We start from the raw sequence: 72,089 nt of genomic DNA on the forward strand, positions 1-72,089 counted from the left end.
TTTACTGTTTCGCTCATTTCTCCCAATTCCTCTCTCTCTCTCTCTCTCTCTCTCTCTCTCTCTCTCTGTGTCAAAAGCTCTCTCTGCTCTCTTTCTTTCTCTTCGAGTGATCTAAAACCCTAGGGTTTCAGATCTTCATCTTGCTCTTCTTTGAAAGCCTTTCTTCCCTCCTAAAACCCTAAAATCAACTACTCTCTCTCCCTCTCTGTTTCATCGAGCGATCTGAAACTCCCTCTTCTCTCTGAAACTCTCTTTTCTTTTTAAAACTCCCTTTTCTTTTCTTTTTTCCTATCTAAAAACCCTAACCTCGATCCAACTCTGAAAATATCTCAGAAGATCTAAAACCCTACATTTCTCTCTTTCTTTTCGAACGACCTTAATGTTTGGATCTCTATTCCTTTGAAGATCAAAAACCCCAACTGTTACTTTACATTTTCTTTTCTCTCTGTGACCTTGAAATCACTATTTCATTCGCCTTTACAGTGGCGAACTTCAGAACTCCCAAAAGTGTTCTGATGATGGGGCTTGATTCGAGATCCGGGAAGAAGCCTACTTTGCAACTCCCCAAACCCTTAAACCCGGTCCGACGCATTATACCTGATAAAATCCTAATAATCTATAAATAAATAAATATATACGCAGCGGAAAACATAACTATGATCCTCAATCATAAAAATACCAGAGTTTACTATATCTATCTACATTCCATATAAAACCATTCATCCATCGGCATCCATATTTACACATATCTCCAAAAATAACATAGCCAATAACTTCCAATATTCACAACCCAGAAGACTTAGAACATTAACATGAAACATAAAATATACACATCCCTAAATATCATCAAAATGTTTATACCCTTTCTCTATCTATAACCCAAAAATGCTATCAGCCTCGAGCTCTCTAAGCTCGATCTCATGGAGGTCCTGAAAAAGGTAATTTTGTATTTGGGTGAGACACATCTGAGTAAGGAAGGAAACAATATATATTAAAATAACGTGTAACCAACATGAGATTATAAATAACATACTAATATCATTTGCAAATCATTAATATAAATTTTGAACACATTTCTTGAGCCTAATCAAACACATGTAAGATATTTTACCCATGAGATTACCCAAGGATAGGGGTGATTACCCACCCATACAAGTAGCACCCCTTAGCTCTAATTTCCTAGGTAACCCAAAGGTCACAACTGAAGCATATCAGTGTACTCACCTTACTCAGTAAGCCCTCAAGTAATAGATAAATCTTATACTCACACAATTCATACAAAAGTTTACCAGTGAAGGCCCCCGAGAATAGGGAAATCTACCCACCCATACAAATAATTTCCTTCTGCCCTAGTGCGTTATGCAGCCTACTGCTACATCTGATACTATTAGCACACTCGTCTTTTTCAGCGAGCCCCCGGGTGAAGAGTTTGCCCCGCCCAACCGTAATATGTTCTACTAGCATAATTGTTGATAATACCATAATACATTATTCTGTCTGTTATTTTAGCAATTCATAACTGTTCATGTTCTCAACGTTAACATTTCATAACATTTCACTTTACGTGGCCCTTCACATTTTACATCGTTCACATTTTACATTTCATATCCATTTCATTCACATTTCGATTTCATTTCATTTTCATTTCATTCATTCGTACTACAGCTCCTTTTACCTGTACATCAGTTAGTCCATATAAATATGCGATAGTCTGCTAACACAGTTCCTTTTAACTATCATCAATTAGTCTACAACTCCTTTTAACTGTCTTTGTATTCATGGTTGCATTATCAAACACAAGCAACATAATCCTTATAACATTTTCATAATTAGTGCATTTCTTACATAACCTGCATCTCATACATATAACATATATTCGCATAGAATTTACATTTACTAATGCCATACAATTTTGCAATGAAATTCATATATATATTCCTTGTAAAATAGTCCAACCAACATTTAACGTTCGTATACTGAAAATAGACCTTTCATTTCTTACATAGTTATCCTAAAAAAATTATTCACTTACATCAGTTCATTTTCACATATACATAGCTAAATAAGCAACCCTAAGCTCAGAAAACGTAATTTACATGATTGGATTTTATACCCACATAAAAACATATATGCATATATATAACATAGTCCATTTTCATTTAATTCATGAAAGCCTGATTTAATATATAAATTCCCCCTTACCTGAATCCTTGAACTACGTCAATAGGAATCCCCAAAAGATGTATGTGACGCTCACCCAGACCCTGTATTCCAAAAACCCTAACTTACTCAAATCTTAGAAAAATACCCATTTAATACTTCCTAGGCTTCAAATAACAATATTCATTAAGAAGACTCCAAAATAACTCACTTACCCTAATTTTGGGATGTTTCCCAAACCTCTCAAATCAACGATCAGCTCCCACAGCTTTGTAGAGAACGATCTTACGAACCTCGTGGTGGTTCTGGATTGTCAAACCAGGTCAAATCCAGCCCGAAATCGAAGAGAGAAAGCAGTGGGTCCATTTTCTAAAGAATGAGAGAGAATTTGGAAATTTTCTCGTTATAAAATGAAAGCAACTCTATTTATAGGCAGGGCTTCATTGACAAAACACGTGGACTTGTCAACAATTCCATGAAGAACACTCATTGACAAGACCGTGAGTTCGTCGACGAGTTTCAAAACATCTCAAACCCTCTCGATTAATCCTCGTTAACGAGACATGCATACTTGACGACGAGACTCAAAAGATCTCTCGTTGACGAGAAAATCCTACTCGTCAATGAGCACCTGCTTGTTACCCTTTTAAAATTTATTTTCTCTTTCTTCTATTTCCCTTTTTCCTTTTATTATCTTTCTTATTATTTTAAATAGTTAAAATTCTCCAAGTCGTTACATACTTAGTTGTCACCGGTGCAAAAGATAAGTACCATTTCCCCCATTTCTCCTCTCTATTTGTTGTCTCTGTTTGGTTGTGTGTTTGCTTCATTTTTTTGCATATAAGTTGAGTGCTGGTTGTCTGTTTTAGGCGATTCTAGGGTTTCAAGTTCGGAAGGTCAGGGTTCAAAGACGAGTTGACTCATTCGAACCCTGACTCACTGAATGGCTACGAGGTTGACTCGCACGAGTCAATGCAAGGGCTCGTGTGGACTCGGTTATGTTCCGAGTGTGGCCTAGTGGGCTCTGACATGTGTTGGGTTTTGGACTCGATTTTAAAACAATTATTGGTCTTGATTTTGAAAAGGGTGATTGGGCTTTCTGGTTTTAAAACGTTTGGGCTTAGTTTTTAGAATGAACGGGCTCGGGTTAAAAAAAAAAAAAAAAGGTTATTGGGCTTTATTTTGAAAAATGGACTTGAGTTTTAAAACATGGGCTCAAGTTTTAAAACACGGGGACTTGTTTTTTTTTTTTTTAAGTGGTTGGGCCTCGGGGGTTTTAAAATAGGTACGGGCTTGAGTTCCTTTTAAATGGGCATTGGGCTTATTTAAAACAGGTGGGCTTGGGTTCCCTTGAAATAGGCCTCAAGTTTATTTAAAACAGGTGGGCTTGGGTTCCTTTTGAATGGGTCTTGGGTTTCTTTAAAATAGATGGGCTATTTTAATGATAGATGGGTTTGGTATTCAAAACAGATGGACTTGGTGAGTTTAAAGATGGTGCGCTCTTACTTTTTGGTTCGAGTTTGGTTCACGTTCAAGGAATTGGCTTAGGGGTCAGTTCAGCTTCAGTGCTGGGGTTGGTTCGAAGGGGTCGAGTTCGAGTCTTGGTTCAAGTTCAGTAGGGATCTAGGTTCAACACTGAATCCAACTTCAGGTTTGAGTCCCTGCATTCCAAGTCTCGTGCACAGTTCAACATGTAGATAGTACAAAACAAGAAGGAAAGCATTTTGTTTTACCTTTATTCTTCCCCTCCTTCGATCTTCTTTTCATGTCCGCGAGTCTATAGGTATTGAGGTCCTTCTGATATGGTTTTTGGGTTCTGAATGGGGGGCACTACGGAATGCCTTCTTGAGGAATTGGCTCCAACTTTCAAGAGCCTCGCAAGGTTGCTGCAACTTTGCAATCTACTTCTGGAACTTCTTTCTTCTAGCGTTAGTCCTCTTTGCTCTTAGTATGCACTTTTGAACGTCCCTCTTTCTCTCAATTGTCTCTCTCAATTGCTCAATTGTCTGGTCAATTGTTGAATTCTCTGTTTTTTGCTATGTGCGAGACTCTATTTATAGGGTAGATTCTAGGTCAGCTTTAGGCAAGGTCCCATCAATCTTTTCTTCCTTCTTTCCTTCCCAGCAGTGATCAATTACTAGCTTTCCTTCTAATAGAAATCCGTTCCCCAATTCATGCGATTAGGATGATTCACCAACTAATGGAGATTTGGGCAACGAGTCTGAGGAGGGAATATTTCAAAAAATTTCAATCTCTCTTGAGAACTTGTTTTCATACCAAGGTAATTTTATTGCGCACGTGTTTATTTGAATTTTCATTTAGCAACTCTGACTTATCTAATTTTTCTTTCTAATTTGGTGAACACAACCCCCGAGATGCTTCAAAATATGCTTGGATGAGACCTCAGAAGATTTTGATTTTATTTTATTTTCCCTTGTATTTCTTTTGTAATTTCCTGCATCCGCACATTTATTCCCTGTATTTCCCTTTATGTATTTGTATGGTATTTCCCTATATTTGCACATTACTTTCTTGTATTTCCTTTGTATGGATTTGTGTCATGTTTCCCTATATTCCCTAACTTGGGCACGTGCCCTTTTAATAAAACATTTTAGTTCTTCACGCATGCTTGGGCCATTTGTATGAAAATAAACAGGAATATAAAATTCAAACGTTTATGATTTTCACCATTTAAACTCTAGCACTTGGTCTTGAAACAACTGGCATTTAAGAACATGATTTTAAGAATGGTTTTAAGAATACGAATTAAGAATTCTAGAAACTTGTCAACCTAATTTTGTAAGGCAATGATTTTAAGAATTCCTAGTCTCACTTAAATTTCCATGACATGATTTTGAAAAACCTAGTTAGGCACACTTAGGATCATGGCTAAGTAAATCAATTGTAGTCCTATCAACTTAGGAACTTAAGAACAGTTAATCAATGATGCGCAACCCCAACCTTCAAAATCTGGATTAATTTGATTCGGAATCCCTATATCATAATGGAAATGAACTGGTAAAAATTAGGGTGTCTACACACCGAACCGACCGAATGCTCACCCCTAAATGTGAGGGTATATTTAGCAAATGTGAGAATATATTTAGCAAATTTCTGCTTTGTTCGCTTTCTTTTTGTTATCCATCCCTTTCCTTATATTTCATTCCCTCCCTTCAAACCCCAAAAACAATGTTAATTTACAAAAAAAAATACCATAAATTTTTTCTATTGGAGACATTTGGCAAACATTATTATTATTATTATTATTATTATTATTATTATTATTATTATTATTATTATTATTACCCTAGCTATACTACAAAATAAAAACCACAATAGCACGTCTTTAGGTCAACATGTACAAATAATTTTGTCGAGTTATCTTTTTCTTCAACCAACTAACAAATGTAGACAAGAAATGCTATAAGCCTCTCAAAAGTTGTTGGATTTCGGATATGTCATTCAACACTTAAGTTTAGAGGCGAGCATTCGGTCAGTTCGGTTAAAAAATCTCATTAATCGAACCGAGCAAAATTTCTTATTTAACCGAACTTAAAACCGACCAAATCGAATTTTGGTTAAATCAGTTAATCGATTTAATATTTTAATATATATAAAATATAAATAATATATATAATTTTAATGTATATATTATATAAAAATAAATAATATTTTAGTACATATATAATATAAAATATTTTAATATATAATTATTTATTATTAATTTATTTTATTATGTTAATTTGGTTAACCGAATATACCGAAACCAAAAACCAAACCAAAAATCGAAATTCAATAAAAATGAAAACCAAAACAAACCAAATAAATTTTTAACCGAACTGAACTAATCGAATTTATTCAATTAATTCGGTTTTAACCAACTTATGCTCACCCCTATTTAAGTTAGTCTAGCTATATGAATTTAATAAGAATTTGTGAACTAATGTAAGAAGTTGGACCAAGTATGTAAGACATGTATTTGTGTATGTATCATATATATATATATATATATGTTTGTCTTCCGACTTTTTGATAAATGAATTTGGTAGTCGCAAGAATTCACCCTTTTGAGCTTTATTGGAGGTTTGAGCTAGCTTGACTGGTGTGTCCAACCAATGTGTACGTATAACCCCCTGGCCATATTTTCGCTCTAATTGTATAGATACTATAGGAGAAAATAATTCTCTCGATCAAGTGACTTTTTTAAATTGATGGCATATGACATAATTTATAATATGTACTAAAAGTAAATTAGTTTTGAATCATTATAAATTAACTCATTGATGCATGTGTACTTGATTTTTATTTTATTTTTTTAACTCGGAGACTCTAACCACCATCGCATCACTTTGGACACTATGGTATGGCATCAAACCAGAGGAGGTGAAAGCCATCTGCCCATTGACGCACCCATGGTAATTCACTGGTGCAATGTCTCAAGAGAGAATTGAACTCGTGACCTTAGGGTCACTAAAGTCACAAGTCGCCCTTATCACTTAGGCTGACTCAGTTGGGCTATGCACCTAGTTTTTGTTTATATTAAGTGGGTTTGAGTTAGTTTAGTTGATCAAGTTTGTCATTTGGATTTGGATTGGTTAGAACTAAGATACAAATTTAGTTTTTTGGATTTTGTTAGGGCGGGGAATTGGGTTTCAATTTTTTGGATATTTTTTTAATTTTACAATGAAAAGCATTAGGTTGGAATAATTTTCTTTGCATTATGTTCCTAATTTAGTTATTATGAGTGTACTATGGTTAAAACCTTACACTTAACTGACACTGCTACTCTATTTACATATTCATGTAAATTAATCTTCATCTATATGATGTGGATGAAGGATGGAATATTTGTTATATGCCTGGATATCAATGATGACAAAATTAGAACCACTAAAACCATCACATTCTATTATCACTCAAGGTGAAGCTATTTTTTCACTTTAAAAATTTATAAAATAATATTTATACATTATTAATATCTCAATCTTGAATATCAACTTTTACATTGTTCATATTAAATTGTTAATATTATAAATTCATATTAATATATTTAAAATTTTATATACATACCAAGAAATAATTCAGGATAATAATGAATTGTGTTGTATGGAAAAACTTAGATGACACTAATTAAGTCTTTGGTTAAAAGAAATTTATATTTAAAAACTTTTTATATGAATAAATAAGTTGCTAAGATCTTAAATTATCAAAAATAAATAAAGAAATGTTATGAAAAGTATAAAAATTAATGATTGTCACTCCTTCATTTTCCACCATCATAAATTATACGTTATCGTTATTGCTTTATGAAAGTGTCATCTCTTCCTCTCATTTTGATACACAGACAAAAAAAGCTTGAAGTGTGCATATGAATAGAAAGGATGAAAGAAGAGGAGAGATAGAAAGAAAAAAAGATATTTAGTACAAGGTCGGTTCCAAATCATCTTATAATTCCTCCCAAGATAGTGAAATTTTTAATCCCATCCTCTCGTGGAGTAGGCATAGCCGAACCCTATAAAATTTCTGTCTCATCTCTATTTATTTTTTTGCATCTTTTACAACACGTTATCAACACAAGACTCTAACTATTTGAGATATTTCTTTAAATCTTATTTAGTTTATTTCTTTGTAAGTTTTACTCAACAAAAGTATAATATCCTCCAGAAGAGAACATATCTTTTAAAGTTTAAAGAATACCAATCTTCGGAAGAGATGATAAGATAGACCTCCTGAAGAGGTTATGTATCTAGTTTCTAGAAGAGATGGTAAATACTTACCTCCTGAAGATGGTATATTTTTAACCTCTTGAAGAGATGTTAAAATTGACTTCCTAAAGAGGTGAAACGTTTATCCTTCAGATGAAGTAATACATTTAATGTCACAACCCGCTCATTTTCACACATTTTTTTTTATTATTATAATATCATCATAAAAGCAATACCACATTCTAGCTCAGCAGGTCACAGTCCACTTGGACCCGTGGGTACCAGGGATACATCAAAACATACAGCAGAAGCCTACGCAACAGAAAGTATAAAATCATATACATCTCATCATAATGTGCATAACACATACCAGAGTACTACAAACAATATCTCTTAGTATATACATCCCAAAAATAAATCTATGGACAATTCTCACAAAAATCTAACTGTCCCAACCAAGACTTACCCTTCCAACAAGGGCGGATAACTACTCTATATCAGCGGGGCTTTTCTCGCTCTCCTATCTGTGGCTCCTGAAAAGTTAATGAAATTTAGGGGTGAGACATCTCTTAGTAAAGGAAATAAACTAATACTAGTGTGTGGCAACATAAGTAATTTGTGTTCTACATATACCATACATATCATATTCAGTACTGTTTATCAAATCTGGGAAAAACATATGTATATCAAAACATGGCAGAACATACTGCATTTCATAAGCATATTTCTTCTCATATCATAATAATAACATAAAAACAATCCTAGTAGGTTAGCTGGCTGTTGTCATGTATTACCCCCACATGACTAGGTTGTGTGGCCCAAAGGCGGGACCTGACAATGGTTGGCCGACCACTGCCAAGTCAACAGTCTAGTTTGTAGGCCCGATGGGTCTACCCAGACTGGTCCGTACACTAGGGGCGATAACAGCACACTTCTTGAAAATAACCACATCGACCATCCAATCTCACACCACTCCGTACAGCGGCGTTAACACAGATATCCTAATCATGAAGACCATTGACACATAACAACGGTACCGTACAAGTGCTAGCCTAGACCAAGCCAACCAGATTCTGATATCATATAATATATACTGAAACCGTGATACATGAATATCTCATATCATTAATTTCCACATCAATCATATCATTTTGCATATATACGTGTATCATAAAAATCATCAGTCCATACGCCGGCAAATCACATAGCATAACCCGTACGCTGGCAAATCACATCCACATAGCATAGCCCATACGCCGGCGAACATATCCACATATATAAATATATAAATTTCTCGGCCCAAACGCTGGTTTTCCATCATAAAAATCCATACCATCCACATTCCCAGAAAACATTATTTTACAACATTTTTACTCATGCCACACAACAGATTTTCCACATATTCAACATACGATCATTTTCACATTATTTTGTAAAATACAACATATATATAAACTTATACATTTTCCATAAATCAAATGATATATATATATATATATATATATATATATAAGCATTTTCTCGAAAATAGAAACTAACTTAGTTTATCTCCTTACCTGATTCTTGAAAAGCCCCTAAGAAAATCTTCCCTGCACCCGCAGGATTTCCGACTCAATACCTTTAAAATGAAATTCACCAGAACTAAAGTTTAGTATTTTCGTACGTACAACATTTTCTATAACTATCACTAAGTCAAATTAGGCTTAAAAGTCTTACCTCAACTCAAGAATGATTCCTAACGTCCCTAATCAACACCCCTGGAAACGGAAACTTCCAGTATTAAACTTTAATATTTTAAAGCATACAACACTTCTCTCAACTGTCACAAATCCAAAAATTGAATATAAAATCTTACCTTGGATTTGGGATGGTTTCCTCCTTGCTTTCACCGATGATCCGCTCCAACAGATTCTGAGAGAACTCCGCCAGGAGCGTCGTGGTGACTTCGGATCGTCGATCCGGCGTAAAAATAGCCCAAAAATGAAAAGAGAGAGAGAGAGAGAGAGAGAGAGAGAGAGAGAGAAAACCGAAGAGAGGAGAGAGAGAGTGTTAGCTTCTTAAAGAAGCTTTAAACCCGGATTTTCATATTTATAGAATAGCGAAATTCATCGACGAGCCCAACCTTCGTCAACGAATTCTCGTTAATTTCGTCAACGAAATTCAGTCGATTCATTTCCCCCTCTCGGTATTTTCTCGTCAACGAAGCCCTGTGTTCGTCGACGAAATTATTAAAGCTTTCATCGACGAAATCCTGTGTTCGTCAACAAAGCTTGGCAGCTTCCCTTCTACTCCTTTTCCCAATTTCCATTTCTTTTTATTTAAATTTTCATTTAAAATTCGGGTCGTTACATTTAACCTCCGGAAGAGGTGGTAATTATTACACATTTTCATATTGTAATTGAAATCATACTCTCTTAAAAAGTACAAATTGAGAAAAAAATAATAACGTTCTTGAAGAAACATATTTAAGTACCTCCGAAAGGATGGAAGTAATATTATATATATCTATTATTATATCAGTTTTAGTTTAGTTTTTACATTTTATTTTTCTAAATTATCTTTTTATTGTTAATTTAACTACATGTCGAACCTAAGCAAAGTTGAATTCGTTCCCCTAGATATCAAAGGCAACAATTATTTATCATGAATTTTTGATATTGATATCCATCTAAATGCAATGAACTTGGGAAACACTAATTTAGATGGAAATACTGCATCCCTGCAAGATCGTGCAAAAGGTATGATCTTCCTCCGTCATCATTTAAATGAAAAATTAAAAACTGAATACCTCACTATCAAAGACTCACTTATCTTATGGAAAATTTAAAAGATAGATTTGATCATCAAAAGACTGTAATTTTACCAAATACTCGACATGAATGGTTGCACCTAAAGTTGCAAGATTTTAAAACAGTCAATGAATACAACTCAACTTTGCATAAGATTAGCTCAAAACTAAAATTATGTGATAAAAATATTACTGATGAAGACATGCTTGAAAAAACATTTACTACTTTCCATCCCACTAATGTGCTCCCACAACAATAATATAAGGATAATAAATTTACTAAATTTTCTGAATTTACATCATGTCTTCTTATTACTGAGCAAAATAACGATCTTTTGATGAAAAATCACCAAACTCATTCAATTGGTTCAACCTCATTCCCTGAAGTAAATATAAATACATCTCATGGTCGAGGATGAGGCCACAGGCATGGTCATAGTTGTGGTCGAAATAATCACTGGTATTGTCGTGAGGCCGCAATTCCTCAGAAAAGGGATGCCCCCAAAAGTGGGATAATGATTAGGATCAACAACTCAGACATCATGAAAATTAAATACTACAGATGTGGAGGAAAATGTTGTTGGTCGCGTACCTGTCGTACGCCCAGACACTTGGTAGATCTATACCAAGCCTCTATAAAAGAAAAAGAAAAGAGTAAAGAAGTTGAAATAAATTTTACTGATAATGTTGTTCCAATAGATCTTCATGCTAGACCATCCAACTCTGTTTATCTTGATGTTGCTAATTTCCTAGTAAATCAAGACAAAAATGATGATGTAATATTTTAAGACATAAAGTAAGCAATATTGTATTTGGATTTCAATAAATAAATTATCATATTTGTTGTTGTTGTTATGATCAATTATAATAATGGGTTTTTAAAATACGTATTGTAGTGTGGATTGTCCTAAAGCTTTGATCATTCTAAGATGTCTATGGAAGAAATTTGTTTAGCTGATAGTGCTACAACACACACAATTCTTCAAGATAGGAAATATTTCCATTACTTGAATATATCTTCAACAAATGTTAATACAATATCTGATTCTACAAATTTGATTGAAGGCTCCGGAAGAGCTAATATAAAGTTACTCAATGGTACTTTATTACAAATTGATGAATCATTATATTTTAGCAAATCCAGAAGAAATCTGTTAAGCATTAAAGATTTAAGACTCAATGGATATCACATTGAAACTACAAATGAAGGCAATAAAAAATTCCTTTATATTACTTCTATTGTTTCTAGGAAGAAACAAATTTTAGAATAACTGTCAACTTTATCTTCTGGATTGTATTATACAAATATTAAAGCAATTGAATCATATAATGTCATGCATCAGAAGTGCAATGACCCAAAGTTATTTACGCTTTGGCATGATCGTCTTGAACATCCTAGAGATGTAATGATATGAAGAATCATTGAGAATTCACATGATCATCCACTAAAGAACCAGAATATTCTTTTATCAAGTAACTTCATATGTACTGCTTGCTTTTAAAGGAAATTAATTGTCAAACCATATATTTCAAAGATAAGTCTTGAATCTCCTAGTTTCTTATAAAAAAAAATTTGTGGTGATATATGCGGACCAATACATCCACCATCTGGATCATTTAGATATTTCATGATCTTAATTGATGTATCTATTAAATGGTCACATGTTTCTCTATTTTTTACTCGTAATATTGCATTTACTAGACTTCTTTCTCAACTGATTAGATTACGAACTCATTTTTCCGATTATCCAATTAAATTAATTCGTTTGGATAATACTGGTGAATTTAATTCCCAAACTTTTGATAACTATTGCATGTCACTTGGAATAGATTATGAACATCTCATTGCTAATACCCATACACAAAATGGTTTAACTGAATTTTTTATTAAGAAACTTCAACTTATTGCTAAACCTATGATTATGATAACCAAATTGCCTTTATCTATTTGGGAATATGTTATTCTTCATGCTGCATGTTTAGTTCGTATAAGGCCAACTTTCACCCATACTATTAGTTTTTAGGCAATAACCTGATATTTCTTATTTAAGAACTTTTGGTTGTACAGTATATGATCCTATTGCCACTCCTCAAAGAACTAAAATAGCTTCTCAATGTAAGTTTCGTATCTATGTTGGTTTTGATTCCCCTTCTATTATTAGATATCTTGAAACTTTAACAAGTGATTTGTTTAAAGCACAGTTTCAAGATTGTCATTTTGATGAAACAATATTTCCTATATTAGGGGGAACAAAATCAGTGCCTGAAGCACAACATGAAATCACATAGAATGCAATGAGTTTATCTCATTTAGATTCTTGCACAAATTAAAGTGAACTTGAAGTTTAGAAGATTATACATTTCCAAGAGATTACAAATCAATTATCAGATTCTTTTACAGATACCAAAGTCATACTAAAATCTCATATACCTGCTGCAAATATTTCAACATGTATTGATGTCATTGAAGGACAATAGCTGGCTAATAAACCTAAACTGCAACTTAAGTGTGGAAGGCCTGTTGGTGAAAAAGATAAAACTCCAGAAGGAGAAAATTGAAATCTGTAAACACTTCAGAAGTGGTTACAAAGGTGGATGATCCATTCGACATTCACAAACCCATTTCTTCTGAAAATGAAATCCTTACCATGGAACCTCCTGAAGAGGAATCTCCTGAAAAAGAAAACTCTTGAAGAAATATCCCTTGAAAAGGGACAGGTACTTGGAAATAATAATGAGATCTCAATTCATTACACAGGAAAAATGTGAGATAGAGATAAAGTTGTTGTCAACAACATATTTGCATATGCAGTAGCTACTGACATTACTAAAAGTAATGACGAAACTGATTGTAAATCAGTTAATAAATGTCGATATAGAAGTGATTGGCCAAAATAGAAAGAGGTTATTACAACAAAATTAAACTCTCTATTAAAAAAAGAAGTTTTTGGACCTATAATCTAGACTCTAGAAGATGTCCAACCTATTGGATACAAATGGATATTTGTGCGCAAGCGAAATAAAAATAATGAAATTACTCTATATAAACTAAGGCTTGTGGTGCAAGGTTTCTCATAGAAACTTGGAATTGATTATGAGGAGACACATTATCGCGTAATGGATGAAATCATTTTCAGATTCTTAATTCGGCTAGCACTTGCTGAACAACTGAGCATGCATCTTATGAACGTAGTAATAGCATACCTATATGGATCATTGGGTAGTGAAATTTATATGAAAATCCCTGAAGGATTTAAATTGCCTAAAGTAAAACCTAGAAATTTATATTCAATTAAACTGCAACATTCTTTATATGAATTAAAACAATCTGGATGCATATGGTACAATCGATTAAGTGAGTACCTTGTGGAAGAAGGATTCATGAATGATTAAATTTGCCCATGTATTTTTATTAAAAGATTAGACTCCAGATTTGTCATAAGTATTATTTATAATGATGATTTGAATTTAGTTGGGACTCTCAAAGCGTAAAACTGCTATTTATTTAACGGCGGAATTTGAGATGAAAGATTTAGGAAAAACAAAATATTGTCTTAGCCTATAGATTGAACATGTAAACGGCAAAATTTTTGTTCTTCAATCTAAATATTTTGAAAAGATATTAAGGTAATTCTATATGGACAAAGTTCATCCTTTGGATCTCCAATGATGGTGCGATCACTTAATATTAAGAATGATCCATTTCGACCTCATGATGAGGGGGAATTACTTTGTTTTGAAGTACCATATTTAAGTGCTATCGGCTCTTTGATGTATTTGGCTAATTGTACAAAACCTGACATTACATTTGTTGTAAATCTACTAATAAGATAGAGCTCTGCTTCTACTCGACGACACTGGAATGGAATTAAGCACATTCTACGCTACTTAAGAGGTACATATGATTTGAGTCTATTCTACTTATTTTATTCCAAGTCTCAACTAGTAGGATATGCAGATGTCAGATATCTATCTGATCCTTACAATGCTAAATCTCAAACTAGACATGTATTTCTTGACGGAAAAACAATTATATCTTAGAAATCAATAAAACAAACTATTACAGCAACATCCTCTAATCATTTTGAAATATTAGTCATCCATGAAGCTAATAGAAAATGTGTTACTCAGATAAATGATTTCTCATATCCAATCAAATTGTGATCTTCAATCAATTAAGGGTATTCCAGCAGTTTTATATGAAAACAACGTTGCATATATAGCTCAACTAAGAGTGAGATATATAAAGGGTGACAAAATGAAGCATATCTCTTCAAAATTTTTCTATATACACGAACTCTAAAAGAATGATGATAAAGATGTTCAACGTATCCGATCAATGATAATCTAGCAGATTTGTTCACTAAAGGTTTGTCTGCAATAATATTCAAGAAATTGATTCATCTAGTAAGACATGTTAAAAATCTTAACAGGAGTTAATATATGGGTGATGTCTATCGGGGAATATTATGAAAAGTATAAAAATTAATAGTTGTCACCCTTCATTTTTCACCACCATAAATTATGTGCTAACTTTATTATCCTATAAAAGGACCCTCTCTCCCTCTCATTTTGATACACACACAAAAAAAGTTTGAAGTGTGCAAACTAATGGAAAGGATGATAAGAGAGTAGAGATAAAAAATAAAAAAAAAAGATAATTTTGTTTAAGATCTGTTACAAATCATTTTGTAATTACTCACAAGATAATAAATTTTTTTATCTCATTCATCCGCATAATTAAATCACGTAAAATTTCTTCCCCGTCTCTATTTATATTGCTGTGTCTTTTACAACAAGAAATACTTTCTAACAAGAGAATTCATAATGTCACCCCCATGGTGGTTCAAGTGGTAGTGCAGGTTACGGGAGTGTCTCTCATGAGGTCAGGTGTTCAAATCCTTATGGGCTCGTTTCCGTCCCTAAACTCCTAAATTTATCCTCCCTTTGGAATTGTGGGATCGACTTTAAGGAGCCCAAGATTAGTCACGTGAACCGTAAAATAGACACGTAGATATCTGGTGCGTAATCCAAAAAAAAAAAGAGAAATCATAATGTCTACGGCATTGAGATTTTCCAAAATGATAGTGTGAAGGTTCTATGTTGATTGACCAATTGAGCATTCTTCAAATTTTCTTGGAACCAAACGAGGAAAAGGAAAACGAAGGAACCAAATGGCGGAATGAGGGAAGTCACATAAAGAAAACAGATATTGAGATACAGCAGACGCTGTGTTGACCCATCTCTCAGAAAATGGAGCTAGAATTGGTGAAGAAGTTCTTGGAGAAGGATGGAGCTGAAAACGCGCCGACAATCAATGGGATGCCCACCAAATTCTTCGAACCTTTCATCATCCAAGGCCTCAGAGCTGATTTCGTCGAACCCGGTCGGGTCGTTTGTTCCATGAAAGTCCCCCCTCGATTACTGGTATCCTCTCTCTCTCTCTCTCTCTCTCTCTCTTTGCGATACTTCTCGCTAAAGTTTTGTTCTTCGCACCTTGAAAGTGCTTTTTCTTGCTTTTGGAATTGGAAACCCAGGCAGAATTTTGCTCTGCAAAGCGAGAAAAAGGACTGTCAATGTGCCATCGAACAGTGGCGACCTACGAATCCTCTCCCCTCTGGCAAATGAGTTTTCTCTTTGATTGATGTGTTAATGGTTTTTGAAGAACTCAGGCAATTCTATGCACGGTGGCGCCATTGCGAGTCTCGTGGATTTGGCGGGCTCAGCCGCAATATTCTCCGTTGGAGCTCCATCGTCTGGAGTTTCGGTAGAGATCAACGTATCCTACTTGGATGCTGCTTATGCTGGTGTGAGTATTTATTCTGCTTCATTTTTTTTTTCATTAAATTTTTTATTTTTGGAGTTCAAATTTTTAGATTCCTGTTATCTATTTTCTTTATCGAAGTGGTTTGGGATTTTACAAGAGTATGCATTTCCAGTGTGTGAAATAAATATAATATTTTTAAAATTCAATGCATCTTGCATGATCAAGTACTGCACAACCCTTACATGATTCTGGTGTGCAAGATGTGGCCAAGAGGTGGGAAATTATTCTGATTAGAATTAGGGAGGTGAGAAAAATAGTTGTTGGATCATTAGAGGCTTTTTGTCAAAGTTGAAATGGGATGTTTGTCGGAAACTCATAATTGATAAATCAATTTGTGTGAGGGAAAAAGAAGAGTGGAGTGGTTTGATTAGGTAATTACATGTGTAATTATTAGAGCCTTTTTGTGTATTTTGAAGTAGAATAATTTGAAAGAATTGAGGTAATTGTGATGTTGAGAACATTTTGAGATGAGAATTAAGGTCCAGGTTCTACTGAAACGAAGTTGATTAATTGAGTATCAACTAGAATCAACTAGGGTCTTAAGATAAGGTTGATTAATTGTTAGCAGCAAGTTACTGGGGAGCAAAAACTTAAAGAGTGCAAAACAAAAACAAACGTACATGTCTCTAGATTTAATTAGTTTTCCAAGATTTTTGTACAAACTATTGTTCTATATAGAGTGCTTTAATTCATTTAAATTCAACATGAAAGCTTTACTCCAAAATCAAGCGTACATTGCAAATTAAGTGACTGGACTGTCCATTTATTTCTTCTGAACAAGAAGTTGCTGAAGATTTGAAGTCACCAACCACCCTCCAATTGCTAATCAAAAAGTTGTATCAACAATAGAGCTCCACAAATTTCTTCCTTTTGAATTATTACTGGAAGCATGAATAAAAGTTCAACTAAACTTGGCTAAAAACTCAATGTTGGCCGTAATATGTCATATTATTTTATGTCAACTTTTAGACATTTGATCATGATAGCAACTCACTCTAGCTTGTAAATATTCACTAAATCTTCTGTAATTTATGTAGTTTAGAGCCTGTAAAGTGTGAATATTCACTAGCTTGTAAATCTTCACTGATTGATACCCACACCTGCCATGCAAAACGAAAAAAAATTTAGGGCCTGTTTAGTTATGGAGAATAGATTTATGATTTCTTATATAGTTTTTGAAAAAATTGAAAAATGAGGTGTCTTTTTTTGGTAATTATTTTGGAATCTAATAATGAAAAATGAAAATTGTTTTGCACTACTAAACAAGCTCTTTATTTTCTAGCCTTTTATACGAATCTTGGGAAGCTGAAAAAACCAAAATTTTGAAAAATAATAAGTGATATCACATGTATAAACTATAAAGTATGAAAATAATTGACGAAATATTGTAATTATTATAATAAAAATGCTTGAGGCGTAATTGAGGTGGGACAACAAATAGTTGCACACCCTGTGTTTTTTTTTGTTATGTTGTCTATTTGCATTAGCACGGGGCAGGGCAGAACTACTTGGGTGTGGAGAAAATTGATTTATTTAAGTCATTAATATCTGTCTTTTGCTTCTTAGTCATCAACACTTATTTCACTTAAGCTACGCATTTTCTTGGAAACAAAGACCTTACACTCTTACAATGCATACATCTTGAAGGATTCAAAGGATATTCTATGTGTAGTAAATTAGTAATTTCATCCTGTAGCCAATGGAGATTGAAGAGAACTTCTTTTCAATTTCTATTTCAACAAAGTTCTTTGCTAAGGCAAGTCTATTCATTGTGCAATAACTTTGGTTGGCAAAACCTAGGTCCATTTTCCAACTAACTACCAAGACTCATTGGCTGGCTGCTTCACTCTTGAATTTGAATAAGCGTTTGATTATCCAGGGTCTAAATTTCTGGGATTTCTTCATTGATCCAAAGAAAGCATTATCTCTAGATGTATGCATGCTTTACTATTAGTGGGGAAGACCAATTCCCATTTATTCTTGTGTTGCAGTTTTCTTGAGGTATTTGGGAAAAATATTTTGGAATTTTTGGGGAGTAGCGGGCTTGTCCATCATCATCTTTGGAGAGTGGTTTTCATTGTTTCATGGCAGCACAGAGGAGAATGCGCTCTGGAACTGTGATATTTTTGCAATAGTTTGGTGTATTTAGTTGTAGGCTTGTAGCCAGATGGTGTAACTTTTTGAAGTGCTACTATTCCCGTCTTTTATGGGGTAGGCTGGTCTTGCTGGCTTGTCTTTGGTGTTCTGCAAATGATTTTTTGGAAGAGTTTCTAAGATTAACATACAGAGAGATGGGAGAACTTTGCTTCTGTTGTTTGGTTTTCTTCTTCTTTTCCACTTTTTGCTTTAGTCCCCCCCCTCCCCCCCTTTATTTTATATTTTGAATGGAGGATGCCTTATCTTCTCTTAATACATTCTTTATTTATCAGAAAAAAATGAGTTGTACATTTACTCAGTTCCTCCTTGTGTTCCTCTTCCTCAACATGTGTAGCCCAGTCCCAACTACCCAAGACTTCTGTTCTTCGAATTAATCCAGATCTACCCTTGCTCTCTGATCCAGAATTTCATTTCATTTGACTTGAAAAATGCAATTGAAACCAAAGTTGATGCAATTGATAAATCTGAATTTTTAAATTCTCAATTTTCTTTACTGCATGAAAAAATAGAATGATGACACACATTAGCAGAGAAATATCTCTAATCCGCACAAATAATATAACTTCAATCTTCAGCTGTCTTGGCCTTATTGGAATTCTCTGTTCTTTGTACATAAACAGACATTGTGCTCAACCCATTTTTGGATTTTGCCCAGAACAGAACTGAAGCAGACCACTTCACCTCCAGTGCTAATAATTTTGTTCGTCATTGGAGTGGTTTATGTATGTATTTGAGTAGATAATTTTTAATGGGCATTTGGGGCTTCTTATATATATAAAATTTTAGAGGCTCCTTGGATAATTCATTAATGCAAAATGTGCAACATGTTGTTGTTCTTCAGGAGGAAATCGAGATTGAGGCCAAGGCTTTGCGAGTTGGGAAGGCTGTTGCCGTTGTCAGTGTTGAGTTGAGAAAGAAGGAAACTGGGAAAGTCATTGCCCAGGGGCGCCATACCAAGTATCTCACTGTCCGTAGTAAAATGTGAATCCCACCTCTTCGATGATATATATTAGCTTCAATGAAGTGTTTATGGGAGGACTTCCCTCCCCTCTGTACTCCTTTAAACCAAGCAACATTAGAGGACTTAATTATGTTTTCTTTAATCAAAACACCAAAAAATAAACCCTGAAATGCTGTTGACCAGTTGATCCAAGGATTATCATTTCGTCGTATATAGATTATTAATTAGAATGCATGTTTAGATTTGTGTCTGAATAAAATGGTTTCAAATCTTCGAGCCTTATATTTGACATGCTTGGCAATCATCTGAGAGCGAATAGATAGCAAGAAATACGGGTGGTGCAAGTTTAATGATACGGTTTGAGTTTCGCATGCTTCATTTTCACTAGTACTTGGGAGTATGGATGGATTTGTGTGGAATTTAAAAGAAAAATCATTCAAATTCAATACTATTATTTTGTCTGAATCTGCATAATATAAATCTAAAATCTGAAATCTATTTTCTCAAAGGCAGGGTAAGAGTTGCTTTATAGCTATTTGTAGATTTCAAGAAATCTTTGGGTCATCAAGAATCCCAAAATTAATTGTTTTTGAAGGAAAAAGATACTATGAGATCGTAGGGAGTTGCTTTAGAAATTTAAGTATCGAAATTATTTTATTAAATTATAATGTTGTAATCAAATGACAACTTGTAAGTTTGAGAGGTTTTTGAGAATAATGAGAAAAAATGTTAAATCTTCTTTTCTTAGTAAATGGCATAGATAACACACCCACTTCCATTGGTTCCATAATAACAAATATAACCTAAGCTGACTTGGTTTGGTGGAATGGTTATTTCTTGAAGTTAGAATATAGTTTAAATTTTTTAAGAATCAATGAAATAGCTATTCCTTTCATGTTCTTAATTATTTCATTCAACATGTAATAAGAACAAAATAGATATTCCCATGATAAAATTTGGGAATAATTGTTCTTTATCTATTGCTTACTATGAATTCATAAAACATTTCACATTGTTGCTTGCTTTATAGTAATAATTCGTATGACTCATTACAATTGATCTGTTAAAACTAATCTATTCCTAAAAATAGACATTCCGCAAATCAGATATAACCTAAATGATAAGTGGAAAAAACTTGAATGCGAAAACATTGAAAAAAAAAAATCAAAAGATGCACCTAATGGAGATGAAAATGTGTGACTGTAAAATAAAAGGATCCAGAATTAGCTATTGTGCTCATTTTTCTATATTTTTTCACAATTTAAATGTTAATTTTAAAAGGGAAAATAAGAAAAAGAACAAAGAAAACTCATTATTGTGTATTTTTATAAGAAATGCTTAAAGAGTACAAGTATCATTATATTTAATCGTCAAGCAATATTATGATATGTTTAATTCACAGAATAGTTATTTCTTGAGATAATGAAATATAGTGAAATTTTTGAAAATGTAGATAATAGCTATTTTTTATATGGAGATAAAATTGAGTTTACTTATTTTCCTTTTCTTTCCCTTTCCCACACAATATTCTTGATCCAAACTGGCCCTAAATGTAAGCATAAACATAAAACAAATATGGATGGCTTCGGCAAAAGAAATTAGCCAAAGGCGTTACGGCAAGCGTGTAGTTTAACAGCTCACTTAGTGCATCATTACTATATCAAATTCTCCAGAAGCTAATGAATGACTTCTCCAAAGGTAATAACATTTCAACCATATAAACAGGAAATATATATACCATAAATTAAAACAAATAAAATAAGCATCCACAGGTCATCACTGTTTCATAAATTTCAAAGCAACCTAATTAAGTATTAACAGAAATTAATCTTGGAGCTAAGTATATCTCATGGGTTAGCTGCTAATATATAACTTGCAGATGCTGGTTAGAAGAGACTTGATGCGGGTCTTCTTGTACTCTTTTTACTCCTGTACAGATCCTGAATCCTACTTGTTTTGAGTAAATTAAAGATTCACAACCCAGAACATTTCGCTTCTGCCTGCAGGCTGGCGAATGAATTTGAAATGTCTAGCAGCTGTTGCTCAATATTATCTTTCCATTTCATCAATTCCTCGTGCATTTCCTGTCGAGCAAAGGAGAAATTGTTTCATCAAATTCCATGTGGGTTTTCATCAAACTGAAAGTATGAAAAATAAAAAAATAAAATAAAAAATAAAATCCCAAACATGGCCTTGTTAGCATTACCTGCAATATGAGTAATGAACTGTGAAGGTCCAACCTTGAATGTGTAATAACTGAAGAGTTGGGTGTGAAGTTGGCTTCATCTTCCATTTCCTTCTTTGTTACCATCTCCTGCACTTCTCTGTTAATGAAGACAGGAAAACAGCACAAGCTAAGAGATCAATCTTGGAAATTTTATTTAATAATTATAAGTCAGTCAATTGCGTCACCTCTTAATTTTGGCCAAATCTTCCTTAAGCAGCCCAAGCTCTCTAGCACAAACAGGGTCTTGGGATGGATCTTTACCAAGCTTTTCTGCAGGCAATGGGATTGAGGATGCATTTTGCTCAACCTCGCACTCAATCTTCACCAAGCAAGGACTTTGCAGAACTTCACGCTCAACCTTAATGGCCTCATCACTTGCCAACCAAGAAGGTACTTCCCCTGGAATATTTAGGTCAGCACTCTCCAGCCAAGGTGTAAGATCTTCGTGCTGAAAACTAATCAAATCTGATGTTTCCCACCAAGGTGCAAGACGATTTTTCTGAATATATAATGTCATCAGTGCTCTTAAACCAATATTTCCATCTTTCAAGGAGCTGAGGTAATGAACTGCTTTCTTACCTTCATACTGCTCAAGGAATTAGAGATCTCTCTCAGCTGATTCTCAATATTAGCTTTCCATTTCTCCAACTCCTGGTATACACCCTTGAAAATGAAACACCAAAAAAAGAGGCTTTAATAATCTCGATTGAATGTAAGCATAACAAATGAACGTGTTTTCTTTTCTTTACTCTTTTTATCTCTCCCTCTTTCTATATTGCCTGTGGTGCTGTCCCATAACATGAAACAAATTATTCACATCCTATCTTATCATTTCCATCATTTAATTATCAGAAACTAAGCAAGCAAAAAATATAAAGAACTGATTTTTACCTGCATGCTGCTCAAAGAATTAGATATCTCAATTAGCTGTTGTTCAGTCTTGGCTTTCCAAATCAACAATTCCTCATACATTATTTCCTTGTGAGGAGATTTAAAGACTTTAATAAGATGAAATACAAAATATCAAATTGCTAGTTAAATATTACATTCAACAGTTACCTGACATGAAAGTCGTGAAAATGTCGAATGATCAAGTTTCAATTTCCGATTGGGCGACGAAGCATTAGGTTTCATGTTCAGTCGGTCCTCCTCTTGCCTCTTGGATATTAGCTCCTGCACATCTCTATTTGCAACAAAAAATAATTGGGCACACATGCTAAAGTTAATCATAGCAACTTCTGTAGGTATTATTGTTTTATTACCTCTTTGTTTTTTCCATTTCTGCCTTAAGCAACTTTAGCTCTTCCGATAAAACAAGATCCTCACTAGGCCCACTACCAGGTTTCCACGTAGATGGTGGGATCCAGTAAGGATCTTGCACCCCAGCTTCAAGCCGAATATTAACCAGGTCAGCACTCTCCAACCAATACTCCATCACTCCATTGGGATTGTAACACCGTCGGAACCGCTCCGCGCCGCCAGGTGCAACTTTACCATCCATGTGCTTCAGCAAGTGGTCTAGCAAACCAGTGTCACCAATGTGTTTACGAGCCACCGATCTAAGTGTTGGACGTACAATTGGATTCCCAAACACTGCTTTTTCAGACCTCATGATCTCCAACAGACACTGCTCTGCTCGCTTGTACCTTCGTAGCATACCTCAAGTTTAACTAGCAACTAAATTAACATGAACATATAGAAATAATGAGGAAATGATAGCCTTTACCTATCTTCAGACCATCTGCTTATGGACTCCTTGAGCTTCTTTGGCTTGCTTCTCTTGAAACTACAACCTTGCCTTTGCTTCTCACATCTATCTGCTTGTGCCATTTTCAGTTTGTTAGAGCAAACACGCTTCCTCTTCCCATTTGTTACAAGGGATTCAGCTGTCATAACCTCATCATCTCCCTTATCTTTCTTATCTTCTTCCCCAACAATGCTGGAAGAAAATGGGGAGTTGTCCTTCTGGTGTGAGCCAGCAAACATAATTCTCCAAGAAGAACCCCACTGCACCATCCAGTTCGTCTTCAAAACACGTGCCTTTTTGAACGATTTGGTCTTCCACAGGCTAACTTGTATAACTTTATAAGCGTATGCAAAGAGAAAATATCATTGAAAACTCAAATAACAACTGAATTATCCAAAATTAGATTTTAAAAACAAAAAAATAATAATTTTTTATAATTGGGTTTTCGAACTTCTAACCAAGGTAGCTCAAATTAATTTAACTTGGGTACTTAAAACTAATCCTCATATAATCAATATCACAAACAAGACCCACTTGTATTTGCTTTGAAAGGTAAAAAATTTACTCACTTTTTAGAGCGATTGACAACAAAAAGACAACCTGTGATGGACCACCATAGTCAATTGTTATGATCAAGGCACATGACAATACAAACTTTCAGGCTGCTCCTAAATTGTACAACAGACCAATTGTTCACCCATGCCCATATTGTGAAAAAAATAATAATATAATAACATTTTAATGCCCACATATCAAGCTCATTGCAAACATGACTTCATGGCAATCCAGATTTTTAATTTGTCCCCACAATTTAGCTATTTGGCATTATAATTTGCATATTAACTCATGGGAAGCAAGAACAGTCAGGGAGAGAGAGGAATACACATTCATGTCTACAATCCTATAAGAACACTTAGAAGGCCATGGACTAAGTTCAACCCATGTGAATGTATTGGGTTATTTGATTATCCTCTTCAACAGCAAAGACAAACAACTAAACTCATACAATAAAAAAGTAAAAATAAACACAAAATTAGACAGCTTCCAAAGACAACCTACAAAAACTTTCTATGTGCACGAAAGGAGAAAAACACACTAGAAGATAAAATCTTGATCAAAATGAGGGCAAGACACGCTAAAATAAATATCTATCAAAAGACTTCAATACCACAAATCATACAATATAAAGCTGCCGGTGCAAACAAATAAACTAAAAAACTCATTTTCACTCAAAATTTTGATCAAACAACATTAAGGTAATAGGATAAAGAATATGAACACAGAAAATATAAGTACAAAAAGTCATGTTTTCATCTTATTCATATTGAATTTAATTATTCAACTTCCTTTAATCCATATCTACACTGTAAAATAGAAAAAAACTATTCGATTCTAAACAAATTATTATCATCCTGTACCAATTATAGTTAAAACTTCAGTTGGCTTATTTATCTTTTAATTTTTCACGTACACTAAAATTTACAAGTGCAACATTCGCATCTCCTCTCTCTCTCTCTCTCTCTCTCTCTCTCTCTCTCTCTCTCTCTCTCTATATATATATATATATATATGTGTGTGTGTGTGTGTGTGTGTGTGTGTGCGCGCGCGCGCGAATGTGTGTATTTTTATGCATGTATTTTTATTTTAAGGAATAACAAATGAAGTTTGTGACTTAGAATAAGATTAGTTTGACTGACAATTGCACATGACCCTGAAAACTGTCAGAAACACTTCGACTTCTATCCTAGCTGGTGTAATTTCATGGAACAAAAAAGCCCTTTTTTGGGGAGGGAGGGGGGCACATTAGGAAAAAGCAAGGAAAAAACTTGAGAACTATTTCAAAAGATTATTCAATTAAAAAGGTACAGTGAGCACTATTTCAATTTTCCAATAAAAGAAAGGGCCATTCAATTTAATTAGTCCCTTACTAACCACCAGTAGTCAAAGAATTTTACTACATATCTTAAGCTATTCAGGAAACCAATGCTACAGTGAAACAATAAGCTTTGCACACACCCAAATATTTTCTCTTGAAACACCACTGAACTTTTGTTTCCTTGCCCCTAATAAGTAGCCTATTCAAGAAGCATGTGAACACTAGTCAGACTACATATTTTAAGCTACTCAGGAAACCAATGCTACAGTGAAACACTAGGCTTTGCACACACCCAAATATTTTCTCTTGAAACACCACTGAACTGTTGTTTCCTTGCCCCTAATAAGTAGCCTATTCAAGAAGAGTGTGAACTACTAGTCAGACGCAACACTGTGATCACACTACCTTATGTGCTTCTGCTGCTGGGGCATTAAAAGGACTCTGCATAAGAGATATTCAGCGGGATTGGAAAGCTTATCTGTACTATTTTTTTTCCTTCGAAGTTTAGGAATTATGAGGATGTTTTATCCTGCTCTCCTTGCACTGTTTTGGTCTTCTGTACTTTTGCTTCCAACTCATCATTCAGTCTCAACATCTTAAGTTCAGTCCCTTTCTCGGCTGGAAAAGTTGCTTTGGACTTGATCTAATAACCTTGTAAAACAAGCCCACATTGCTTCTTTGCATTTGCATTTTTCGACTCAGCCTTAGAGCATAAAATTCCCTTTTCAGTGGGAAGTGGCATGGAGATTTTACAAATAAGTTGGCTTCCGTAATGGACCAACAATTATAGACTCAATTTATAGGAGCACAAGCTTTTGCATGTTTGATTAAACACTCCTTTCAAGCTTAAGTGATTTGGGTGAAATAAATTCAAAACATGCTTCTCTTAATTCCACATTCATCAAATATGGCTGACTCTACTAAAACAACTCAAGTGAGTTATCCAAAATTTATATTCAGGCAATAAATGTGTTTTTCAATATTCAAACATATAATCTCATTTCATAATAATGATAAAATAATTTATTAGATTATACATTCATCAAATATGGCTAACTCGACTAAAACAACTGAAGAGAGTTATCCAAAATTTATCCTCAAAGGTGATAAAGATGTGTTTTTCAATTTTCAAACATATAATCTCATTTCATAGTAATGATAAAATAATTTGTTTAATTATCATTTTATATAAAAGCTTAGAATGTCGGCCAACAATGCATATCAAGCTTTAACACTCCCCCACAGATGCAATAATTATTTTTTAAACACCACATAGAGCAATGAGACTAGAACCCAAGACCTCCCAGTAACCAACTCTGATACCATGTTAGATTACCACTTTACCTAAAAGCTTAAGCTATTGTGTTGTGGGCCAACAATGTATATCAAGTTTTAACATGATTAATTAAAATTTTCAAGAATGGCATGATTTTAAACTCTTGGAAATTCATAATTAACTATTAGAGAGATTATACTCGGTCATTTTTAAATCAACAAAAAGCATCCAATGACCTTAATCTTCTATCCTAAGAAAGAATCAGCTCTGGCATGAAGAAATGCAACAAGGGGCCAACCTATGGAAGAGCAAAGGACTAGCCCGCAGAAGGATCATAAACTCCTATAGCCAATAATCCAAAAACCATTCATGCTACTTGGTACAAGCCAATCATTTGATTAAGAAAAGGCAGGAAGCACGTTGCTCCAAAGCAACAAGTTTGAGCAAATTAATTTTATCAAAAATCCTGCTTTATATTACACTCGTTAAACTGAAAAAATTAAAAAGGCCATAGTAATCTTTTAAAAAGGAAACAAAAATCCCGAGGAGATTTTAATATTTTATGCATATCTCCTGTTTCTTTTTATTTTTATTTTTTCTTTTTTCTTTTCAAAGTGATACTAGCAAATTCCTAGGTGGTCAAGCATACTAGAGTAAAATAATAAAGTTAATAATTGAGCACAAATAGCCTAAAAACTCATATTCCTTTATTAATAAGCAAACAAACACTATGCCTTTTCAGTACAACTTATAATTATTCAGAAAAAACCATAGAATTTACAGATGACTCAAATAACCTATGCAGATCAGTTAGAATATAAATTTACATTTTTTAGTATTTATTTTATACATGTTAAGTTGGCAGAAAAGGATTCATGTAGCCCCACCTGGTGGGCCTTTAGGCTTGGTTAGTTGTTGTTGTTTGGTTTATACATGTTAAATTTGAAAAATTTTGAGCATGACTTCAATTTGCATCCCATACTAGCTGAGAAAGACTTTGTTCTACTGTAGGTAAATAATTATCTGCAGTTAAAATTTTAGTGATTCATTGTTAATCTTTGAACTTCAAATTTGTCCAATTGCATCTACATTTATATCTGAGCTATATGTAAAAGCATGAATAATGTAATTGTTTTTGAACAAAATTATTCTAATTAAGCTTTTAAAAATTAGAAAACACACTTAAAAGAATTAAGTTGAAACAAAATTATACAAAATTATATTAGCTCTATTATAGATGAAATCTGAAAACAAATTTGCATTGTTTTGATTTGCTTCAGGTACTAGTTGAGAAGGACTTAGCTTCAATTGAAAGCATTAAATAAATTTTAACACTTTAATTTCATTTATTTATTAGCAATCTTTGAAGTTAAACAATATCTAGTTATCACCATTTGTTATAGCTGTCAAACAAATGGTTCATTTTACACGAATGTTAAATAGAAAAAACAAATATTAACAAAAAACACAACAACTAAACCATTTTGCACCTTCTAAATTTCTTGCAAAGTGTAATATCATTGAGATAAATAACTAACATGGGCTTTGGCAGCAGGCTGTTTCAAAGGAGTCTCATTTCAGATTTACATCGTAATAGGAAGACTGTGAGGTACTGATATTTTTTGTTTTTTGTTTATCTAAGGAGGATTTCTCATGCTGCAGTTTGTTCTTCTTGTTCTATTTAATATGAACTCTCTTTTTTTCCTATCAGATATATAAATATGCATATCATTAAGATAAACAATAAACCTGAATTGTGTGCGCACGTACAAGTCCACAGTAAATAACATATCTTCTTATGATTGATATCAAGCTCAGCATGTATATTTATATATTACTTGGCATAAAATATGACCACATGATTCCGAATTAGAAACAGGGAAGGTAGAATACAATATTATGCTGAATCAAAATTATAAACTACCTTCCAATACTCAGGATTTCTATTTGGTGTAGCTAGGGGTGAGCAAGGAACAATGAGAAACCGATTCGAACAGCCAAAAAAAACCAAACCAAAATGAACCAAAAAATTGCTTAACCATTTGTTCCAGTTTGGTTTTGGTTTCTGTTACAAATATTTTGACTATATATAATGTAAATTCATACATACAATAAATTATTTTTTCAAGTGTTAATAAATTGTATTTTTTGAAAAATAAATGTTATTTTTTAGAATGGAAAGTAGAATTTTTAACTAATTGGTTAGATTCAGTTAAAAGTTATATAACAGTCCAAATTACTAATTAAAGAATAAAATTGTCCGGTTTTGGTTCAATTCTATGCTGAACCAAAAATTCAGCTGTTTTAACAGTTCTAACTGGTAGGTTTGGCAACATAACCATGGCCACCCCATGGGCCAACAAGTTAAGGATGTTTCTATCTTTCTAAGGACTTAGTATTGTTTCCTGTACCCTCCAGGGAGGTTATTATTTTTAACTAAAAGAAAAAAGAAAGGCGGGAAGAGAGAAAACTAACACTTCAAGGAAAGAGAAAGAGGGTGAACGACAAACTAGCTTTAGTAATTCTTTTTGCAATATTTATATGCATGGGCACAGTTACAATCCACAGAAGGTACCACGCAACAGATGTTAAATTAAACGCGCATAAGCAAAACCGAACAACATCACTGAGATCAAAGAAACAGACATAAACAACAAACACAACAACACTAGAGCAAAAAGTCACTCTAAGAATCATAACACAACTACACAAGCACGCGCTGAAAAACACAAAAGCCCCATAACAGTTTCAGAGTTTTGACACAGAAAGACAACAATGGAGCAATTCCACATTAACCCACATACCAAAATCAAGAATGGCAGAGACGTCCTACGGAACATAACAGAACAGAACAAGGAGAAGGAGAAGAATCAAGGCGGAAGACGGTTCACCTTGAGCCGTATAATCTATTTGAGCAACAGTTTCAGCCGTCTGCTTCAACACCTATGCCGCTTCTACTAAACCCCAACACCAAAACAAAGAAAAGGAATGAGGTATTGATTTTAGAGTCCCCCCATTATATAACAGATAAAAACCCTAATACTTTTAATTTTTGGTGACAGAGTAAAACCCTAATGTCTTAAACCCTAAACCTCCCGCCCCGCCACGCCCGGATAACGGAAAGAGATTATATCTCTTGTATTTGTATTTACCGCCACGGCAGAGAGAGAGAGAGAGAGAGAGAGAGAGAGAGAGAGAGAGAGTTTTTTTTGGAAAGAGAATTCAACATTTTTTGGTGACATCACATATTTCCGCGTTTGGCAATGCTCAAATTTGAATTTTTTGTTTAGTTCTTATCTTAATCTTTTTTTTTTTTTTTTAATTCAAGTCTATGAAAGTAGCAAATTACACTGATATTAGTTTATAATTAATAATATTTTTACACGATATATTATTAAATTGTTCAAATTTTTCATGCTAAAAGGTTAAATTTTAAATTTTAAAAGAGAGAGATGGAGTACGAGATAACACCTCATTTTGTGCCGTTTAAATTTTAAAACTTCAATAAAAATTTTTCATATATGCATTTGCTAAATCTCTGAAAATGCTCTTAAATTAATGATAGAACACGTGTCCTCTCAGTCGTTAATTTCATGAACTTATTAAAATTAAAATGTTTATTTTACTCTTTTTTGCATATTTCAAAATAAATTTTGTGTGCATGTGTACATTCATGAAAATGAGTGTTTGCACATTTTTATATCAGTAAAACTTGAATATTATTGTTTTAAAATTTAATTAAGACTTTTTGTACCCATAAAATAATGCACCAATTATATATATATATATTTGAGGGTAAATTGTAAATTCTACTATAATTATATATTTTTACATTCGAATTTTCATTCCATTATTTTCCTACACGATGTAAATCTCTAAATTTTCACTAAATCACATATCACTTTTAAATTTTTAATTAATGTAATAATTCTTAAAATTTTAATTTTATCTTGAAGGATATTCAAAACAAGGACTTAAATTATTTTCAATGAGGACTAAACTATTTCAATTAAAATTAGAGAGTGAATTATGATTAAGTGAAACTTATATAAGTTGCAGGCAATATACCCTAATTCCTATATTAAATGGCTTTTGACGACAGCCGTTTACCCACTCAAATGTGATTTATGAACCCTACTTTGAAGGCTCATTTGAAACTTAAAAAACAACACAAAAAAATAATAAATTTTTAAAAATTTTAAATTTTTCATATTTGATTATCAAAGAAAATAAAATATACATATTAAATTAATCAAAAAGTGTACAAATCATTAACATATGATTTTCTTAGTTTTTACTTATAATTGAATAAAATTTTATTTTTAGTAGTATTTAATATTTAAAAAATATAATGAAAAAAATTCTTATTTCCTCTCATTTCCCTTTACCACCAAACAAAATTCTTATTTAAAACGAACCCTAAAACCATGTTTGAAAGTTGAAAAATATTTTAAAAAAAACATTAAGAAATTCACATTTTTAGGCTTGATTATCAAGAAAAGTGAGAAAAAAAAAAAACCAAATTGATAAGCAAAATGTTAATTTTACGCAGGATTAATATTTAATTTTTTTTCATTTTTAATCCTATTAAAATAATCTTTTTTATTTTTAATAACATTTAATATAAAAAGTATAATAAAAAATTATATTTTATTTTTCTTTCTTCCTTTTTCTCCAAGAAAAATCTTCCGTACAAAAAAACCCTAATCAGCATATTAAATGTGCGCAAAAAGAGTTCAGACTTTCGGCAACAGTAAATGCAGTAGTAAATGTTAACAATTTTGGCAACGAGTGAAAATAAATGGCCCTCCATTTGTCAATCTGTGATTGGTAGCCAGAGAGGGGGGGGGGGAGGGAAAGTTTCTTTATCAAAAAGGCTGAAGTCAAATTCTGTTTGGAGGTCAAACCAACTTTCCATCTGTTTTACTTTTCCTTCCTACCAATCACATAATAAATTCTAATTCTACCAGCCATTCCTTATTTTGGTTGCCATTTCCTTCTTAGGTTTTCATTTAATAAATAACTACATCATCTGTAGAACATACACAAAGATCTTAGTAATTTTGACAAGCCAATGCCAAGCAAATTCAGTAAAAATCTTGATGAACATACATAAATTGTAAAACTTCTGACAAACCAATGCCAAGCAAATTCAGTAAACAAAATCTTGATAAACTGTTGACTCAAAATTAGGGCACATGACACTGAAGCTCACCAAGGTTCAAATGTGTGCAAAGGAAACAAAGCAACTTTGTTCTTACTCAAAGTCTTATCACGAGTTCATCTTACTAATTAACTCATTACAAAGTCTAATCACTAGTTCATCTTACTAATTAACTCATTGATGTGATCCTCGCGGTTTCCTGTGTCTCCTCCTTCCTTGTAGAGCATCTTCTTTCCGTGCAATGCCCCTTCTGGCTTGTTTAGTGTGAAAGGCCACAAAAAATGGGTAACCTCTTTAAAATATGGACCAACATTTGCAATTTCATTTACGATATCTTCTATGCATATGATACCATATTTCCCCATTGCCTGCCCAACAAACGAAGGAGGAAAAAACAAATATATATATATATATATATATATATGTTAACAAGAAAAAAGGACGAGAAGAAACTCTAGGAGGAAATTAAACCAAGCAAACCACATCAATTAACTCAGCCAAGATATCTGTTACCTGTTCAATAATGTTATTGTCTGTTAGTGGAAAACTCTGCTTGTCAATATTTGCAAAACCCTTCTTATAAATCAGCTCTCTCACAGACTTGAGATTAGGATACCTTCAACAACCATAAAGAAGTTTACCCGGTAAGAATAGTGAAATATTTAGTACTACAAGGAAGCATCTCGGGGCAGCTGGCATACAAGGAAGATTCATGATGAAAAGCAGCTTTACATGCCATTACAACCAAAATCTTTAATTATTTAGATTCTAACCCTCTATTAGAGAGAGGCCTTGGATTTGGTTTTGTGTAGAGCAAGATGTAATATAAAATTGTATTGAATTTTGTCTAAATCCACCCAAATCCAAATCCAAGGCCCGAAATCGATGGCTCCCAAACGCAGCATAAACATGTTTAACAATAAAAAGCTAATTGTAATCCTTTGACTAATGTAACATCTACTCATTATAAGATTTGGGAAATCAAATAGTTGGATTACAAAAACAGAAAACGTAAATAAAACCTGCTCTGGAAATTTTGGCTTTTAAGAAAAAATCTATAATTTTGTCTTTTTTTTTGGCACTTCTTCTCATTTCAGAAAATGGAAAAGGCAAACAAGTTTTGAGCAGTATGACAACAACAAAGCCCTCCACCTAAGTTTCTTTGTTGTCAAGGAGAAATGAATTTATTAGAAAGGATTCCTAAAAGGAGCAGCAGCCAATGACGAGACCTACACATTTTCAACCATCATCCACCAAAAACAAAAGATTATCAATAAAATAAACTACCTAGGCTTGCATTCCCAATTTTCAATTTTTTTTAGTTGAGGTCCTTGAGGATAACTATGAAGATAGTCTGATTTTAATCAGGGGGAAAAAGTCTGATTTGGTCATTTGTTGAGGGGAAAAGAACTACATGAAGGCAGCTAGTTCGTATTTAAGGTTTTCTCCAAAAGCAATATGAATGCTGCTTAAAGAAACAATCAAGGTCAAGCTTCGCTACGACTTTTACTTCTTCCCCCCACATCATTGGTATCAGCTCTTCCATTTTTCCCTCTTTCAATAACAGCCATACACTATAACTAAAACAGCCAACTAAAATTCCTGCCAAGATTGTCTAACAACATCCAAAATTAGATTGTGAAAGAGACTGTCTTTAATGATGCAACATACTAGGAGATAAATTAAAGTTGGATGGCTAAAATCCAAATGTTATTTTTAAGGTCTTTTTGAATAGTGTCTTTCAAAAAAGAAGGATTTCAAGTTTTGACTCTCTTAAATTGTGTCAGACTACCTAGGGCCCTGTTATGTGTTAGAACATGTGAATTGAATCCTTCTTAGAACAGCAAAATGCATTTACATTTATTGATGGTTGGAGCCTAGTATATGAATGTCTAGAATTATATTCAAGTTATCCAGGTGGACCAAGTCAATAAAAGGGAGTCTTGGGCGGCGAGGAAGTATTTTGTTATATTTTGAATCAATTCTCTCCAATTGCTTAAAATGCTTAGCAACCTTTCATCCATAGCAGTCTCATCTTTGTTGTCACTTCTAATTTCTATATTTCTCTTCTTCATCATTTAAGAGTTCAGTTTTAAAAGTGCAGGTGCAACACTTTAAAGATCCTTGGAGAAACAGAGATTAGAGGACACTGCAACCATAATGCGGCAAAAGTGGCAATTAAGGTGGATGAATGATAAAAGGCAGAGAGAAGTAGAGCAGAAACAGAATGAAATCCTAATTATCAATCTCTAGACAGTTTTCAAGCAAAAACATGAAGGCAGCAATGAGTAACAAACAGCAGCAGCAAATAGATCCTCAACACCTGAGAGAGAGAGAGAGAGAGAGAGAGGAATGCATGCTACATCAAATGAAAGATACACAAAAGTCAGTTTTCCAAGCATGTAGAATTGTTAATTCCTCATAGAAGATGACAAAACAGGAAATTAAAATATTAAGCACATACTATGATGATCGGAGAATTCTTGATTGTATATCACATTATTTCATTGTTGAGTTCTTCAAGCATATCCTATGTTTACAAGAGTTTCATTGTAAGACGCAAGCTAAATTAGGACCAATAATGAGCTTGAACTAGAATGAACAAGCTTGAATACAGTTATACATCTCAAGTCAAGCTTGAACTGATTCTGAGAACAATCCAAATTAGACCAAACTCAACCTGAATGACCAACTGTTCAACTTCCTCATCCTCTTCCGAACCTTACATTCAGGTAAGTTAGCAAAAAGATGAGAAAGGGTAACATAATCATATTAAATATATCCAAGTGAAGATATGCAGTCAGTCAATTTTTATGGCTTCATCAAACGTTATAAGCAAGCAGCTACAGGTGCACTTACATGAGCTGAAAAACAGCCCCTAGCATGATACCAAGAAACACAAACTTTGGAAATTGAAGGAGCCTCGTGACTAGTGACTTCTTAAGTGAAGGTTGAAGCCTTTGATGTTTGAACAGTCCCAAAAAAATAATAATAATAATAATAATTAAGCCCAGATACAAGAAATTCGCTCACGCTGCAAACACGCAAATCACTTAGTTAATTCCATCCACAGTACCCAACAGCACTAGCACTTTTTTCAGATAAATATTTCAATATGCAGATAAGCTCCAAAATTTTGAAATTCTCACATTGATAATTTTTTTTCTGTAAAGAGAAGTTCACTAAAGAGCATCAAATGGATGCCCCAGAAATACAAACAAAAAATTTCCTCTTAATAATGTCAAGAATAGTTATTTTCCTCTTGATAATGACAGTGACAAGAATGAAAATAACAACAACAATTGTTTCTCTTACCCATATGTAATGTAAGGCTCCACAATTCGCAGCATTTCCATCATCCCTTCAGTTGCCCGCACAAAGCAGCCACTGTAGATTTTCCTTAATCTCAGCAAGTGTAAGATCTTCCTCGTTTTTGGATGCATGTCATTTTTGCTGAAGAAAATTATAGAAAAAATTTAGAATTAATTACTACAAGGAAAATCATCATACCTAATTAGTAACCCACCCTCGTAATCGAATGATGAAAAGTAGTTTGGATTCTGATATCTGTTGTGCCCGTCTTTGCCTCTTTTTCCTATGCTTCATTTGAATGAGATCCACCTCCTGTGTATGGGAATAAGATAGCAAATAAGAAATGCTAGCTTGTTTAATCATGAATTAGGTGAAACCGAGAAAGACCGACAGGCATTAAGATTGCAATTGATGAATGAGGTCCAACTCCAAAAAAATTTATAATCCATGCAATAAGTAACAAACAGGCTTGAAATACACCATGTTAATTATTCTACATGCAGCCGGAATCTACCTAGGCTTAAACATCCGCCATTACTGCATTCATAAGGATTAATACATGACTCTGAAGCTACATAAGATTTTTGGATAAAGTCTACAGTCTATGGACGTGATGGCCATTATTCACATTAAAGCAGGAAAAAAGGCAGTTCAACAGTTTAGCCCTGTCACTGTGTCCTGAGATCCTGGATTACAGGACAGACTGCTAAAGATATATTCATGCCCAAAGTACACATAAAAGTCTAATAAATGCATACTAATTGCTAAGATAGTCAAACTTGTTTTACAATTTCACACTGCAATATTTGATTCTTCATAAGAACATATAAAAGTTGCTTTTAAAAATTCAAAATTAGTAAAATCATAATGAAAAAAATTAAAAACATAAAGCATATGAATCAATTAATGTATTCAGCCAATTATCCAGGCAATAAAACAAAAATAACACTGATTTTTGCATACATGTTCATATGTGCATGTCAGGTCATACACATACACGTGTGTATTTTTATCACATGAAGGTATGGCCACATACAGCACAAACCTTGACTGTGCTCTATAAAATTTTCTTTTTGGTCAACCAGATGACAAATAAACTTATGTAGAGCATAAAATAAGGAGTGGAATTTTGCTGGAATCTTTTTAGCATGAGAAGCAACATTTGTTCTCAACTAAGCACCAAACCAATATTAAATCACCACCAAAAAAAAAACACTAAAATCATATACATTTTGTAATTATGATTAATTACTTTTTTCCGATACTCATCTACAAACTGCTCAGCCCTTTTAAAAGCAAACTTCCTGTCCTCCTTAGCTTTCCATCTCCTCTGCTCCAGTTGCTCCCTCCTTCTGAGTGCCCACTCTTCATTACTTTTTCTTTTCTTCAATACTATCTCTGGTATATATGTAAGGGGTTTTGCTTCCTCGTCAGCCATCTAGGCAGCAAATCAACAATAACAGATCTAGAAGCAAATAAAAAGTTAAAAGTCTTTTGACCAGATGGAAAAATGAAGAGGGGAAAAACAATATTACTATATCTACAGTTAATTACAGATGATATTAATATGAGGAAGCTAAAGAACTATCATCTACATTCTACAGGTTCAAGCAAAGATGTTTCTTGTTGTGCTCCTTTTTCAGCTTGTAAAAAATATCCTTAATACACTTCCTTTCCCTTCATCATAAACTCATTTTTGAGTAAACACACATACAGATATATCAAACCCAATTGTTCAATTACTAATATACATCTTGAATATTGGGATATATATATATATATATATATATATATATATATATATATATATATATACACTCTATGCTTTTGATTCTGTTCCCTTCTACAGCAGTGATGCAGATATTTCTTTTTCTTTGTATGTCCCCACATTCTCATGAGTCATGAAAGCTCAACTATAGTCCATTTGCTTCAGCAGAATATAAATAAAGTATCTATGCTAAAAAGATGAAGTGGTTCATCTTTGATTTCAAATGGTTACTAAGACTACAAAACAGTGGCTTAATAATGCTGTTATATCCAGCCGAAGTGGCATTCCAAGAATTAAAGTTGAAACTATCAGTTTCTATGCAGAAGAGCAAAAGTGTCATCAACAAATTATATTGAACCTGATGCTTTAAAAGGAGTCATAAGGAATTCTATAATATAATTTCCACGCATCTAATTTTTCAAATTTCCAACCAAGCTGTAAAAAAATAAAATAAATAAAAGGAAGAAGAACAGAAGAAACCCAATTGTCAGTTCACCAACCCTAACTAGTTTTTGGCCTTTGGGGCCAACATCCAAAAGGTTACTAAACCGAACTAATTAACTTAAAGACTATACATCCATGCCAAATGGACATAAAATTATATTTTTCAGGTGCATGCAATCGTGCACAAATGATTTTGAGTTGTCAGATTTGGTGTCAATTTTTTGCTTTCGTTTTTTGTTAAAGTGCATTGAAAGTGGAGCAGAAATACAGAAAGCACCATCACTTGATGCAGATTGTGATTTCTACATTTGAGCAAACGGCCGGAATTGCTTTGGGATTACCTAGCTTGCTCATCAGGAAATTAAAAACAACAAACCTAGTAATAGTGAACCACCGTTTGACAGCACTGGGTCGCAAATCAAGAAATTAAAATTAGTCGAAATAATTAAGGAGAAAATTTTGAGGAAGCACACGGTTTCCACTACCAAGATCAGTCATGGCGGGGGCAGAGATAGAGAGACAGAGAGAGGAGTACCGAAGAAGCGGCGGACGCAGGGGAGCACTGGAAGGCGGCGAGGTGGTGCGATGGCGAGGGACAGGGAGGTGGCTGTGGCCTGGGGTAGCGAAGGCTTGGTAGGTTTAGGTTTGAAGGATTATGCTTGGGTATAGAAAAAAAAGAAGGGAAAAAAATATTTTTATTACATTTTTTATTAAATATTATCAAACAATTATATTTTATAAATTAAAAATTAAGGAAAAATTAAGTATGAGTGATGTATAAAATTTAAATTTATTTATAAATTTGTTATATCTTTTATTTTATTTATTATTCTTCTCTCCAAGTAAATATGAACAGATAAATTCGTTTTATGATTCACACTTTTCTTTTTTTAAAAATATTTTTCAAGCTATGAACAATAGATTAAAAAATAAAGAGTTTTTTCTCGTTTTATTATTAATTTAAAATAAAATATTAAATAATACTCTTTCTGAGAAAAATTTTCCTAATTTAATGTTTACGTAATCTCGCAGTTTTGTGCTGCACGATTTAACACGCGTCACAAACATAGAAGCCCTAGTCAAGTAAATTTCGCACTTTTGTTCTACGAGATTTAAACACACGTCAGAAACTGGGCAACTCTATCAATTAAATCTCACAGGTTGGTCCTACAAGATTTAAACACGCGTCAGAAACTGGTCAACTTTATCAATTAAAATATCGCAGGTTGGCCCTACGAGATTTATTAGGTATATATTTTAAATTAAAAATGCATTATACTCAATTAAAAAAACAAAGTATTCTAATTCGAAGTTAATAACTCAAAATGTGTTTTAATTTATAATTTAAAAAATATATAAAATATTTTTCCATCTAATTAAATGAATTGTTAATCTAGTTTAATATCCAAACTTATAGAACTAAACAAAAATCATATATATAAAATTTTTTAGTTTCTTATTCTTTAACAATTATCATGCTTTAGGTTTTTTCTTTCTCTACTTACAATGCTTCTTAAAACAATATAAACGGATTAAATGTTATTCATTGCAATAGCCAAATTTAAAAATTTTATTTTTTATGATAATGCACACACACACACACACACACACACACACACACACACACACATATATATATATATATATATATATATATATATATATTGCAGACACCAAATTTTATTCGGAAATCTAAGGTCTTGGGTAAGTCATGTTCTCTTACTCACTTTTTATGTATATTTCACATCTCACTCCGACATACATAGTTTACACATAAAGTGTGAAAATATCTTATAAACAAGAGTACATAAAAGTTCATTTATACAGATAACTTCAAATTGTAAGTATATTTGAATTGCATCATAATGTAAGGATTGGCAACTTAAGATAAATATAAGTAAGCATCATAAAACATATGATGGTGCAAATATTTTTTTATTTTTTTTTATAAATTTCAACATGAAATAAACAAGAAACAGCTTTTTAAATTTCATACATTTGCAGCTCGAATGATGATCCCAGACATTTATTCAAATCCACAATAGGCATCCCACCAGCATCCGTACTCGTGTATGGTTCAATACCTTTTTCCGCAGTCATATCATAATGACGTGTCTGTTGGATGTCTTCCTCCGCTTCAACTACATGCTCTACAGACACCCCCGTCTGCCTATCCATGGCGACATCCACGTGAGGAATGGTATCGACGTATAATTACACAGTTAAATATGATGTACCTACGCAATGTGTATCAAATACAATGCGCAAACCGTAATCATCAGTTACGGAAACAGCCTCATAGAGGACTATATCATTATATCCTCGCATAGGGTATCTTGCGGTCACCCGTAATGCATATTAATTTAGATCAATATGCAAATATTGATACATCTTTGAGTATAATTTATTTAATTTACACCTATGACCAATTCGAATTGGTCGAACTGACGTAGTACTATAACTAACAACCTCTACTTCGATAATAATTCCCCCCCCCCTCCCCCATATACAACAATATCATCACCAGAACATTGCTCAAGCTTCCTGCCATTTAGAGATTGACCCTCAGGAAATTGTAAACACCTACGAAAGTAAATTAAAACAAAATTAGATTAAAAATATATATTTATACCTATGTCTATAAATTATTGCTTGAATAGGAAGTTTGTTCCATTGTTTGGTCAGAATAAAATAAAACTAATTATATATGCATATATCTATATTTATGTCTATCATATATATTAATACAATTATGGTAGGGCAAATTATTTTGTCATGTATATATGATTGTTCTTCTAAAGTGAATTTTGAATTATAATAACTAATTAAAATAATTATAATAATATGTTTATAATAATGACATCCTCTAAGATTTCAAAAATCTCATATACCTTTTTTAAAATTTCAAAATTTTTACAAACTTTTTCTAAAATTTGATTTTTGAGACTTATATCCCTAAAAATTTTTATCTTTTTACTAAATAAAAGGAGAGGAAATCTTTAAAATATTAGAAAAGGTTGCTAAATTTTTTTAAATCTCATAAGAGGTTTTTGTCTTTTTGCTAATTTTTAAGAGAGGTCAATTTTGTTTTATCATAAATTTATTAAATAATTTAAATAAAAATGCATTAATAAGTTTTGATGATATTTGTTTGAGAAAAAAATATATTCAATATAAATTTATTAAAGAGCAAATCTGGTGTCACGCATGTAATTAAATTTTTATAATCTATTAATATTTTAATACACAAAAATGCAATCATGCACATGCATAATAAACAGCATATGTAACGACCCAAATAAAAGGTGGAATTTAGATAATAAAGAGAGGAAAAAAGGAAACAGGAACAAAAGGAAAGCTGCCAAACTTTGTCGACGAACACAGGGTTTCGTCGACGAATGATTTAAGGATTTCGTCGACGAACACAGGGCTTCGTTGACGAGGAAATACCGAGAGGCAGTTTGGGCTACTCTGAATTTCGTCAACGAACATAGGGCTTCGTTGACGAAGTGACGTGTTTCGTCGACGAATCTGACAGTATAAATAGTGGAAAACCAGGATATTTTGTCATTTTTAGCGCCCCCTCCTTCTCTCCTACGACTCTCTCTCCTTCTCTCTTCGTTTTCAGGCTAGTTTTACTCCGGATCGACAAACCGAAGTCACCACGACGTTCCTGGCAAAGTTCTCTGCAAGTCTGCTGGAGCGGATCGTTGGTGAAACGAAGTAGGAAATCATCCCTAAGTTGAATTTCAGGGTATTGGTTAAGAAGTTCTACGGGAGTTAGACCAGATTGTTTTGGAGGCTTTCTCAGTAATCAAGTAAGGGGATAAATTAAGCTAATTATTTTTTAGAAAATGTATGTATATATATAGTATTTGATTTTGGAAAGTAAATATGTTTATATATATATATATATATATATATATGAGTTATATTTGGGAAAATACTGTTTAAATAATGTTATGTTGAATATGTGGAAAATATGTTTAGTGTGGCATGAGTATAAAACGTTGGAAATACTGTTTTCTGGAAATGTGAATGATACGGATTTTTATGATGGAAAATCGGTGTACGGGCCGAGGTTTTTATATGTTTTCCAGCGTACGGGGTGTGCTATGTGACTGTAATTTGCCAGCGTACAGGTTGTGCTATGTTTGCCGGTGTATGGGCCGTGCTCTGTAACTTTGATTTGCCAGCGTACATGCTATGCTATGTTTTCCGGCATACGGGCCGTGCTATGTGACTGTGATTTGCCAGCGTACAGGCTATGCTATGTTTGCCTGCGTATGGGCCGTGTTATGTGACTATGATTTGCCAGCGTATGGGCTGTGCTATGTTTGCCGATGTACGGGCTGTGCTATGTGACTGTGATTTGCCAGCGTATAGGTTGTGCTATGTTTTGCCGGCGTACGAACCGAGCTATGATAAAATGTGTAATACCGGCGTATGGGCCGATGATTTTCATGATACACATATATTCGCAAAATGATATGATTAATGTGAGAATAAATGATATGAAATATCTATGTATCACAGTTTTAGTATATGCTATATGATATTAGAACCTGATTGGCTTGATATATGCTAGCACTTGCACGGTACCGTTGTTATATGTCAATGGTTTTCGTGATTATGATATTTGTGTTAACGCCACTGTACGGAGTGGTGTGAGTTGGATGGTCGATGTGGTTATTAAAGAAGTGTGCTGTGATCGCCCTTGGTGTACGGACCAAGTCTGGCCGACCCATCGGACCTACAGACTACTGTTTGACTTGACAGTGGTCGGCCAACCATTGTCAGGTCCCGCCTTCAGGCCACACAACCTAGTCATGTGGGGGTAATACATGACAACAGTTAGCTAACCTACCAAAATTGTTTTTATGTTATTATTATTGTATGAGATGAGATATGTTCATGAAAACACAGTATGTTCTGCCATGTGTTGATATATATATATATATATATATATATTCCAGATTTGACGAATCTGTACTGAATATGTTATGTATGGTATACGTAGAACACATAATACTCATGTTGCTACACACTAGTATTAGTTTATTTCCCTTCTTGAGAGGTGTCTCACCCCTTAATCTTATAAACTTTTCAGGAGCTCCTGATAGGAGAGCGGGAAAAGCCTCGCTGACCTAGTGCTGGGTATCTGCCCTTTTGAAGGGTAAACTTCTTTTTGTAGGGATAGTTAGATTTTGTGGGAAATGTCCCTAGATTTATTTTGGAATGTATATGTAGAAATACTGTGGACTATAGCAACTCTGGTATATTGTAATATATGGTAATGAGATGTACATTATTGTATGTCTTCTGCTGTTAGGGCTTCTGTTGTATGTTCTGGTATATCCCTGGTACCTACGGGTCTAGGTGGATTGTGACTTGCTGAACTGGAATATGGAAAATGTGCTATTGATATTATCACAATTAAAAAAAATGTGAAAAAATGAGCAGGTCGTGACAGCATATGCAATGTAGCGATTCACACACTAATTTCAATGTCATTATTTAATATTTTTTTATGATTATGAGTAAAATATAGTAATTTAATCTTAATTAGCTTTAACATTTAAATTTTAATTATTGTTTCTTTAGTGGAATCCCTACACATTATATTTCATTTTTATAAAAAAATAAAATAAAATAAAGTAAAACTAGCATGGAGACAAACTCAATAAATTTGGATGACCTAAAAATTTAGTTGCTGAAATAAATTATTCTATATATATATATCATGCACTAAAAATTTAATTGTTGAAATAAACTAGCATGGAGGCAGACTCAATATATATATATATACAACATGAAATATGGATTATATTCAATTTCTTTTTCTACTCTTTAAATTTGGATGAGCCGAAAGTTAAAAGCCAAAGAATAGGAAGAAAAAAAAAATTGGAAAAACACAAATGAAATGAAACATAATCTTGGGGTTTCCGGATGCAGCGCTCAACGAAAAAATAGAAACCACATAATACTATATGAAGCTAAACCAAGCAAATCTTCAAACATTTGTTAAATAAGAACTCAATGAAATAAATTTTATTTTACGGTAAGAAAAAATATGTACCTCATTTTTGAGTTTTTATAGCTTTAGTTCGAACGGTCATTTGCACTCGCCAACTCCAAGAACGGTCACCTGCAGTCGCCCACTCTCAAACAATTACCTACTGCTGCCATCCTCCTCTCTGCTGTCTTAGCAAGTGGAGCTCTGCAAGACCCTCTCTGCTTTCCGTTCGCGAGTGAAAGGAAGGGGAAAAGACTAGATCAAGCAAATCTCGCAGGATGGTCCTACAAGATTTGTCACGCGTTATACGCCGTCTCATTTCCCACGCAAATCTCGCAGGATCATCCTGTGAGATTTTCTGCCACGCGTCAACTAATCCTGTGTACAACTCTTTAAATCTTGCAGCTTGCTCCTACGAGATTACGTAAGCATTAATGTGAGAATTTTTTTCCCAAACGGAGTATTATTTAATATTTTATTTTAAATTAATAATAAAATGGGAAAAAACTCAAAAAATAAAATATGAAACGTTATGAAATGATTGTGTGAAATATGAATATGCATATAATAAAATTTAATTTTAAATATATTGTATGTATTAGGGTTCTTTATTAAACAAGTTTTTTCCCTTAAAATCTTTGTGTTTTTTTAACGATAGCCACAAAACTAGTGCGTGATGGTTCAATAAATTTGAATTAAAGTTTGTTGTGATATGTGGCTCACATATTAAGTGAAAGGCATGCAAAAAGAGAAAATATGAAGGAAAACAAGATACTAGTGGTAATAAGGGAAACCGTCGACGGTATGTCCCCAAACTGTCAACGATTTGGTTTGGAAACCCAATGCAGATTTCAAATTTTGAATAGGGACATTAAGCCGGTTGGAGTTTTGGAGGGAAAGCCTCCGAGAACTTTACATAAACATTATTCCTGTTGTATTTAAAATGGTCGTTGGTGTTTTTGACGCAAGATAATAAGAAATACTGCCAATTGCTCCCATAGATGTAGGCATTGTCGAACCACGTAATATTTGTGTCTCCCTTACTACTTTCATTATTATCTACGTAATTGGTTTTCTGTATTATTCATCGTTAAGTGCTGCATTTGTAAGATCATTGTTATTCCAATGTGCATTTGTTTTATACAACAAATTGGTATCAGAACATTGTTGTAATGACCTCTGAAACTTCGTTTGCAAAATTTGACATTGTCAAGTTTAATGGAACCGAAAACTTCAGTTTATGATAGAGAAGAGTGAAGGATTTGTTAGTGCAGCAAGATATGGTGAAAGTCTTATACGGAGTTCAACTAGAAGGCATGGATGAGGCAAATTGGAAAGAACTGGAAGCAAAGGTTGTGGCTACTATCAGATTGTGTTTGGCCGATGACATGCTATATCACATCATGGAAGATGATTTTTGTAATGCCCCGAACCCGCCAAGTGGGGCTCAGGGTGTTATAAGACCAATCATACATCTCTGATACCATTCACGTAGCAAAACTAATTAGACAACCTCAAATAAAATACCAAAGTACTATAAACATATATACAAACCTATAAAGTAGTGTAACCAAATTTTCCATATTACATATTCAGGAAAGAAATTAAACATAACACTTAACATATATTTGCTCCTTTAAGCACTCACAAAACTAAACCCCACCTCGGAGCCCTCTAAGCTCGATGACCTGAAGGACCTGAAAAGAGTAGTAAATCGCCGGGGTGAGACACCTCTCAGTAAGGAAGAAAAAGCTATAATAGTGTGTGGCAGAGAGTTTAGTACATACAAAAATAATCATCTATTATTTAATATCATTACCACCAAAGAATACACATCATCAATTACATCACTGACATTTGATAACATACACACATTCATAATTATTTTTATTGACAATTCATGAGAATAGGGAAGATTATCTGCCCATACAAGTAGCTTTCCTCTACTCTAACACTAATGTTAGAGCACTCACCTTACTCAGTAAGCCCTCGAGTTATGTATCCAGGAAAAGTCTCCGAGAATAGGGAAGCTTACCCATACAAGTAGCTTCCCTCTACTCTAGTACCAACAAAAAATTACCAAGGCACTCGCCTTTCTCAGCAAGCCCCCGGTGGAGAATTTTACTTTATCATAAATACTTATGTAATTAAATTTACACACATCCAATGCTAATCATTTCACAGAGATCCATATGTATACTCATATCATAACCAATTCACACAAGATATACACATTCTTCATTCACACCCACACAGGGTCCATATTCACACAGAATTCAACGTTTACACAGGACTCACATCCACATAGGAATACCGTCCACACGGGACTCACATCCACAGGTTACTACACAAGCTTCTCAACCACACAAGTTACAAATTCACACACACAATCCCGTTCATAATAAATCGGTAAAACAAACTCCTCATTCCACTGCCAATGTTAGCTGCCTTACCCTAGGAATGGTGCCTACGCCGCTCCCATAACAAATCCGCTCTAGTAGAAATGTCGGTGGCGGAGCTAGGAATCCAACGACACCTTCCGTTTCTCGATCAGTGCTCATTAGGCCGAAGAAATTAAGGAGAGAGAGTGAGGCGGAGACGGAGATGGAGACGACGAAGAGATAGAGAGAGAACAGAGAGAGCTGGTGCATGAGAAAGCTGAGAAGCTTTCTTAAGTTTCTTCTTTCTTTTTTTTACTTACTTACTTATCATATGATAATAATAATAATAATATTATATATATATATATATATATACATATATATATATATATGTAATAACCTCAAAAAGAGATATAGAAGATTAGTGGAGTGATTCCAAAAAATAATAATAATAATTAATTAATTAAAAAAGAAAAAAAATTAATTGAAATTTATTTTTATTTTATTAATAAAATATATTATTATTAATATTAATTAGATATATTATTATTATTATTATTATTATCATTATTATTATTATTATCCTCCTCAAGCTTGCTAGAAGCTTCAGGAGATTCAAAATCTTAATTTAGTTTTTTTTCTCTCTCTTCTTCTTCGTTTTCTTCTTCTTCTTTTCTCTTCTTTTTCCTACGCGTACAAGATCTCTCTCTCCTCTCATTCTCTCTCCCTCTCTCCTCGATTTCATGACGGATTTTCAACCGATCAAAAATCGAAAGATACCGCTGGACTCCATTCTCTGTTGCCGTCAATTCTACTGGAGCAGATCGGTGGTAGGAGCGACGTACACGTATCTCTTGGGGAAAACCAATTTTCTCTTCTTTAATTTATTGCAAAATATAAGCCCAATCGACGAAAGAATACCACCACGAGAATCTAGGGATGATTCTTTACAAGTCTAGCGGGACAGAATTCTCATGGGGTCGTCGTGGGCAAAATTCTAAATTTGGGACACGGGGGTTATTAAGGGGTTTATTTTTAAATAATTAGGATTAATTTATAAATGCTAAAATATTGAACATCTGGAGTTGAAGTAGGATTTCTGAAATTTAGGGTCCGGGTGAGCGCCGCGGGTGTAATTTTGGGACCCACGAATAAAATTTAGAAAATTAAGTGGGGCTGTTAAATGTTAGTTTAAATATTAATTTGAGGTATATGGAGCCTAAAGAAGATTAGATGGGTATTATTTTGGAGAAATAGAATAATTAATCTGGGAAAAATGTAAATTGCAGGAGTTGAATTTCGGGCGCCAAGGGCATAGAATTTGGGTGTTAACGAGTCTCTCAGTAAGACAGGTAAAGAGAATAAATTATAACAGTATTTTTAGAATTTATATTTGAATTAATATGTGAAAATGAACATATGATATTTTGTCTAAAAATTATTACGATATAATATCAGATAAATTGTGTGGCATTTGAGTAATTTTAAAGTGTGATATTTTGGAATGTAAAATATAACAATGTGTAATTTATGAGAAAATATTGAAATGAGAATTATTGATGTGATTAGTGAGAAATAATAAAATATGGTATTTATATGCAAGTGGAAATGTTTTGCCTGGAAAATGAGATTTTGTGAATTACAGATATTGGAAAATAATGAAATGTGGTATTTATTTGTGAGTGGAAATTATGTGCATGACAAATGAGTTTGTACAAATTGTTGATATGAGTATTTTTGGAAAATGTGAAAAATAAGTGAAATATGATATATGATACTACGAGATGATGAAATGTGCATAGAAAATGATGAGAATATTTATATTGAACTGAATTGTGATATACTGGAATATGATTGATAATACCGCATAATGATTACGGGTATGTGGTAGTAAACCCTGTTGGATTGTTATGATATTGAGCACGGTACCGTTGGTAGTGGTGTTAGTGCAACCACATGGACTCTTTGAGCGCATGGTGTGACAGTCGACTGTGCCATTTTGTAGGGTTGTTGGGCCCCTAAGTTTGAATCAGGGTTATAGGCCGACCAGTCGTACTACAGACGCAATATGTGATATGATATTTGATCTAACCGAGTCGGCCAACCACGGTTAGATCCAACCTTCGGGCCGCACAACCTTAACCATGGGGGGAAGCATGGCGTGGATAGAAAGATCCTCAGGGTAGCCATGAGTTACAGATGCGATGTTGGTATTTGATACCAAAGATAGTCATGAGCCAGAAAGTAAAATGAAAATGGAAAGTAAAAGAATGATAAAATTTGCTAAAATGAGAAATGAAAGAAAGAATGAAAATTGAGAAATAAAGAATGATAAAATTAAGAAATGGAACCGTGTGAGTTAATAATATACATATTTGAGGCGTGTGAAACTCTCCGCCTAAGGGCTTAGTGAGTAAGGTGAGTGTCCTGATATGTATCAGATGTGGTCATACGTGGTTACATAACATGTTATGGCAGAGGGAAGCTACTTATATGGGTGGATAATCTTCCCTATTCTCAGGAACTTCACGGTAAATATGTGTTGAAAATTATTGAATTTGAAAAATGATTTTAAAGCTTATAAAAGCTTGTGTTGTATATCTACATGATTATGAGAATGTGTATATCAGTATATTTTCTCAGATTAAACGATGATTTGAAAAGTAAAGTGTATTATAATTGAAAGCATATGGCCACACACTGTAAATAATTTATTCCTCCTGACTGTGATGTGTCTCACCCAAATTATTTAAATTTTTCAGGGAACAGGGATAGTGTAAAGACTCGAATAATAATGGGATTTAAATAATATAGAGGAGGGGAAATGGAGACAATAACAGAATGAAGAAGTCAACTTCATTGACGACATTGCACTTTGGAAGAAATAATAGAGGGAAATCTTCAGGGCTTCGTCGACGAATATAGGGGATTCGTCAACGAAGGTATAAAAGAATTCGTCGACGAGTACAGGGGATTCGTCGACAAAGGTATTAGAGAATTAGTCGATGAAGACAGGATTCGTCGACGAAGAAATATCGAGAGAGGTTTGAGCCGACTGAATTTCATCGACAAATTTATTAAAGGATTCATCGACGAATGACGTGGCTCGTCGACGAATCCTCTGCTCTTTAAATATCAAAATCTGGATTTTTGACTTCCTAAATAAGCTAACACTCTTCTCTCTCTCCTCCCTTTGGTTTTCTCTCTCTCTCTCTCTCTTCGATTTCGGGCTAAATATATGCCAAATCGACAGTTTGAAGCCACCACGACACTCCTAGGGAAGTTCTCTCCAAATCTGCCCGAGCGGATCGTTGGTGAAAGCGAGTTGGGAATCACCCCAGAGTTGAGGTAAGACTTTTTAAGCTAAATTTGGTCTTGCGATAGTTATAGGAAATGATGTACACATGAAAATACTGAAATTTAATATTGGGAGTTTTCATTTTCAGGGTATTGGTTGGGAAATCCTTCGGGTATTAGACTAGAATATTTTGGGGTCTTTCTTAGTAGCCAGATAAGGGGATAAACTAAGTTAGTTCCTTTTGAGAAAATGTATGTATATATAGTATTTGATTTCTGGAAAGTAAATATGTTTTTATATATATGATTTATATTTGGGAAAATACTGTTTAAATGATGATATGTTGAATACGTGAAAAATATGTTCAGTGTGGCATGAGTATAATGTAACGACCCAGAAAATATTGATATTTAAGTATTAAAGAGAGAGGAAAATGGAAACAGGAACAAAAGGAGGTAGTAGACTTCGTTGACGACATCGCATTCTAGAGATAATAATAATAATAATTATAATTATAATTTTAAGAAATTGCAAGGACTCGTCGACGAATATAGGGGTTCGTTGATGAGCGCATAAGGAAATTCGTCGAAGAATACAAGGTTTCGTCAACAAGAAACTACCGAGCGAGGAATGGGCTACGATGAATTTCGTCGACGAATACAGGGTTTTGTCGAAAAATTTAATGAAGGACTCGTAGACAAGATGACGTGTCTCGTCAACGAATCTGGCCCTATAAATAAGGAAAAACTAGATTTTTTATCTTATTTCAGCACGCCTCTCTCTCTCCTCTCTCTCCCCTATGACTCTCTCTCCTTCTCTCTTCGTTTTCGGGCCTTTTTTTCTCCTGATCAAAGATCTGAGGCTACCACAACGCTCTTGGCGAAATTCTTTGCAAGTCTGCTGGAGTTGATCATTGGAAAAGTTAGGTTGATTTCGTCTTAATCTCAGGGTAAGACGTTTTATTCAGTATTTGTCTTTCCCTCAGTTATAAAAAATGATGTAGGTAGGAAAATACTAATATATTGTTCTGGGGAATTTTGTTTTCAGGATATTGAACTAGGAACCCTGTGGGTATAGAGTCAGGGTTTTATATGGGCTTTTCAGAGTTAAAATAAGGGAAATATGCTATACTAGGATTTTTCATAATGCTATAAGAGATTTCATAGACACATATTTATATCAGTTTATTATACAGTATTTACATAATATAAGTTTAAATGCTTGTGTGGCTTGAGTAGATTTTCATGTGATGAAGAAATTTATATAGCTTATATAAAGTATCATACGATACTGAATACATAGATATAGACAGTATATATAGTTTATATAGTTTTTCTAGTATATGAGATTACACAGAATATACAGATATAGATTTATATTCACAAAGAGTATACAGAGAAATGTACATGCATATATAACTTTTATATGAATAGTTTCATGAAACATATATACAGAGGTAGCATCAAGATGCTACAGATACAGTATACAAAAATTACAGTATTTATAGTACAGAAAGATAGAGTTGTGGTAATTTTGGAAACATGATAAAAACAATAAGAGAGTATATATATATATATATATATATATATATATATATATATATATATATATATATATTATTAGATGCCTGAGGAAAGATTATAGACAGATATAGATAAAGATTACAGAGCACGGTACCGTTGCTAGATACAGATAGAGTGCAACCACATATCTCAGATAGAGTGTGGGTACCGTCAACCGTGCTCGGAGAGTATACAGCTCCCCAGTTCGCTGGGTGGAGGGGGGCTGGTTTAATGAGATAGTAGCCAGTCCCGAGCTTAAAAAAGAATGTAGTTTGGCCGGGTTGAAGTAGTGTAGAATATATTGACTTATCTGGAGGGCTGACCAGATGAAGTCCCCCCTGCGGGCCGCACAACCCTGTCATGAGGGGTCAAATCATAACGTACAGAGTCCCAAGGATAAAGCACAGTTATGTATATCTATACAGTTTTACAGTACATGATAAGTATAGTATGATATTAGCAGTATGAAAAGTAGAAAATACAGATGATACAGTTATATTTTAAATTGTAAAAAGAAAGATATGTTTTATAGATTGTTTATTGCATTACAGTTTAGTTGCTATTTAAAAAATATTCTTAACTTAGTTGCTACACACTAGTAATAGCATATTTCAACTTACTGAGCGTCGACTCACCCCATTACTTTAATATTTTTCAGGTGACCCAGCTAGGCGAGCAGATCGAGCTCGCGGATAGAGAGTAGTTTGATTACCCTGGTTATAGGATGAGTTTTTGACAGAGTTGTGCATATTTTTGAGTAGATAATGTTGGGGGGTATTTTTATGGCTATGGTCTGTATATACTGGATTATGGTATTGTATAGTATATATATGTGAATAGTTATATATTATGTGTTCCCGCTGCTTAGGTATAGATGTAGATACATATATATATATATATATATATATAAAATGGCAAGAATTTTGAGGTCGTCACATATAAAATGTTTTGAAATACTATTTTCTGGAATGGGATTATGATATGGATTTTTTATAATTGGGAAAACCAACGTACGGGCCGAGATTTATATATATATTTGCCAGCGTACGGGCTATGCTATGATGTGATTTCCCAGCGTACGGGCTGTGCTATGATATGTTTGCCAGCGTATGGACCAAGCTATGGATGTGATTTGCCAACGTATGAGCTGTGCTATGAAATGTTTGCCGGTGTATGGGCTGAGCTATGGATGTGATTTGCCAGCGTAAGGGCTGTGCTATGATTGGTCAGCGTACGGGCCGAGTTATGATAAAATGTGTAATACCGGCGTATGGGTCAATGATTTTCATGATATACATATATATGCAAAATGATATGATTGATGTGAAAATTAATGATATGAAATATCCATGTATAACAGTTTCAACATATGTTATATGATATTAGAACCTGGTTGGCTTGGTTTAAGCTAGCACTTGCACGGTACCGTTGCTATGTGTCTATGGTCTTCGTGATCATAATATCCGTGTTACTGCCGCTGTATGGAGTGGTGTGAGATTGGATGGTCGATGTGGTTGTTAAGAAGTGTGTATGATCGCCCCTGGTGTACGGACCATGTCAAGCAGACCCATCGGACTTACAGACTGTACTGTTGACTTGGCAGTGGTTGGCCAACCATTGTCAGGTCCCGCCTTCGGGCCACACAACCTAGTCATGTGGGGGTAATACATGACAACAACCAGCTAACCTACGAGGAATGTTTTATGTTATTATTATTATTTGAGATGAAATTTGTTTATGGAAATGCAGTATGTTCTGTCATGATTTGATATATATATATGTTTGCCTAGATTTGACGAAACAGTTAATATGTATATTATGTATGGTATATGTAGAACACGAATTACTCATGTTGCCACACACTGGTATTAGTTTATTTCCCTTACTGAGAGGTGTTTGCCCCTAAATTTTATAAACGTTTCAGGAGCCCCAGATAGGAGAGCGGGAAAAGCCCCGTTGATCTAGAGCAATTATCTGCCCTTTTTGAACGGTAAGTTTTGTAGGGACAGTTAGATTTTGGGGAAATGTCCCTAGATCTCCTTTTTGGGTTGTATATATGGATATACAATGGTTATAGTGACTCTGGTAGTTATGGTAATGTGATGGATGTTTCAGTATTTATTATAATATGGTTGTATGTTTCTTGCTGCTTAGGCTTCCATTTTGTGTTCTGATGTATCCCTGGTACCCACGGGTCCAGGTGGACTATGATCTGCTGAGTTGGAATATGTGATATTGATTTTGTTATTATTATGGATAAAAAAATTGTGAAAATTAAGCAGGTCGTCACAGTGTGGTATCAAAACCTAGGTTACTAGGTTCTGTAGACTCTAGAATGCAGCGGAAACGATACCAGAGTCTAAGGAAAGATTTAAGGTTGTTCTATAATCTAGAGGCAGGACTTCCATGATAGTTTCTATGTTTTTCTTGGGGTGACAATTTCAGGAAAACCATAGTAAGCTATTGTCAGGTGGTGTTCCTAGGATGTAGGAATGGGAATTAGAAATTAGTTATAAATGTTGAGATAAGTGGTGAGGATAGGTGGGTAAATTATAAAGAATGAATTCCTAAGTTGTAGTTGTTGTTTTCAGGATGGATTCAAAAGGAAATAGTGTCCATGCGAATGGCAGTGACGGAGCAGGACCATCAGGTGCAGCTGGGACCGACTCTGACGCGGAATTACGAAGCGTGGCTCAGCAGGTTATGGCTGAGATCGCTAGGAGCTCGAGAGAGCAGAGTGGTTCATCTACAGGTCATGGGTGCACTATCGAGAAGTTTATGAAGATGAATCCTCCGACATTCTCGGGTGGAGTTGATCCTGTAGCCGCCGAGAATTGGATGCAGGAGACCAAGAAGGTCTTGGCTGTGTTACAGTGTACTGAGGAACAGAAATTCCTCTTCACCACCTATAGACTGATAGGAGAGGCCGAGAGGTGGTGGACTGCAGTGAGGCTGTTGGAGCAGTAGAGCGTGACTCCGATAGCCATGACATTGGACCAGTTTAAAGAATTGTTCTTTGATAGGTATTTTCTAGCTACTATCAGGGAGGCTAAAGTAGAAGAGTTCCTGAGTTTGAAGCAGGGACAGCTAACTGTACAACAGTATGCGGCGCGTATCATTGAGCTCTCTCGTTTTGCCCCATATATTGTTCCTGATGAGGTGAAGAAGGCGAGACAGTTTGAGAGAGGCTTGAGGCAGAGTATATTCAAGTAGGTGGTAGTGTTGCAGATCCAAGACTTTGTTGAGTTAGTCGACAGGGCAGCTTTGGTAGAGATCAGTGAGCGTTTTGATACAGAGGAGCAAGAAAAGAGGAAGAGATCTGCATCTACGAGCTACGAGCAATAGACCGGGCCAGTGGAGGAGAGGTAATCATGGCAGAGGGCGGAGACAGGAGACAGGAGGCCGTGAGGTGCAAGCAGGGTAGGGTCCTCTAGTCTGTCAAACTTGTGGTAGGAGACACTGGGGAAAGTGTTGAGCTGGTGGTGTGGTGTGCTATCGCTGCGGTAGATTTGGGCACATGGTGCGAGACTGTCGTACCCCACCAGATGGTGGTGTGGTGTGCTATCGCTGCAGTAGATCGGGGCACATGGTACGAGACTATCCTACCTCACCAGATGTAATTCCAACTCCCAGACCATACCAGGGAGGTTATTAGACGCCACGTGGGGCTCAGCAGAGGAATACGGCTCCAGCCAGGGTGTTTACTCTTCGGGTGAGGCTAAGACGGCAGGTGACGTGGTGACAGGTATGATTATTATGTTTTCTTTTAAAGTTATAGCATTGTTTGATTCAGGAGCTACATACTCATTTGTGTTTTCGGGGTGTGTTAAATTATCTGGGGCTGAAACACAACTATTAAAAGTTGAATTGCTGGTATCTACAACGACTGGGTTAGTAGTGAGGTGTAATAGGGTGCTCCGGGGTTGCCCAGTTGATATTCAAGGAAAGACTTTGTCGGCTGATTTGATAGTGCTGGACATGCATGAGTTTGATGTTATTTTTGGCATGGATTGGCTAGCAACTATGTAAAGACCCGAAAGATTAAAATAATTATAAGGGAAAAATAAATAAAATTAATTAATTAATTAAAATTATTAATTAACTAATTAGTTAAACATTATTAAATTGATGTATTAAATAAATAAATAAAAAGAATAATAATAATAATAATAATTGAAATAAGAGATATATATAAATATAAATATATATATATATATATATATATATATATATGTTTGAAGATATCCTGAAGCAAAAGCTTCAGAAGAAGAAAGATTTTTTTTTTCTCTAGAGAGGAGCACCGCCTAAGAGTTTTTCCTACGCCCTCCACTTGCTCTCCGTCTCCGTCTCTCCTTCTCTCAATTTCTCGGCGAGTTTGCGGCGGATTGAGAAACGGAAAGTGTCGTTGGATTCCTGGTTCCACTGCCGACATTTCTACTGGAGCATATTTTTCATGGGAATGACTTAGACACTGTTCCTGGGGAAAGGTAATTTTTCTCAATTTTCTCAATTTTTCTGTTAATATGCGATTAAATCGACGATCGGGTACCACCATGTGGTCCTAGTCGTTATCGTCGTCATTTTGACGTAGGTAATTTTTCAATTGGGATTTTTCAGGCCCTACTTCAAAGCGAGAGTGGGATTTGGGAAATTTAGAAAATTAATTAAATTTGCGGGTATAATTGTAAATTGAAAATTATGACCCTAGAAAATATTTAAATAGTATGTTATTTAGGAATAATTTAAATGAAATTAGGGTTTTTGATTCAGGGCTCGAGTAAGCGCCGCAGGTGTAAATTTGGGCCCCGCAGGCATAATTTGAAAAATTAAGTGGGAGTGTTAAATATTAGTTTAAATGTTAATTTGAAGTGTGTAAAGCCTAGGGAAGGTTAGATGGGTAGTATTTTGGGGAAATGAATTAATTAATTTGGGAAATTTAGTAATTTGACTATATTTAAGGGTATATTTATTTGTTTAGAATTTATGGGCCTAAAAAATATTAAATAATATTTTATTCAAGATTAATTACATGGAACTAGAATTTTTGATTCAGGATCCGGGTGAGCGCCACAGGTATTTTCCTGGAGTCCCTGTCGGTGTAGTTCGAGAATTCATGTAAGGGGGAAATTTATATATTAAATCAGGTTTTTCATGAATTAAAAATGAACATGTGTTATTTATGTATATATGTTTCTTATGTGGGTTTAAAATGCCAGCCATGAAATTTATGTTTTCTGAGCTTATGATTGTCAATATAATTATGTATGTGTGAAAGTAAACGAATGAAAGTGAAAGGAATTTTCTGAGGAATTATGTAAGAAATGAAGTGTATTTTGAGCATGTAAATATTAAATGTGGGTTAGCTTATTTTATGAGAAATATGTATGAATTTTACTGCTAAATTGTGTGGCATGAGAATCTGTGCAAATTATATGTTAAATGTATGAGATGCTGGTTAAGTAAGTAAGGCAATGAGAATAAAATATGATATGGACAATGTGGCCTATGTATGTAAATGCAACCATGTAAAGGTACGACAGCTGAAATCTGGGTTAGCAGATCTAGCTTATTTCTATGTGGACTAACTAATGACAGCTAAAAGAAGCTGTGTTAGATTCTTGCACATTTCTATATGGACTAACAAATGACGGCTAAAGAGTGGCTGTTGTACAAAGGAGTGAAAGGAAAATGTTATGAAATGAAATGACAAGGAATGACAATGCAATGAAATGAAATGTGAAATGTGAATGATACAAATGGGAAAGAGTCACTTAAAGTGAAACACAAGGAAATGTTAAATTATGAACATGAAAGAATGTGAATGATTGAATAATGATGGAAAGAATGATGTATTATGATATTAGAAGTATTTATGTATGTAGAACATGTTACGTTTGGGTGGGGCGCACTCTTTGGCTGAGGGCTTGCTGAGTAAGGCGAGTGCACTAGTAGTTTCAGATGTGGCAGTAGCTACATAACACACTAGGGCAGAGGGAACCTACTTATATAGGCGGGTAGAATTCCCTATCTTTAGGGCCTTTGCCGGTAGTACAAGATTAATCTACCACTTGATGGCTTACTGAATAAGGTGAGTGCTCTGATATGTTTTAATTATGACCTTAAGGTTACCTAAGTATCATAGCAGAGGGGTGTTACTTGTATGGGCGGGTAATCACCCCTATCCTTGGGTAATCTCGTGGGTTAAATATTTGCATGTGATTGTTTAGGTTCAGAAAACGATTTCAATGTTATATGATGATTTGCAAATGAAATAAAAATGATATCTATTCATCTTATGTTGGTCACATGCTGTTTTTATATGTATGTTTCTTTCCTTACTAAGATGTGTCTCACTCGAATATGATTATTTCTTTTTAGGACATCCTTGAGGTTGGGCTTAGAGAGCTCGAGGGTTGTTAGCCTTCTGAGGATTGTACTTAAGGGGAATGTAAATATTTATGTTTTAAGTCTGTTGAGAACATAATGGTTGTGAAAATACTGAAATGCTTTTGGAGATGTATATATATATATATGCAAATGCAGGTGTTGGATGGATACTTTGGATTATAGATAGAAATTAGTAAACTCTAGTATTATATTATATTATGGAGATTTTGTTTATATTTTCCGCTGCAAATAATATGGATTATGGATCATCAAGGATTTTAGCAGGTATAATGCGCCAGACCCGGGTTTAAGGGTTCGGGTCGTTACAAGCTAATTTTGCCAGCATAGATTGCCGAGCACGAGAAGTGATATTCAAATTTTTGGGGAAAGCAGAATTCAAGTTCGTAGGGTCGCGAGTGCAATCCCCGTCTCAGCTAATTTCAGCTATCTAGGCTAGAAGACTACTGCTGAGTGGTTGTCAGGGATTTGTGGCGGTTGTGAAGGAGATGTCAGATAATGAATCGAAACTTACTAGCACGCCTGTAGTAAAGGAGTTTACAGATGTTTTTCCAGATGAGTTACCAGGCTTGCCACCCGATCGTGAGGTAGATTTCCCTATTGATCTACTTCCTGGTACAACGCCGATTTCTAAAGTATCATATCAAATAGCGCTCGCAGAGTTAGGAGAATTGAAGAATCAGTTGCAAGATCTACTTGTGAGGAGCTCCAGTGTATCTCTATGGGGGGCTCCAGTTTTATTTGTGAGGAAGAAAGACGGGACCATAAGGATGTGTATAGACTATAGGGAGATTAATAAAGTGACAATCAAAAACAAGTATCCTCTACCTCGTATTGATAATTTGTTTGACCAGCTCCAGGGTACACGGGGGTATTCGAAGATTAACCTCAGATCCGGCTGTCGCGACGTCCCGGGAGCGAGTGTGCCCCGGGTGGTGAAATAAAAATCAATGGTTTAATTTTCAAGGAAAAATAGGGAATGCCGGAGTCACCACTAAACTTTTAGTGTGGTTAAAACACATGATTACTACCCCGTTAGGGGTAGAATGGGTCTATATTATCAGAGCTGGGGTCGGGAGTTCGGTTACGCGAGGGGAAGGTATGAGCACCCCCTACGCGCCCATTCTTACGAACGATACCTAATTAATTTGAAATTATCCCTAAGTTAATTTAAAAAGTCTTTAAATTACTCCTTTTATGAATTTATAAATACACATGAAAAATAAATAAATAAATAAATATAATATATACACATATATCCCCTCAGAGCTTAAGGTACGTGAAGTCCGAAAGCTCATACCCTAGCATTAAAATTATAGGGATAAAAAATTAAGAAAATACTTAAGAAAATACACTCCCAAATTTTGAAATTGTATTAAATTTTTTATAGTAAAATACTAGTATGAGAGGTTTTAATATATAATAATAGGATAATAAGTAACAAATTATCATAAGATAATATATGTATCAAGATACTAAAGAAATCATAAAAGGTAATACCATATGTATCAAGATACTAAAAAAAAAAGAATATCTTAATAGATAATACCTAATATAAGTATAATTGTAATACCATAAAATTCTATATATTATAATACCTAATGGGAACACACAATCAATACATATATAAACAAAATTATCAAAACTAAGGAAACAATCTACTCATCAAATTAAATCAAGTAACCCTAAGACTAGCAGATAATTATACAAAGGGTAAGCAAACTGTGAAACTGTGGAAACAATTTAAAGCTAATACTAATATGTAAATATCCAATATGACCATCAAATAGGAAATTATGGAAATAAATCAAATCAAAAATTAATCTACATATGATATAAACACTAAGTATACAAAATAATAATAACCCCACATCTGAACCTTAATTATGAAAAAAAACCCTAAACGCAAAATAATCAACATATATTATAATAGTAATAAATACATGACAATACGGGAAAAACGAACAGACAGAACTTTAACAATAAATAATAAAAGAAAAAACGAGAATAACAATAAATCAATTAACATCTACAACAAATATATGTAAACAAGAAAATTATTAAAATCCTACCATAACGAGAATAGGCTAGTTAATGTCTACAATAAATACCACAATAATAAAAACCCAAAGCTCAAGATAAATATATATAGTGATACTATGACTAAAAAGCAATTAACTTACTAACATATACACCTTAAAAGATCTTATGAATAATATCATATAATAGAAATATAAGAACTTGACAATATTATAATAAATATAATAATATACAGCCTATATTTAGCGTGTGCAGTGTACGTGTAGGCAATGTGCTAAGTATGTGTTGTGGGTGTGTGGACAAGCTGTCCAAGAGATGAAGATAAAATTACAAAGCTCAAAGAAATTAATCAAACCAATAAATATTAACAAGGGAGAGTTAGAAACAACCTAGTAGGTTTCATATCGATCAGATAAGAAATTGCCGCTTGATTGGCTTCATCTAGTTGAATGCGTAGACGCCAACGATTCCACTGCAGCGGTGGTGAGACGGCTGTGCAATAAATTAAAATGAAGTTGTAAAATGCAAAATAATAATCTGAATGGTGAAAATTAAGATGAAAGGGTCAAAAACGACCTGGTAAAATTTCACATTGATCGGATAAGAAATAGTTACTCGATTGGCTTCGTCCAGTTGAATGCGTAGACGCCGATGACTCCACTGCTGCGGCGGTGATACGGCTGTGCAAGAAATTAACACAAAGGGAAAAAACTCAAAAGACGAATCTGAATGGTGACAATTAAGAAGAAAGTGTTAGAAACGACCTCGTAAAGTTTCGCATTGATCGGATAAGAATTCGCCGCTCGATTGGCTTTGTCCAGTTGAATGCGCAGATGCCAATGTCTCCACTGCTGCGGCAGTGATACGCCTGTGCAAGAAATTAACACAAAGGGGGAAAACTCAAAAGAAGAATCTGAATGGTGACAATTAAGAAGAAAGGGTTAGAATTGACCTTGTAAAATTTCGCATTGATCGGACAAGAAATCGCCGCTCGATTGGCTTCGTCCAGTTGGATGCGCAGACGCTGATGACTCCACTGCTGCGGCGGTGATACTGCTGTGTAAGAAATTAACACAAAGGGGAAAAACTCAAAAGAAGAATCTGAATGGTGACAATTAAGATGAAAGGGTTAGAAAAGACCTCATAAAGTTTCACATTAATCGGATAAGAAATCACTGCTCGATTTGTTTCATCTAGTTAACTGTGCAAATGCCGACGACTCCATTGCTATAGCACGAGACTGCAAGGTAAGGTTTCTTTTTTCTTTTGTCTGTGCTTCCCCCCCTTAAGAGTCTTCTTTTACTTCCTATTTATAAAAAATCAAAACCCTAAAGCTCCCTCTTTTATTTTCTTTTTCTTTTTTTTTTATTTTTTATTTTTATACTTTTATAGTAATAATGAATATGGCAACTAATAATAATTCTTAATAATAATCATCATAATAAAAATAGTAATGTAATAATGACAAGATTTGAAAATAATAATAATAATAGTATGATAATAGTCATAATCAAAGTAATGTTTAAAAATAATAATAATAATAATAAGGATAATAAGAAAAATAATAGTACAGTAATAATAATAATTATAACACTCTAATGATAAAATAATATTTAAAATAATGATAATGATAATAAGAGAAATAATAATAATAATATATTAATAATAGTAATGAAAATGGTAATAGTAATAATAATAAAATACTATGATAATAATAATAATAATAATAATAATAGCAAACTAATAGAAATAAGAATAAAGCAATAATAATAAGGTATGAAGATAATAATAATAATAATAATAATAATAATAATAATGATAATATTAGTAATATAGTTATAAAAATAATAATATATGAATAATAATAATAATAATAATAATAATAATAAATAGTAATAATAATAGTAATAAAATAAAAAAATTAATAATAGTAAAAATAATAATAATAATAATGAAAATAATAATAACAAATATATCGAAAATAATAATAGTAAAGTAATACTAATAATACTACTGGTAATAAATAATAAAAAAAAATGATTCTAAGAAAGTAATAATAAATATACTAATGATAATAATAATAATAATAATAATAATAATAATAATAATAAAAAGGTGATAATAATGAAAATAATAAGAGGGAACCCCTTGTTCTATTTGGTTAGGGCAAAAATAAGGTGTCTACACCGGCTACCATCAAGTAAACGTGAAAGTAGAAGACGTCTCGAAGACGGCCTTCAGGACCAGGTATGGGCATTACGAGTTTCTTGTTATGCCGTTTGGTTTGACGAATGCTCATGCGGTATTTATGGACTTAATGAACATAGTCTTTCACCAATATCTAAACCAGTTTGTTGTTATTTTTATTGATGATGTACTGGTTTATTCGAAGAGTTATGAGGAGCATGAGACGCACCTGAGGCAGGTTTTGTAAATACTTTCGGAGAGGAAGTTGTACGCCAAGTTCAGTAAATGTGAATTCTGGCTTGAGAAGGTCGTGTTCTTAGGGCATGTTGTATTTGGAAACGATATTTTTATGGATCCTAGCAAGATTGAGGCGGTAGTGAATTGGGCTAGACCGAGAAATGTCCAGGAGATCAGGAGTTTCTTGGGGCTAACTGGCTATTATCACCGTTTTGTTGAGGGTTCTCAGCTTTGTCAGGACCTTAAACACGATTGACGAGGAAGAATGTCAAATTTGAGTGGGACGACAGCTGTGAGCAGAGTTTTCAAGAAATGAAGCAAAGACTAGTCACAGCACCAGTATTGGTTATCCCATCAGGGGGTGAGGGGTGTGTTATTTACAGTGATGCGTCCTTGAAGGGACTTGGCTATGTATTGATGCAACATGGCAGGGTAGTGGCGTATGCCTCCAGGCAGCTGAAAGAATATGAAAAGAACTACCCTACACATGATCTTGAATTTGCTATAGTGGTACACACATTGAAAATTTGGAGGCATTACCTGTACGGCGAGCAGTGTGAGATTTTCTCCGACCATAAGAGCTTAAAGTATTTCTTCAAGCAGAAGGAACTGAATATGAGGCAGAGAAGGTGATTGGAGCTAATAAAGGATTTTGATTGTAACATCAGTTACCACCCGGGGAAAGCAAACGTGGTAGCTGATGCTTTGAGCAGGAAATCCAGGGAACCAATGTTAGCGGCTATGGAGATCCAGCATTCGATCATGAAGGATCTAGAGAGACTCGACATAGAGTTGGTAGAGAGTGATCTTCCAGTGTGTATTGTCAGCCTAGTAGTACAACCTACTCTACAAGAAAGAATTAAAGCCGCTCAAAAGGAAGACCCATAAATAGCAGAGGTGATGGATAGAGTATAGAATGGTTAGGGAGAGGAGTTCAGTATTGCAGATGACGAAGCTTTGCGATTCTATTCTAGATTATGCGTTCCTGCAAATACTAAGATTAGGAAGACCATTTTAGAAGAGGGTCACAGATTTTTGTATACAATTCATCTCGATAGTACGAAGATATACAAAGATCTGTGAGAATCGTACTGGTGGAGTGGTATAAAGAGAGAGATTGCCGAGTATGTAGCCCAGCGTTTGACGTGCCAGTAGGTAAAGGCTGAGCACCAGAGGCAGGCAGGGCAGTTGCAGCCGTTATTTATACCGGAGTGGAAGTGGGATCATATATCTATGGACTTCGTGTCAAGACTGCCGATGACATTACATGGCCAGAATGCCATTTGGGTGATTGTTGACCATTTGACTAAGACCGCCCACTTTATACCTATCAAGATTAGCTACTCCCTTAACCGTTTAGCGTAGATCTACATTAAGGAGATAGTTTCGTTCTTATGGGGTGCCTGTATCAATTGTGTCAAATCAAGACCCACGTTTTACGTCACGTTTTTGGAAGAGCCTGCAGTAAGCTTTAGGATCTCAGCTATCATTCAGCACGACATTCCATCCTCAGTCAAATGGGCAGACTGAGAGGACAATACAGACATTAAAGGATATGCTCCGCGTGTGCGTATTGCATTTTGGGGGTAGTTGGGCTCAATTCATGCCATTGGTAGAGTTTGCGTATAATAACAGTTATCAGTCCAGTATTGGAACGACACCATTTGAGGCTCTATATGGTAGGAGATGTCGATCTCCTTTGTTTTGGGATGAAGTGGGCGAGCGGCGAGTAGTGGGGCCGGACCTTGTGCAGCAAGCGCGTGATAAGGTTCGGCTTATCAGATATAGGATCAGTGCAGCTCAGAGTTGACAGAAAAGTTATGCTGATAATTGCCGCAGGAATTTGGAATTTGATGTGGGAAATCATGTATTTTTGAAGATAGCTCAGTTGAAAGGATTATGCGATTTGGGAAGAAGGGTAAACTTAGTCCTAGGTTTATCGGTCCACTTGAGATTCTAGATAAAATGGGACCGGTAACCTAAAGGCTAGCTTTACCACCTGTGTTATTCAGGATCCACGACGTATTCCATGTTGCTATGTTGAGGAAATACGTCCTAAATCCTTCTCATATCATCAGTTATGATCAGTTAGAGCTTAGTGATTCACTGGGGTATGAGGAGGTACCAGTACAGATTCTAGATAGGAAAATACAGGAGCTACGTAACAAGAAGATTCCTCAGGTAAAAGTTTTGTGGAGGAATCATGCAATTGAAGAGGCTTCTTGGGAATCCGAGGAGCAGATGAAGCAGAGGTATCTGCATTTATTCCAATAAATTTGATTGGGTAACATGTAAGTAGTTAGGTAATATTTCTTTTATAGGTACATGTAATGGTTTAATTAGTATAACATTTTAGTTTTAGGAGAAGTTTCTTTTGTGTATGTAATCTCCTAGGACTCGGAATGTAATCACGGTATTCCTCCGCCATAAGTGAGGGTAAGTAAAAAAATAAGTGGACCATTTTGCCGAGTAAGGGATGATGAATTATACGAATAGTAAATTTTGAGGACAAAATTTTATAAGTAGGGGAGAATGTAACGACCCAAATAATAATGGGATTTAAATAATAAAGAGGAGGGGAAATGGAGATAGTAACAAAAGGAGGAAGTCGAATTCGTCGACGAACGCGAAACGTTCATCGACGACATTGCACTTTAGAAGAAATAACAAAGGAAAATCTTTAGGGCTTTGTCAATGAATACAGGGGATTCATCGACAAAGGTATAAGAGAATTCGTCGACGAATACAGGGGATTCATCGACGAAGGTATTAGAGAATTCATCGACGAAGACAGGATTCGTCGACGAGGAAATACCGAGAGAGGTTTGAGCCAACTGAATTTCGTTGACGAGGACTAAATTTCATCGACGAATTTATTAAAGGATTCGTCGATGAATGACGTGGCTCATCGACGAATCCTCTGCTATAATAATATCAAAATCCGAATTTTTGACTTCCTAAAGAAGCTAACACTCCTCTCTCTCTCTCCTCCCTTCGGTTTTCTCTCTCTCTCTCTCTTCGATTTCGGGCTAAATATACACTGGATTGATAGTTTGAAGCCACCACGACACTCCTAGGGAAGTTCTCTCCAAATCTACAGGAGTGGATCGTTGGTGAAAGCGAGTTAGGAATCACCCCAAAGTTGAGGTAAGGCTTTTTAAGTTAAATTTGGTCTTACGATAGTTATAGGAAATGATGTACGCATCAAAATACTGAAGTTTAATACTAGGAGTTTTCATTTTCAGGGTATTGGTCGGGAAATCCTTCGGGTATTAGACTAGAATATTTTGGGGGTTTTCTTAGTAGTCAGGTAAGGGGATAAACTAAACTAGTTCCTTTTGAGAAAATGTATGTATATATAATATTTGATTTATGGAAAGTAAATATGTTTATATATATATATATATATATATGATTTATATTTGAGAAAATACTATTTAAATGATGATATGTTGAATACGAGAAAAATCTGTTCAGTGTGGCATGAGTATAAAATGTTGTGAAATACTATTTTCTGGAATGGGATTATGATACAAATTTTTTATAATTGGGAAAATCGGCGTACGGGCCGAGATTTATATATATATATATTTTCCAGCGTACGGGCTATGCTATGATATGATTTTCCAGCGTACGGGTTGTGCTATGATATGTTTGCCGGCGTACGGGCCGAGCTATGGATGTGATTTGCTAGCGTACGGGTTGTGCTATGATTTGCTGGCATTCGGGCCAAGTTATGATAAAATGTGTAATATCGGCGTACGGGCCGATGATTTTCATGATATACGTATATATGCAAAATGATATGAGTGATATGAAAATTAATGATATGAAATATCCATGTATCACAGTTTCAACATATGTTATATGATATTAGAACCTGGTTGGCTTGGTCTAAGCTAGCACTTACACGGTACCGTTGCTATGTGTCCATGGTCTTCGTGATCATGATATCCGTGTTAACGCCGCTGTATGGAGTTGTGTGAGATTGGATGGTCGATGTGGTTTTTAAGAAGTGTGTGTGATTGCCTCTAGTGTACGGACCAGGTCAGGCAGGCCCATCGGACGTACAGACTATACTGTTGACTTGGCAGTGGTCGGCCAACCATTGTCTGGTCCCGCCTTCGAGCCACATAACCTAGTCATATGGGGGTAATACATTTATATTATTATTATTATGTGAGATGAAATTTGTTTATGGAAATGCAGTATGTTCTGCCATGATTTGATATATATATATATATATATGTTTCCCAGATTTGACAAAACAGTTAATGTGTATATTATGTATGGTATATGTAGAACACGAATTACTCATGTTGCCACACACTGGTATTAGTTTATTTCCCTTACTGAGAGGTGTCTACCCCTAAATTTTATAAATGTTTCAGGAGCCCCAGATAGGAGAGCGGGAAAAGCCCCGCTGATCTAGAGCAATTATCTGCCCTTTTTAAGGGGTAAGTTTTGTAGGGACAGTCAGATTTTGGGGAAATGTCCCTAGATCTCATTTTTGGGTTGTATATATGGATATACAATCGTTATAGTGACTCTGGTAGTTATGGTAATGTGATGGATGTTTAAATATTTATTATATTATGGTTGTATGTTTCCTACTGCTTAGGCTTCCGTTTTGTGTTCTGATGTATCCCTAGCACCCACGGGTTCAGGTGGATTATGATCTGCTGAGTTGGAATATGTGATATTGATTTTGTTATTATTATGGATAAAAAAAATGTGAAAATTAAGCAGGTCGTCACAGATAGACCAGGTGATAGAGCTCCGTGACCATTGGGAGCTGAGACCCTGATACATAAGGTGAGTTTCTGGACTAGGGGAGGTGTAATTCCCCTAGTGTTGAGTAGTTTTTTTGAGTTTTTGATAATGATGTATATGTGTATATGTAGATACTCTCGGTATTGTATTTTGAATGATATAAATACACTGTCTTCCACTGTTAGGTTTTATAAATAAAATGACATTTTACCCGGTACCCAATGCTGGTCGGGTCGTGCGAATGATAGTAGGATTGTTGACGTGGCCGATTTGTGAATGTTATAGATAACGTGTGATTATTTATTTATTATGAAGAAAAAAATTTGTATGAAAATCAGGGCCTCACAGTTTGGTATCAGAGCTTAGGTTGCTAGGTTTTATAGACTTTAATAGACAGCGGAATACAATACTAGAGTATAGGAGTGGATTTTGAGGAAAATAGGTGATGAGTAGACAGAAATGTGAGTTAGTGGTTGTTTGAGGATGAGGTGGGAATTTAGGGTTCGATCTTGCGGCCTAGAGACAGGGGTACCAGGGTTGTTTTTTCTGTTTTTCTTGGGGTGACGATTTCAGGAAAATCATGGATACTATCGCTGGGTCTTGTTTCTAAGTGGTAGGACTGAATCTTAAATGGGGATTAAGGATGTGGATAAAAGAATAATTTATGAGTTATTGTAGTGTATGGGTTGTGTGATAGTGATTGTATGCTAAGATTAGTTGTTTCCTTTGCAGGATGGATCGGGGAAAAAGCAACACGAATATGGGAGGAGACGGAGTAGGACCTTCCAGTATGGGTGGTGCAGACCCTGACGCAGTATTCCATAGTGTCACTCAGCAGGTAATGGCTGAGTTGGAAAGGAGCTCGGGGGAGCGGAGCTGCACGATCGGGCAGTTCACGCGTATGCGACCCCCATCTTTTGCTGGAGGAGCGGACCCATTGGTAGCAGAGAACTAGGTTCAGGACATAGAGGACATAATAGAAGTCCTCTCATGTACAGACGAGCAGAAAGTATTATTTGCAACCTTTAAATTGACTGGAGAGGCAAAGTTCTGGTGGAGGTCAGTGAGAGTATTGGAGGAGTAGAGGCCGAATCCTATAGTCATGACATGTAGTCGCTTTAGGGAGATTTTATTCGAGCGATACTTTCCCGCTACGGTTAGAAGCGTGAAGGCGTCAAAGTTTCTGTACCTGACATAGGGGCCTATGACGGTGTAGCAGTATGCAGCGAGGTTTGTTGAGCTGTCTCGGTTCGCCCCGTATATGGTGCCAGATAAGGAGAGGAAGGCGAGGAAGTTTGAGGAGGGTCTGAGGCAGAATTTGTATGAGCAGGTGGTAGGCTTCCGAGCTTAGACCTTCTCGGAGATAGTGGACAGAGCTGTGGTGATTGAGAGCAGCATACAGAGAGGCGCAGCAGCCCAGAGCCAGAGGAAGAGGCCCGCATCTTCTGATTTTCAGACAGGGCTCAGTCGAGGGCCATAAAGAAGATATGATACCAAGGGAGGACGACGACGACAGGTAGGAGGAGAGCGAGTAGTACAGGGCAAATAGATGCTCCCTCCTTGTCCCAGATGTTTGAAGAGGCACCCAGGAGAGTGTCGAGTGAGGGAGGTGGTCTGCTATCAGTGCCACCAGCCTGAGTATATCATGAGAACCTGCCAAGCACCACCAGTGGTAACGGCTACTCCTCGACCATACAGAGGAGGCTATCAGGCACCTCGAGGTGGACAGGTACAGTTTCAATACCGTTATTTAAAGTTACTATTTTGTTTGATTCTGAGGTGACTCATTCATTTATCGCCCGAGATTATGTTAAATTGTGTGGGTTTAAGCCTCAGTAATTAGAAATTAGTTTGTCTGTTGTTACACCGACTGTGGCTATAGGGATATGTAGAAAGGTACTTAGAGACTGTCCGGTGGATATTCAAGGGAGGTCTTTGTTAACTAATCTGGTGGTCCTAGACATGCATGGGTTTGAGATAATCTTGGGTATGGATTGGCTAGCTGCCCACTACACTAGCATTGATTGCCATAAAAAAGTGGTAGTATTCAGACCTCCAGAGGGACAAGGGTATAGATTCGTGGGATCACGTGTGCACACCCCACCTCAGTTATTATCCACTATTCAGGCACATTGATTGCTATCAGAAGGTTGTCAGGGATATTTAGCCTATGCGAAGGCAGTATCAGAAAGGAAGCTGAGGGTGGAGGATATCCCAGTGGTGAGGGATTTTCTTGATGTATTCCCTGAGGATTTGCCGGGACTACCTCCTGATCGTGAGGTAGAGTTCGTTATTGATCTGGTTTTAGGGATAGCGCTGATTTTGAAGGCGCTGTATAGAATGGCATCGGCAGAGCTGAAAGAATTGAAAGAACAGTTACAGGAATTGTTAGATAAGGGGTTCATTCGGCCCAATGTGTCGCCCTGGGGAGCACCAATTTTATTTGTGAGGAAGAAGGATGGCTTAATGAGGTTGTGCTTCAACTATTGGGAAATAAACAAAGTGACTATCAAGAATAAATACCCGCTCCCGCGTATCGATGATTTGTTTTACCAGTTACAGGAGACACAGATCTTTTCGAAGATAGACTTACGCTCTGGGTACCATTAGGTGAAAGTCAGGGTGAAAGATGTTTCGAAGATGACATTTAGAACACGGTATGGCCATTATGAATTTCTAGTTATGCCATTTGGTTTAACAAATGCTCCTACAGTGTTTATGGATTTGACGAACATGGTTTTTCACCAGTATTTAGATAAGTTTGTGGTGGTATTTATTGATGATATACTGGTGTATTCGAAGAGCCCAGAGGAGTATAAGGAGCATCTGAGTATAGTGCTTCAGGTATTGCTAGAGAAGAAGTTATACGCGAAGCTCAAGAAGTGTGAGTTCTGGTTGGAACAAGTTACCTTCCTTGGACACGTCATATCCAGGGGTGGTATTTTTGTTGATCCGAGTAAGATTGAGGCGGTAGTAGACTGGGCACGACCAAAGAACGTGCACGAGATCAGGAGTTTCCTAGGATTGGCTGGGTACTACCGTAGGTTTGTTGAGGGCTTCTCTAGACTGTTAGGCCCGTTGACCAGATTGACCAGGAAAGGAGCAAAGTTTGAGTGATCTGATGAATGCGAACAGAGTTTCCAGGAATTGAAGCAACGACTCATCACTGCGCCTGTGTTGACGATTCCTTCAGGAGAAGAGGGGTTTGTAATTTATAGTGATGCGTCCCTTAAAGGGCTCGGATGCTTGTTGATGCAGCGAGGGAGAGTGATAGCCTATGCCTCACGGCAGTTGAAAAAATGTGAGAAGAACTACCCTACCCATGATTTGGAGTTGGCAGGAGTTGTTTACACACTGAAGATTTGGAGGCACTATCTTTATGGGGGTAGGTGTGAGATATTTACTAACCATATGAGCTTAAAATATTTCTTCACGCAGAAGGAATTGAATATGAGGCAGAGGAGATGGTTGGAGTTAATAAAGGATTACAACTGCACTATCAGCTACCACCCAGAAAAGGCTAATGTGGTCGCTAATGCTTTGAGCCGGAAATCAGTGGATTCATTTATATCTGCAGTGGAGATTCAACATCCGATCCAGATGGATCCGAAGAGGCTCAGTGTGGAGCTGGTAGAGGGCAATCACCAAGCGTTCATTGCTAACTTGGTTTTGTAGCCGACTCTACAGGAGAGGATTAAAGCAGCTTAGAGGAATGATGCAAAACTAGTAGAGCTTATGGGAAAGGTACATGATGGTCAGGAACCAGAGTTCAACATCTTAGATGATGGAGCCTTAAGGTTCCGTACCAGGTTATGCGTTCCTGCCAACCCTGAGATCAAAAAGGTTATCCTGGAGGAAGCACATCGGTCCCTATGTACTGTACATCCAAGTAGCACTAAAATGTATAGGGATCTTCTAGAGTCCTTCTGGCGGAGCAACATGAAGAGGGAGATAGCTCAGTTTGTGGATCAGTATTTGACGTGCCAACAAGTGAAGGCTGAGCATCAGAGATAGGCGGGATCGTTACAGCCACTCCACATTCCTAAGTGGAAGTGGGAGCATATAGCAATGGAATTTCGTCTCAGGATTACTGCCGGCATTGCATGGAGTTTGGGAGTTTGGGATAGCCTGAATTTTGTCGACAAACACAGGGCTTCGTTGATGAATTTAATGAAGAACTCGTCGACGAGGTGATGTGTCTTGTTGACGAGTCAGGCTGTATAAATAGTAGAAAGAAGAGATTTTTATTCACTTTTCTCGCCCCTTTCTCTCTCTCTCCTGCGAATCTCTCTCCCTTCTCTCTTCATTTCCAGCCCCACCGGTCACCGGATCGAAGATCCGAAGCTACCACAATGCTCCTGGCGGAGTTCTCTACCAATCTACCGAGCGGATCGTCGGGAAATTGGAGTTGGAAATCGTCCCAAATTCAGGGTAAGGCCTTTTAGTCTCCTTTTGGCCTTGTGGTAGTTATAGGAATTTATACAAGTAGAAAAATATTGATGTTTAGTTTTGGCAAATATGGGTTTCGGGGTGTTTTGTAGGAGGCCCTGCGCGTATCAGGTTAGAGTACAGTAGGATCTTTTCAGAGATAAGGTAAGGGAAATATGCTATGCTAGGAAAGTTCTGAATATTATGCAATTTATTTATTTACGAAAATTATGTATTTTAGTATGGTGTGGCTTATGATTATGTATATGGTACGGGGATATGTTTATGAATTTTGTTTCATGATTTTACGAATTTCAGTATTATGATTATACGCATTTCAGTACCATGATTATACGAATTCCAATACCATGATTTTATGATATTTCAGTTCCATGATAACACGAATTCCAGTATTACGAATATGCAATTCCATGTTATCATTATTCAGATTTCAGTACGATACGCAGTATCATGGTTATTTCAGTACTTCAAAATCATGGTAAGTTAGATAGACATGTATATAGAAATATATTATACGATATCAGACCCTGTTGGACTTGCAGCTACAGAGTACGGTACCGTTGCTACAGATATTATGTTACTTTATGAGTGCAACCACCTATTCATATATACGTGGTACGGTCGACCACATAGACCGTAGAAGAGGTTAGGCTCCCCATCCAGATATGGGTTGAGGAGGGCAGGTCGACTGACGGAGTTCAGTGATTTATTCGTGGTTGGCCAGCCAGGGTAAATCCCGCCTACGGACTGCACAACCTCGTCATGAGGGGCATGTCATGACACAGATAGCCACAGGGAACAGTTTCAGTTACTATTATTTACGTATTGATTTACAGAAACAGTGATCCTACTATATACACTAGAAGTATTTTGAATTATAACCATAATACTGATATGTTAAGCAATAGGGAAAAGGGGTGGTGTGCTTTATTACTTGTACTGTACTTTGGTACTTAGTTATTCATGTTTATATGAAACAGATTTCATGATATATAGTAGCTCTTTTTCCACACACTAGTAATAGCATATTTTCTCTTGCTGAGCGTTGGCTCATCCCAGTGTTGAAACATTTTTCAGGTGATTTAGGTAGGCGAGTAGACCAGGCTCGCAAGTAGAGGGGCGTCTGTAGTGCCCTGTCAGCAAAGTGAGTACAGAGTCGGATTTTTGTATTAACCCTAGCTAGTTGAGGGTATTTTTGGGGAAGAGATGTATTTATATTTTAGGAAAACAGTGATATGTATATAACTCTGGTATTATATTGTATGGATATGTTTATTATGATTTACGCTTATTGCTGCTTAGGTTAATGATGTAGATGGTATCAGAGTA

At 35.0% G+C, this 72,089-nt stretch overlaps 3 protein-coding genes across 7 annotated transcripts; 1 reads left to right on the forward strand and 2 right to left on the reverse strand.

Annotated features, from left to right (window-relative positions):
• Positions 1 to 15,718: 15,718 nt before the first annotated feature.
• Positions 15,719 to 19,857, forward strand: LOC131159359 (uncharacterized). 2 transcript variants are annotated; one of them, XM_058114216.1, is made up of 4 exons: positions 15,737 to 16,080; positions 16,319 to 16,462; positions 19,258 to 19,359; positions 19,479 to 19,857. In XM_058114216.1, the coding sequence occupies exons 1-4, from the start codon at positions 15,907 to 15,909 to the stop codon at positions 19,620 to 19,622; spliced, it is 564 nt and encodes a 187-aa protein (XP_057970199.1). In that variant the 5' UTR covers positions 15,737 to 15,906; the 3' UTR covers positions 19,623 to 19,857. The 2 variants fall into 2 exon arrangements, with proteins under 2 accessions (XP_057970200.1, XP_057970199.1); XM_058114217.1 differs by lacking the exon at positions 19,258 to 19,359 and having other exon boundaries at positions 15,719 to 16,080.
• A 1,366-nt stretch (positions 19,858 to 21,223) lies between these two features.
• On the reverse strand, positions 21,224 to 29,821 carry LOC131159360 (protein AMEIOTIC 1 homolog). Of its 4 annotated transcripts, none has more exons than XM_058114221.1 (10): positions 29,616 to 29,821; positions 24,142 to 24,172; positions 23,552 to 23,906; positions 23,088 to 23,471; positions 22,885 to 23,008; positions 22,717 to 22,803; positions 22,405 to 22,488; positions 22,011 to 22,324; positions 21,805 to 21,922; positions 21,224 to 21,682 (listed from the first exon to the last, which is right to left on the reverse strand). In XM_058114221.1, the coding sequence occupies exons 3-10, from the start codon at positions 23,839 to 23,841 to the stop codon at positions 21,572 to 21,574; spliced, it is 1,512 nt and encodes a 503-aa protein (XP_057970204.1). In that variant the 5' UTR covers positions 23,842 to 23,906; positions 24,142 to 24,172; positions 29,616 to 29,821; the 3' UTR covers positions 21,224 to 21,571. The 4 variants fall into 4 exon arrangements, with proteins under 4 accessions (XP_057970204.1, XP_057970201.1, XP_057970205.1 ...); XM_058114218.1 differs by lacking the exon at positions 29,616 to 29,821 and adding an exon at positions 29,529 to 29,579; XM_058114222.1 differs by lacking the exon at positions 24,142 to 24,172 and having other exon boundaries at positions 23,552 to 23,832.
• A 2,054-nt stretch (positions 29,822 to 31,875) lies between these two features.
• Positions 31,876 to 38,073, reverse strand: LOC131159361 (large ribosomal subunit protein uL30y-like). Its single transcript, XM_058114223.1, has 6 exons — positions 37,948 to 38,073; positions 36,453 to 36,638; positions 35,415 to 35,512; positions 35,204 to 35,341; positions 32,402 to 32,504; positions 31,876 to 32,256 (listed from the first exon to the last, which is right to left on the reverse strand). Exons 2-6 carry the CDS (start codon positions 36,636 to 36,638, stop codon positions 32,041 to 32,043), a joined length of 741 nt encoding a protein of 246 aa, XP_057970206.1. The 5' UTR covers positions 37,948 to 38,073; the 3' UTR covers positions 31,876 to 32,040.
• Positions 38,074 to 72,089: the final 34,016 nt, after the last annotated feature.

This window comes from Malania oleifera, chromosome 7 (genome assembly GCF_029873635.1).
Source record: "Malania oleifera isolate guangnan ecotype guangnan chromosome 7, ASM2987363v1, whole genome shotgun sequence".
NCBI classification, from domain to species: domain Eukaryota; kingdom Viridiplantae; phylum Streptophyta; class Magnoliopsida; order Santalales; family Ximeniaceae; genus Malania; species Malania oleifera.

Bases quoted from the DNA above. Each gene is read 5' to 3' on its own strand.
- LOC131159359 (XM_058114216.1), top strand. From the start codon at position 15,907: ATGGAGCTAGAATTGGTGAAGAAGTTCTTGGAGAAGGATGGAGCTGAA. The intron at 16,463-19,257 runs GTGAGTATTTAT...GTACATAAACAG, and splicing joins TGGATGCTGCTTATGCTGGT to ACATTGTGCTCAACCCATTT. The intron at 19,360-19,478 runs GTATGTATTTGA...GTTGTTCTTCAG, and splicing joins TCGTCATTGGAGTGGTTTAT to GAGGAAATCGAGATTGAGGC.
- LOC131159360 (XM_058114218.1), bottom strand. From the start codon at position 29,564: ATGTTCCGTAGGACGTCTCTGCCATTCTTGATTTTG. The intron at 22,804-22,884 runs GTAACTGTTGAA...TCTCCTCACAAG, and splicing joins TTTCACGACTTTCATGTCAG to GAAATAATGTATGAGGAATT. The intron at 22,325-22,404 runs GTAAGAAAGCAG...TTATATATTCAG, and splicing joins ATTCCTTGAGCAGTATGAAG to AAAAATCGTCTTGCACCTTG.
- LOC131159361 (XM_058114223.1), bottom strand. From the start codon at position 36,638: ATGGCTGACGAGGAAGCAAAACCCCTTACATATATACCAGAGATAGTA. The intron at 35,342-35,414 runs GTGGGTTACTAA...AATTTTCTTCAG, and splicing joins TTCATCATTCGATTACGAGG to CAAAAATGACATGCATCCAA. The intron at 32,257-32,401 runs GTAACAGATATC...TTTGTTGGGCAG, and splicing joins ACAATAACATTATTGAACAG to GCAATGGGGAAATATGGTAT.